The sequence below is a fragment of the Diplotaxodon limnothrissa genome, linkage group LG18 (assembly GCF_057381915.1).
Source record: "Diplotaxodon limnothrissa isolate DT_005_m linkage group LG18, D_limnothrissa_male_GT1.1, whole genome shotgun sequence".
NCBI classification, from domain to species: domain Eukaryota; kingdom Metazoa; phylum Chordata; class Actinopteri; order Cichliformes; family Cichlidae; genus Diplotaxodon; species Diplotaxodon limnothrissa.
The window spans coordinates 36,363,687-36,435,775 of NC_140613.1; the positions used below are offsets into that span (position 1 = coordinate 36,363,687).

The 72,089-nt window shown below is 40.4% G+C and overlaps 1 pseudogene; it reads left to right on the top strand.

The window, feature by feature from the left end:
- The first annotated feature begins 4,064 nt into the window (after positions 1–4,064).
- LOC146614102 (dynein axonemal heavy chain 6-like) lies at positions 4,065–57,486 on the top strand (annotated as a pseudogene).
- The last annotated feature ends 14,603 nt before the right edge of the window (positions 57,487–72,089 follow it).

The window sequence follows — 72,089 nt, forward strand, 5'->3', positions numbered from 1 at the left end:
TGAGCCACTGTCAATATGTGACATATTGAAATCGCGTTTGAATTTGCGCTTGTTTTTTTGCTTTCACTTTGCAATGACAGCACTGATCTGTGAGTGATGATAATTTGTGCACCAATTCCTCTGACATCGTCTTATTAATCGTTAGCTTACTATGCAAACATGACAAGTGAAATCTCCCGCAGCTTAAACATGTGAGAGGTTGATCGCGCAGAGAATCGCTGAGCTTATGTGAGTGCATGTGTAAAAGCAGCAGGATATATATTTGACTACGATGACCTGGATGACTGAGAACCTTCACAGACAGATATATATTTTAGTTCTGCTGAGCCAAATAAGACAGGTCAGGGTGAAGAAGTGACAGCCAAAGAAAAGCTTACCACAAAACGGAGAAGTTATGACAAATGAGACTATAAGGCAAAAAGAAAGTGCAGCTTTATGGTTTCATGGACAAAATAATTTCTGTGGCTGCGATATGACGAGCTAAATAACCAGGGCTGCACATAAGTGGTCCGCAGGTGCGCATTCGCTGTCAAAATAAAAAACACGCACAAGGGTTAGGGTTAAATTTAAAAACTGTACTTTTGAGTTAAAATATATATTTATAATTTTAATAAATGACAAATTAAAAAGGCATGAACATTTTTTTTGTATCGAAAAAATATCGAACCGTGACACCAAAGTATCGAATCGAACCGAACCGTGAATTTTGTGTATCGTTGCACCCCTAATAAATCTCTCTCTCTCTCTCTCTCTCTCTCTCTCTCTCTCTCTCTCTCTCTCTCTCTCTCTCTCTCTCTCTATAGATGGAGCATTATGGCAAAAATGATAATCACGATTATTTTCACTGAAATTGAGATCTCGATTATTTGACGATATTTATTTAACTCTTTAAGTCCTACCATAGAACCAAGTCCGCCAGAGCTTATATTGTTTTTTTACATGTTGTAGTGCCATTTGTGGGAGCATTTCAAGTTGCTATACAACTTTTATAGCCCATATTTTAATAATATGTCTCCATTAAGTCCATAGTAACTACATTACCGTAATTGTCGGGCTATAAGCCGCTACTTTTTGCACAAGCTTTGAACCCTGCGGCTTTTAGTCAGGTGCGGCTTTTCTATGGATTTTCCATGATTTTTGTGATATCGTAAGACGATTTGTTTTGTTTGTTCCGCTGTTGTACGGCACTACGTTGCCTGGCGGAAGGATCGAGGTTCAAGAGTGGTATGTTAGTCACATGTCCGTCCGCCAGGCAACGTAGTGCCGTACGAAGTAGCGCGAAAAACAAACTTCAAAGTAGCGCTACGCATTCAGCGGGAGGCGTGGATGACGAGCGGCGATAAACTTGCGAAAAGCAAGTTATGCCCAACTCCACCGGTGGATTCTGACAGCGTGGAAAAGTGCGAAAACATCCACGATCACCAACGGATTTTGAAGGGCTGGACTGCTGCATGATGGAGAGGAGGACACCGCCACGGCCCTTCTGAGGGTGTTCGACTCTGACACTGACAACGAGGATTTCTTTGGTTTTGAAAGTGACAACGAAGGAGAGAAGCGGAGAGTGGATGACGAAGCCATCCTGAGCCTGTTCGTTTCCGACATTGGAGAAGAGGACTTTGGTGGTTTTAGTGCGCAGGAAGAAGAGAAAGATGGTGAATGACTGACTTTTCTTCTCCATGTCACTGCACCTGAGCCTAAAAGGTAGTCCGAATCTATTTTTCTGGTGTGCTGTAGGTTACTGCTATGTACTACATGTGCAAATATGTACCCATAACTTGTTTTTCAAAATATTAATAAAAGGGGTGTGTCTCCAAACAGCCATCTCTTTCCTGACAATTCCCTTTGTGCATATTCTCTTACATATGATAAGTCAACATTGAAACACCTGCGGCTTTTAGTCAGGTGCGGCTAATGTATGTACAAAACAGGATTTTCCCCTGATTTTAGCTTTTGCGGCTAATATTCAGGTGCGCTTTGTAGTCCGGGAAATACGGTAATTGCAAAAAAGTGCAATAAACTACAAAAAAATTTGAAAATCGTTTTTGTTTTTTGTTTTTTACATATATTTCTACTTGGAGAAATTTAAGAGGTTTATCCCTCAAAACTTTAAATACAAAAAAGTTGCAAAAAATAGTTTACAACAACAGGAAATTTATTTTGAGTGTCTTCATAGTTTTATTTTGGAGATACACCAATTTTTATATACTGCAGGAAAAACGAAAAAACAATCCTATGATGCAAATTTGCAAAGAAAACAGCAGGTGCATCAAAATAAAATATTTCCAGCAGTGCAATTCGAGTTCTAAGCATCCCAGAAACTATTCAGAAAAGTCAAACATGACCAGTATAGGCTTTTAAGGCCTACAAGACTTAATAAACTAACCCGTAAGGCCAGCAATGTTGTGGGGATGGAGCTGGACTCCCTCAAGGTGGTGTCGGAGAGGCGGATGCTGTCCAAGATAAAGACAATGTTGGATAACACCTCCCACCCACTCAATGACATGTTGGTCAGTCACAGGAGCTCGTTCAGTGAGAGACTGAGATTACCGAAAAGCACCACTGAACGACACAGGAAATCATTCCTGCCTGTGGCCATCTCCCTGTACAACGCATCCACTTAACACACTGTTTGCTGCTACAACTACACATGTTTCTTTTCCAAATATTTATTTATAAGTGACTTATGTATGTATGTATGTATATATATGTATATATTGTACTATTCTTAGTTAGCGTATTGTCTGTCTTGTCTTAATGTTGGTTTAAAATGGAGCACTGTAACAAAAAATAATTTCCCCCAGGGATCAATAAAGTATTCTGATTCTGATTCTGATTCTGAAGTAAAAAACTACAATTTCCGCGAAAATGACGTCACTTCCGGTTTCGATAGTTCGCGCTGACGTCTGTTTCACTGTGGGAAGTGTTACGAACAGCTGATCAGATCGGCAAAGCGTGTTTCTGGAATATTATGTTTTTGTTCCTGCAAGCGCTTTTTATGCAATTTTTGCAAAGCTTTATGTGGAAGGAAACCGTGACCGAGGACAAGCTGATGGCATCAGATGTAAGTACAACTCCTCCGGTTTCATATGCAAAACAAATTATTGTGCTAGCTTACACGGTCCAGGTTCTACAGGGATTTAAAAATAGTTACACAAAATGGAGCGTGCTGCTCTGACCGGCTTTAAAGGGTTAACAATGACTTTAAAAAATAATATAAAATAGTGTGCAACACCACTGAAGTTTTTTTTTTTAAACTCTCTTTTCAACCAACAGCAGTCACTCTCCTCTCCAAATAACTCCTGCTTAGCTTTCCGAGCTTCCCTCGGGTCCTCTTAATCAGCGGTCTCCAACCTTTTTTGCGCCACGGACGGTTTATGCCCGACAATATTTTCACGGACCGGCCTTTAAGGTGTCGCGGATAAATGAGGGAGGGGCTAATAATCGGCTCAGTCATTTTTAATGATCGTTGAAAGCCCAGATCGTAATCGTGATTAAAATTCGATTAATTGAGCAGCCCTAAATTATAATATTTCTGACTGTCTGAGGCTAAGTTGAATCGAATCGGGACTTTGAAAACCGGAATCGAATGGATTATAGAAATCAGTGATGATACCCAGCCCTAGTGAGCAGCCTAGGCACGACAGAAGTGGATGTAGCTGTAATAGGAAAAGAACTATTGCTAACTTTTCTGTTAAGGCCTGATGCTTCTGAAATTCATAGCCAGTGCTCTGACACGGTGTCATCAATCTTTGAATGCTGAAAAAGCACATTATATTAATTATTATAAAATTTGTGTGCGCCTAACTTTTGTGCTGGTACGCCCAACTTTAAAAAGTTAGGCGTACCGGCACGCCCATGGCAAAAAGTTAGTCTAGAGCCCTGATGATGGTGACGTATTAATAAAATGCTGAGGAGTTTTAGAGAGGAAATGGCACGAGTCTGCAGCAGTGCTTAGTTTAGGTTTCATATCCAAAATATCCATGGTGCTGAAGCAAAGGTAATATTTTGGTGTTGCAATTTAGAAAGGAATGCAGATATCAAAATTTATATGTGAAAAGTAATTGATGAACGTGTTCTTGCAGACTGTGGTGGCCCGGGGCCTGCTTAACAGGATCCAGGAAAGTGCAGGATATCTTCCTGTCTTCATCAACTTCTCTGCTCAGACCTCCTCTGCCCGTACACAGGAGGTCATTGAGTCCAAACTGGAGAAAAAGAGAAAGAACATCTTAGGTAAAAGAGTTGCTTCCACTATTCACCTACACATCTACTGCCTGGCCATTCATCCAATAGTGCTTACACGTTTACTTTTTTCTTCTTGAATATTTATTATTTTTCTCTCCAGGAAACAAGAAGTTGGTGGTCTTTGTGGATGACTTGAATATGCCTAAGCTGGACAGTTCTGGATCTCAGCCTCCTATAGAACTCCTGCGTCAGTTCCAGGACTTTTCTGGGTTTTATGACAGAAAGAAGTTCTTCTTCAACATTAACTCTGGTTGCAGTTGAGGTTATCTATTTTAGACTTTTCCAAACAGTTTAAAAACAAAACCACAAGAAGGAGCATTTTCAGATTTTAGAAAGATTATGGGGCATGTTTCCTATAAGTACAAGCACGTATCTAAAACAAGGGTAGGACAGTTCTACTAGCACGGCTGTTCTAGACTAGCTATAAGTTAATTGCTCATAAGTCTTAACCTTTTATTTTTAGTGTCTGTACTGTTAACTCAAAAGACACGGCGTCGTAGTCTCATTCCAAGCGCTTTATTCGTTACGCCATTTTTCTCTACACCAACAACAACTCTTCGCGGGCAACAGTACTCTCGCGATATAAGAGAAAATAACAAGTTAACATGTACATTCTAGTTCCCATAAAGATTGCCTACAAGTAAAGACAAAATCGTTCTAGACTCGGCTACTATGGATGTTTTCCCCGTGTTCAGTTTTTGAGCATGGTTAAAAACCTCATTTGTTCTGTTTGCTGTTTTTAATCTTGTGGGCTATTTGTTAGCTTTTTTTCTTGCCATTTATAAAATGGGAATCAGAATGTCTTTATTGTCATTGTCGCAGGTACAACGAAATTAAAAGTGGTCTGTGATCAGTGCATCATCCATAGAATGTTTACTACCTTAACTTGTGCTATACAAACACACATATACACACAGGCACAACTGATTTTAGAACATTTCTGTACTGTCTTTAAATGCCCCACACAAGGAACCCCTCATCTTAAATGGAACATTTTATTGTCAATGGTGACATGTCAGGAAAAAGTAACATACTAGCGTTTTATCAGCTGTTTAGTAGTCCCTTTATTCTTTCTTTTTCTTCTCAGGAAATGACCATTACAGCAGCATTATGGATTTGATCAACTGGTCTCTGAATGCTATTGACACCCTTTAACGAGAAGTCTGGGCTCGGGAGAACCCGAGTGCCCTGGAGGGACTTTCCCTGCCGGATACACGATGGACGGGTGGCAGAGGATCGTGTGCCTGGCGGGACTGTCGATCGAGGACGCTGAAGATATCTACCTATTTGGAACCATGATAACAGGGTTCTTGCTGATCGGAGCTGGCTTGGCCCTGGCTTATCGGAGAATTAAGAGAGCGGAACCGGCTGTTCAAACGCCCACAAGACTGCCCGCTGGGATTGGAACGACAGGTGCGACTTCTCATAAAGGGCTCACTGAAGGCAGCATGGTTAAGAGCTTGGAGGCGCTTACAACTGCAGTGAATGCTCAGAATAACACCTTTGAGCGTATGTATGTTGGATTACATCAGGAAAGAATCAACTCAGAACAACATCTCTGGGCGGAGCTGGATTACACCTCGGATCAGTTGGCTGCGGTCGTGAGGTCTCAGAATCTGCTATGTGAGCAAAAAGAGTGACAAGTCCACAGAATCGACGGCTAATAACATCACGGAGAAGCTCGCAGCTATTAACGGGAGACTGAGAGACCAGTGTCGGAGTGTTAAAAACAGCTTGAAATTCTCAATTACCATCATAACCCGGCTACCCCTTCGGCGCCAGCTCAAGGCTGGAGCCGAACAACAACTCCCTGATAACGACTGTGTTGAGTCTGTTCCTTCCCATTCCCTGCAAGGCCACCTGGGTTGGCTGGAAGACTGTTTACTTAGCCTGGCAGGGCGAAGGACACTGTCTCAGCTGAACTATGGACACGCACACACATGCATATACTGATACTGATAAGCACTCACCGACGCATCACCCTCCCTACCCCGGATCCAACGCCACCTCCAACGCTTACCTCCCCTCTGATGTGGACATCAGGTCAGCTGGAGGCGCAGTAGAAAGATTGCAGCGGTCCCAGATCAGATGTACACACTGGAACACTTTCCCATGTTGCTGTCTGTGTTTATTGTGCTGTGGTGTGTTGATATCTGTGCATTCCTGTATTATCCTTCTGTGTTGCACATTTCAATGTTTTTTTCCTCGCTACCTGGCCTGACCTGTCTCCCCAATGTGATGTTTGTATTGTATGTACGGTCGGCAAGGTCTGTCATCTCGGTTGTGGGCAAAAGACCTGCAGCTGACAAATAAAGGCTATCTCATCTCATCTCATGTGCTCCTCCAGGAGGGGGGCGAAATCCTGTGACCCCCCAGACTTATTCGCCACTTCAGCATGTTGTGCCTGCCAACACCCTCGGACACCAGCCTCAAACAGATCTTCAAAGTCAGGAGTCCTCCAAAATACTGACACACACACACACGTATGTACAGAATTACATTTTAGGGAGTAGTGTTTACAGTTCAAAAGATATCATGTCCGTGCTTATTTATTATTAGTTTAAGTTAATCTTGATAGATTAAGAATTTCTATTGAGCAGTCTGTATGTGTTATATCCATGAACTTCTCTCTATGAGATGTTGCACTTACTTTAAATGTTTTAATTTTTCCATTTCCTGCTCCGCCAGTATATGTAATTTTCAGTATACCCCTCTTCATTCCCTCTCATTTGTGTTACAACCACTTTTCATACCCAACCTCCTTCCAGGCTATACTGAATGGTTTCCTCTGAGTTTTCCCGGGCAGTGAAGGACTGTGCCGGACAGATTGTGCATGCAGCTGTGGAGATTTATAACTGTTTAAGTGTGGATCTGCTGCCCACCCCAGGAAGTCCCACTATGTTTTTAATCTCCGGGACCTCTCCAAGTGTGTCCAGGGTGAGTATTCCTTTGGTCTTTGGCTGCTTTTTCAGTCATTGGCAATCCAGTCCTTGTATCTGACTATTTTCAGAAGAATTATTTTCTTGGTTTGTTAAGTGGCTTAACACTGACCTGTGAACCATTCAAGCAGGAAAAACGCCCCTAACTCGAGAGCTGAACCAGCACAAGTCTACACATAACAAACTTCACAAAGAACCAATTTCAGATTGTATCTTCGGGCACTTTGTTACTAGCAGCCTGTTGCAAAAACTTTGTTGCCATCTCTTGAATCTATGAGAAATGCCAAAAATAGCACAACTTGACCATCATAAAATTTTCTTTTACAATGACAAGGTGAGTCGCAGATTATTAACTGAATTTGACCTATCTCAGGATGGTGTGCCCTTAAATAATCTGGGGAAACAGGACAAGTAGAGCACAAAAGAACAACCTACTTCAGATATAGTATCTAAATGTCCCTAAGAAATAGAAAAAATATGCAGGAAAGTCCCGACACAGGACCTGAGAGATGCATTTCAGTTTTTATCAGAAGTGGTCTCGTTGGAAGGGTGGGTCTCAAAAAGAATCCCGTTTTAAGAGAGGGAGAAATGGTTAAGGTTTGCTAAATTACACAAGAACTGGATTCCTCAGAGTTTGTACCTTGACATTATTGAAGTAGTGTGGGATCATCTATACAGGGAATGGAACAAGAGGAAGTCAAGCTATAAATAAGAGCTTTGAATACAAACCTGAAGAACTAATCCTGAAGACTACTTTCAAAAACTGCAAGAAGCTTACCTAAATGTTCAGACTGTGTTGAAGAATAAAGATAGTCTTACCAAATGTTGATTTTCAAGCTTGTTGTGAGTATATAGATTCTCTCTGTTGCTTACCAGGCATACTGCAGTGTGAGCCAAGTCAAGTAAGAGACAAGACCCAGATCTTCCGCCTTTTCTGCCATGAATGCCAGCGCGTATTTCATGACCGACTCATCAACACCCAAGATAAGACCTACTTCAACACCATCATCTGTGAGATGGCCAGTAAGAACTCTCACAGTCCAGCCTCAGACTTTATTTTCTGAATGCTCAGTTAATTGTTATCAGCTCAAAATCTATATTTTGGCTTTATGGGTTTAAGATAGACCTCTCTTTTTTGCCAGGGCGATATTTTGACATCCACTTAGTCTTCACATTTTGTGTCTCATCCCATAATATTTGGGGACTTCATCAAGGTCAGGTTTTCCTCCAAGCAACTTATTTACAGGTCGACACAAAAATACTGCACATTATTTACTGATTTGCAGTTTTGTTCTGTGTCCACCATCATCCACATAGATGCATGCAGAAAAAGATCGCCTGTATGAAGACCTGACAGACATGAATAAGATCCAGACTGTACTTCAGGACTATCTTGATGATTACAACATGACCTTCTCCAAGGAGATCAAGCTGGTTTTCTTCCAGGATGCCATTGAACATGTCTCCAGGTGAGTGAATTTAACTTGTTTTTGTGTAGTTTCTTAACAGGTAGTTGATTTATTTTAGCTGTAGTTGGGACAAACTGAGTCACCCAAAGGGCAGTAGCAATACGAGTGATTGTGTTTTATTGGTTTTAAAATAGAACATGCAATGCCTGTGATATGGACTGTAAGGATCATTTATCCATAATAATAATTACTTGCATGTCTAATTAGCAGACATACCTTCCACATAAGTAAAATGCAGGCACTCTTTCTTATTTTAACGTCAGTAATAAAATTTAACTGCACATCTTCCGATTTTTTTTTTTTTAAAGGTAGTGTCATATCAAGTGATTTGATCTGATTATAGCTAGCAGTACATTTTCTAAATGACACGATGCATGTGCCATATGGAACGAAATAATCTTATTATTTTTTTAGGATTGCTCGTATAATTCGCCAGGAGCGAGGCAATGCCTTGTTAGTCGGGGTGGGAGGTACAGGCAAGCAGTCACTCACTCGCTTGGCAGCCCACATGTGTGGGTGCCGCTGCTTTGAGATTGAGTTGAGCGGAGGGTATAACTATGACAGCTTCCATGAAGACTTGAGGAGGCTCTACAAGATGGCTGGTGTGGAGGGCAAAGATATGGTGCTCCTCTTTACAGATACTCAGGTATTGCAAAAAGATTGAGCCACAAAAATACTTACAGTATTTAAGTTTCTGTGTACTTACTGTGTTTAACTATTAAATCTGTTGTAGATTGTAGTAGAAGATTTTTTGGAGGATTTAAACAACATGCTTAAACTCTGGTGAGGTGCCTAACCTCTTTGAAAAAGACGAGCTAGAACAAGTGCTTGCTGCTACCCGCCCTAAAGCCAGAGAGGCTGGAATCAGTGAAGAGAGCAGGGATGAGGTATGTACGGTACTTATGTAAATACATAAGGTTTATAAAACATGTGTCATTTAAGCAGTAACTTTTAAATACAGCATATCTGCATTATTTGTCAGAAAATAAATGAATTAAAATTTTCTGTGAAAGTTAGGATAAAGTTACAGTTAGCAAAAATGAAAAATACAATCTCGACACAGAACTTTGTTTTGGATACGACCCAAAGTGTTTAACAAATTAGAATGTGGGACGAACGTGGAGTCACGAATGTTCATATCCTGAAAAGTGTTGTGGCTTTTCTTAAATGTAGGAAATCATTCTTTAACTACCAGATATAATCACTTAGTGTTTTCAGCGACAGTACATAGATCTTCAACACGATAAAAAAAAAATGAAATTAAACATTAATTTCTAATATGAGAGAAGGATGATGAAGCCTGACCTTTGAGTTGTTTAAAGAAGATAATAAACACCTAGCAAAGCATCTGAGATTCCCACTATGGGCTAAAATTTCCACAGACTGTATGAAAGCAGACAGTTAAAATCAGTGTCCCAGGCAAAAGGAAAGAACACATGAGAGCTGATGCTGTTTGCCTGTTGTGATCTTCTATGTGTGTGTGTCTTTTTTACGTGTCTGTCATGGTGCGTTCAGGTGTTCCAGTTTTTCATCTCCCGTGTTCAAGAAAAACGACACATTGTGCTGTGTATGAGCCCTGTGGGCGATGCTTTCAGGTCCCGATGTCGCATGTTTCCTTCACTGGTTCACTGCTGCACTATTGACTGGTTTATGCGGGTATACTGATATATATGAATCACTCAGTATATACGTCACTACCCTTGTCGATGGAATCACTCTTGTTCATGTAAAATATTTCTAAAATAACCCTTTTTTTTATTTACACCACCGTCCCTTTAGATTGAATTCTTTTTCATAATCTATAGCTTTAAGGTAATCCTATTCATGTCCCTTTTTATAGAAAAAAATAGTTTCATCATCGTCATGGAAGTTGTAGTTTATATTTTTTAAGCTTCGTTTGAACTTATTACTTTAAAAAAATCTTTTTACAATTTCTATTTTTAAATAAATGTTTTATGTCCATCTGCTGAATAACTGTTCAGTTGACAGGAGCTAAAGGTCAAAGCTACAAATCGTTGTCCTCGCTGCTAACTTTATGTCACTTTCCTCTCTTTCGCTGTACGTTCTGGTGCTCAGTGGCCCCGGGAGGCGCTGCTCTCTGTCTCTGAGGCCTTTTTCCAGAATGTGGACTTTGGCAATGAGAAGCTGAAGCAGAACATCTCTGCGATATGTGTCGAGATACACGTTAGTGTCACTGAAATGGCTGAGCGCTTCTACTTAGAGCTGAGACGCCGGTACTACACCACACCTACCTCCTATCTAGAGCTTATCAACCTCTACCTCAGCATGCTTGGCAACAAGAGACAGCAGTTAGTTCTGGTATGTCAACACAATTATGGGCGATTTTTCACATATGTTGTTGATGATGAATCGTTACCTGATATTGTGTAGGAAAAATAGCAGCTAGAGACATTAGCTGGTGGTGAGTACTCATAGTCAGTTTTATTTTTACTGTGACTGTAATGCATCATGAGTTATGTCAATAATATCAAACATGATAATTATGTATGCGTGTGTTACTGTATAGGCCAGGGATCGTGTAAAGAATGGTGTCACTAAGCTGCTGGAGACCAATGAGCTTGTAGACAAAATGAAGGTGGACCTTTCTGCTCTGGAGCCAGTCCTCAAACAAAAATCTACTGATGTCGATGCCCTCATGGAGAAATTGGCTGTAGGTCAAGACAAGGCTGATGAGGTCTGTCTGTGTTTTATCACAAAACTTTCAAAAACGTGTCTGATGTTGCCTATATTTCAATTATAAATCATGGTAACTCTTTGTCATTACTTCATGAGCATAACTAAAATAATTCTCCTTGTCACAGGTACATAAAGTAGTAGAAGAAGATGAGGCACTGGCCCGAGTTAAGGCTGAAGAAACCCAGGCCATTGCAGATGATGCACAGAGGGACTTAGATCAGGCTCTGCCAGCTTTAGAGAGTGCCAACCAGGCCCTCAGATCTCTTAACAGGGCTGACATCTCTGAGATCAAGATGTTCACTAAACCCCCAGCCCTGTGATGACTGTCATGGAGTCTGTCTGCATCTTGCTTGATTGCAAGTGAGTGTGCACTATTTTCTTAAAAAAATAATAGATAAATAAATAGCTTCTTAACATGTTACACTTTTATTAGGTATCCACCCTGCACTGGTGATGGTTTCTAAAAGTGCAACTCTTTATAATCACAATAATGTAATAACTTTATCACTCCTTCACTTCAACGGGACTATTTTTTCAATCTTATGTATTTTGCGTTTAACATTAAACAGAGATGACTTGCAGATTTCACCATTCACTAATCTACTGCATTGTTGATCTGAATTAAATCTTCACAATATCCTCTTTGGGATTTTGAAACTTGCTGTTCTGCCCAAAGAATTTTCATTACTTTGAAAAGCTCAACTAATGTCACGGTCTAATGTATCGAGCAACCGTGACATTTCTTTAGTCCTTATTTGTTAACAGTGTCTCACTAACTTTCTTCTCTCCTAACAGACCAGACTGGCTAAGTGCCAAGCAATTACTGGGCGATCCCAACTTTCTCAGGCGTCTGACAGAATATGACAAGGACAATATCAAACCTAGGATCCTGCTGAAACTACAAAAATACATCAATGACCCTAATTTCATGCCTGAAAAGGTCAGTTTGGATATTTTGGCAGATTAAAAAATGTCAAAGTACAAACAGAGCCAGTGAAAATAACATCTTCTTACTGTATCATTATGACTAAACGTGGTTTTTCAGATAGTATAACCTATCAGAAATTCTGAAATGTTTCAGTATGTTTTTGCTTGGCCTAGTTTCTTATTGTGTCGCTCTTATTAGGTGGAAAAGGCATCAAGGGCGTGCAAGTCCATGTGCATGTGGGTCAGAGCTAGGGATGGGTACCGGTGTCATCATGGCACCGGTTCTGACATAAACGGTAGTAACCAGACCGAAAAGCAGCGCACATTTCGGTGCTTTTTTTTTCCTGAGATGTCACACACTTTGGATTCTAGCCAATCATTTTACGTTTCCGAGGATAGTAGGCGGGGCCAGGTACGTATGTTCTTCTAGAGCAGAGCTACAGATTAAAAATGCCCAAGGTGAAGCGGTCAAAAGTCTGGCTGTACTTCACAGCAAAAGATGCAAACTCAGCAGCAACAAGTGCTTTAAGCTGATACTGTGATACTGTCAAAGGAGGTAACACCTCGAATCCGATGAAACACCTGGCGACGCATAGCGTTTTTTTTAAAAGCCGAAAAATGTGCCGTATTTGATAGCTTGCTGCGAGACCTCACACCGAGCACATCTACTGCGGGTCGGTTGCCTGTTATGCAACATCCCCCAAAAACATGAAGAGGAGAGTCCTGGCCCCTAGCCCTGCCAGTGTAGCAGAAATGATGAGGATGATGATGCAGCAGCAGCCGTTCTTCTCTGCGTGAGTAGCTTCATGTTGTTCGTGTGTAATTTACGTTGAGTAGGCTAACCACGTTATTACATTAATGCATGTAAGGTGAACTAGCAAACACAGACGTAGTTACATGCGGCTGTCTTCTTGTTTGATGGCAGATGCTCCCTTCACCCTGGCCAAAAAGGCTAAAATGACCAAAGAAAAAGAGGAAAACAGTTAAACATGAGAGGTTTAGGACAAAGTTTGTGTTTTTTCCATTGTTTAAGCACTGCTTCCAGCCAACAGTGATACCATATATGCCCCATAGCTGCAGAAAAGGCTAACATTGTTATCTTTTTACAAAAAAACAGCTGAACATGAGAGGTTTTTGGACCAATTTTGTGTTCTCCATTCTTTAAGCACCGTTTAAGCACCGGCACAGTTTCAAAAGTACCGATTTGGCACCGGTATCGGATAAAACCTAAACGATACCCATCCCTAGTCAGAGCTATGGATCTTTACTCGAGTCTTCAAAGAGGTTGGCCCAAGAGAGAAAAACTGGCCAAGGCACAGGTCAGTTACAGAGTGCATTGTTGATGTGCCGTCATTGTTAGCTGAAGCTGAAATAAATTAACGTTCTAGGTTTACCTCACTAAGGAAAAATATGTTCTTACAGGCTTATTCAAATGTAAGTTATTAAGTGTTTCAAAGTAATTATAAGGATTCAACCTGTAAAAAAAAAAAACAGTCCTGTGGGAGCCCTGATTTAGGGTTTTAACATTATCTATCATTCAGAGTTGTGTTAATTTTAGCCACATCATACAGGTTAAGGGGGAAATTATAATGTAGATATGAAATAGTTTGTAATATTTTTGGGTTTTTTTGGTTTGTTAATAGCGCAGCTTAGGCTGCTGCCCCCGCGACCCGGCCCCGGACAAAGCGGATGAAAATGGATGGATGGATGGATAATAGTGTTACACTAAACCAGGACAAAAATATCTGCATTTGTGGGACTACGACTGCTGACATTTAAGTAAAATGTTGATCTAAACATTATTTCTTCTTCATAAACATAAGAAAGAGTTAGTGTCGTCTGTGTTACCTGCTATATATAAACACAAAGCAGCTTAATGTCTTTAGCAGACATATTACCAATGCACTCTGGTGCATTGGTAATATGTCTGCTAAAGACATGGTGAGGTCTAAAGAAGGAGATGATCAGTTTGACGCTGTTCACTAGTGGATCATGAATCACAGTTTATATAATGGAAGTTTGTAAGCTACCCAGTCTAAGATGGGTCACTGCAAAGCCAAGTGTTGGTGGTGGTCTTCAGCTCTCTCATTAGTGTTTTATTCCACTCGCTGTTTCAGATTATTGGGGAATTTTAGAAAATTTAAGGCAGGAGACTATTTTCAAGACAAACGCATCGCTGGATTTCTATGGGCTTTGCCAATGTTGTAGTACTGTAGCTAGAGCTATGCAGCTTATTGCTTTAAGAAGCAGTCAAGATTTTGGCCAGAGTACGTTACAGCACTAAGTCTGATGTAGGTTTGGCATATGTGCACTAAACTTAATGATGAGAAATAAAAACCAGACCAACACATCAATCAATCAATCTTTATTTATAAAGCACTTTTCATACAAAAAAAATGTAGCACAAAGTGCTTTACATGGTTAAAAGCAGCCCACCCCACCCTCCAACTCACTCCCCACACTCACACACACACACGCATACACGCACACTTAAAGAGTAAAAATTGGGCTGGGTTCACATGAGCCAAGTGAGGAAACACTATAACAGGGAGCCGTCTGCACCGGGAGCTGGTCACAGACCGCAGCCTCCAGGCTGGGCACACAGCAGGAGGGAGGCAAAGAAGCCCCCCAGCCAGGCTGAGAGGACCCCCAGAGACCCAGCAGCCACGGTCGATCACAGCCCTGGTGCAGAGAGCGCCCTCCGAGGAAACACTGGAGATATGACGCAATAGGATATATACAGGGTAAAATGATAAAATAAATAAGAACAGGATACAATATAAATATAAATATAAATATAAATAGAGTAAGAAGATTAAAAAATGAATAAGAATAAAATCAATAAATATTAGGTAAATCCTAAATTAATAATAGAATAACAGGATAGAATAAATAAGCATAAAATAAATAAATGTTAAGTAAAAGCTAAATTAAAAAGGTGGGTCTTGAGCCTGTTCTTAAAAACATGTACGTTCTCTGCGGCCCTGAGCTCCTCCGGCAGGCTGTTCCACAGACGAGGACCATACCACTGAAAAGCTGCCTCTCCGTGAGTATGTGTCCTGACTTTAGGGACAATCAAAAGGCCAGCACCAGAGGACCTCAGGGTCCGCGAGGGTTCGTATGGTAAAAGCAGATCTGAGAGATAAGAAGGCCCAAGACCATTAAGACATTTAAAAACCAATAAAAGAACTTTAAAATCGATCCTGAAACACACGGGGAGCCAATGCAGCGATTCTAAAACCGGTGTAATGTGGGCCCGCCCTCTGGTCTTCGTCAGCACACGAGCTGCCGAGTTTTGCAAGAGTTGTAAAGGTGAAATATTCTTCTTAGGAAGACCAGAGAGCAGGGCAGTAATCAATGCGACTGGTAATAAAAGCATGCATCAGCATCTCCGTGTTGGCCCGAGAGAGAATAGGGCGACTCTGGCTATATTTTTTAGATGATAAAATCCAATTTTGGTTACATGTTTAATATGTGGGATAAAACCAAGCTCAGAGTCAAAAATAACACCCAGGTTTTTCACTTGTAGCGAAGGACATAGTGAAAATGCCTCTAATTTAGACAAGAGTTTCTCTCTCTGAGCCTCAGGACCGACAATTAAAACTTCAGTTTTGTCCTGGTTAAGCTGTAAAAAGTTTTCTGCCATCCAAGATCTTATATCTAAGACACAGTTAAAAAGGGCATCCATTGGTCTGGTGTCATCAGGAGACACAGAGATGTACAGCTGCGTGTCATCAGCGTAACTGTGGACGTTCACTCCATGCCTCCTGATGACACCGCCGAGAGGGAGCATATACAAATTAAAAAGTACAGGGCCTAGAACCGACCCTTGAGGCACACCACATGTCATTTTATGGATCTTAGAGGAGCATGTATCCATACTCACCATAAAAGTTCTGTCAGAGAGATAGGAAGTGAACCAGTTGTGTACAGCACCAGAGAGGCCCACCATGTGTTTCAGTCTGTTTAAAAGAATAGCGTGGTCTACTGTATCAAAGGCTGCGCTTAGATCCAGCAGCACCAGGACTGAGAGCTTTTGGGCGTCCCAGTTACATCTAAGATCATTTAAAACCTTTAGGAGAGCCGTCTCTGTGCTGTGGTTCACCCTAAATCCAGACTGGAATATCTCCAGGATCTGTCTATCATTCAGAAAATCAGTAATCTGAGTAAAAACAAGTTTTTCTAAGATTTTACTTAAAAATGGTGAGTTGGATACAGGTCTGTAGTTATTAAAATCATTACAATCCAAACTGCTCTTCTTCAGAAGGGGCCTCACCACCGCCGTTTTAAAGGCAGCAGGGAAGACACCCAACTGAAGAGAGCAATTCATCATGTATAAAAGCTCAGCCTCAAAAAATCCATAAAGTGTTTTAAAAAGTAAAGAGGGGATTGGATCTAAAGGACATGTGGTGGGTCTCACTGTGGAGAAAACTTTCTGAAGGTTCTCAGCATTAACCAGGACAAAGCTGTCCAGTGTCTCCTCAGGTACAATCGAGCCCTCAGATGTGTTTAAAATCATATCGCGATTAGATAAAATATCAGATCTGATGGCGCTGACGTTTCCCCTGAAGTGGTCTGCAAACTGCTCACAGAGCGAGTCTGTGGGGGTTCTTTGGGAGCTTTTAAAATCAGGGTTAAATAAATGATCTATGGTGGAAAAGAGGACCTTGGGATTATTTTTGTTATTACTGATTATTTTGGCGAAGTATGAATTTCTTGAATTCCTTAATGTATTATTGTACATTTTAAGTTGCTCGCAAAATATTTGATGGTTGATATTATTTTTATTTTTCCTTCATCTCCTTTCTGCTGCCCTGCATTTTCTTTTGAGTTTTTTGACTTCTTCGTTTCTCCAGGGTGATACGTGTTTTACGTTAATCTTTTTGGTGGTGAGTAGAGCAACGGAGTCAAGGCTTTTCTTCAGTTTGCTGTTGAAATAACTAAAAATCAAATCGCAGGGTGCAGGTAAAATCACAGGGGGGCATTCGTCTAAAACCCTGGTGAAATTTGCAGCCACTTCAGAGGTTAGATAGCGCCTCCTCACAGTTCGCACCGAGGTCTCCCGCTGAATAAAACCGGTGATGTTAAAAAACACACAGTAGTGGTCAGAGACAGCCAAGTCAACAACAGAGGACACGCTGGTGGACAGCCCACGGGTGATGACCAGGTCCAGAGTGTGTCCTCTGTTGTGAGTCGGCTGCGTGACGTGCTGGGTAAAATCCAAACAGTGAAGAATGTTTAAGAGTTCTTTTGTTGCAGGGTCAGAAGGATTATCTATGTGCAGGTTAAAATCACCGGTTAAAATTATCATATTATAGTTTGAATGTATGTTTGTTAAAAATTCTGAGAATTCCTTGATAAAAGCAGCGCTGTCTTTAGGTGGTCTGTAAACTGTGACAGATAAAACTGGAGGGCTGCTGAAAACAATAGCGTGGAATTCAAAAGTGGTAAAATGATCAAATAAAATTTGTTTGGAGGTGAGTGTGTTGTTGGCTAAAGATGCAGTCCCACCACCTCTCTCACCACTTCTAATAGAAAAAGAGAAATTAAAATTTGGTGGGGAGGCCTCAGTGAGAACAACTGGTGCATCCGAACCCAGCCATGTTTCAGTTAAAAATAAACAGTCAAGTTTATTATCTAAAATTAAATCATTAATAATAAAAGACTTGTTCCACAGAGAGCGAACATTTAAAAGTGCCATACTGATTGAGACTGGTGGATTTTTGACAATAGAGTTGGATGGATGTTGATATTTAGGTTATTAATGTTTTTGGAGTTACTGGATTTATGATAATTCTGTTGCTCTCTGTTTGTGATTATGACGGGTATTGTGTTGACTGTGGGAGAGAAAGGTCCTAGTCCAGAGTTTTGTGTATTACTGTTAAAAGTGGAACAAATATAGGAGCTGGGACCAGGGGAACATCAGTCAGTGGCAGACAGTGGCGATGTGCGGGAGTGCTGTACGCCAAATGCCAAATTGGCGGACAGCAAACGGCGTCCCCAGGCGTTGAAGTGGAGCCCGTCTGCCCCAAAAAGATGCCTCCTCTCCCAGAAGGCATCAAAATTGTTAATAAAACCCACGCCGTGGGAGACACAGGCGGAGGAAAGCCAGGTGTTGAGGCTGAGCAGCCGGCTGAAACGGCCTATCCCTCTGCCACAGGTGGGGGTGGGCCCAGAGATAAAAGCACTCACCTGCAACTGACCAAGGAGGCTGAAGAGTTGGAGGAAGTCCAACTTCAGCAGCTCAGATTGCTGTTTGGGGATGTCATTGGTGCCGATGTGGATGATGAGCCGGTTAACCTGTGGGTGGGATGCCAGAATGTTGGGAATTCTGTCCACTATGTCAACAACGGTGGCTCCCGGGAACGACAGCGTGAGCGCCCCCCTCATCCGCACGTTCCTGACGATGGAATCCCCGAGGACCAGCGTGAAGAGAGGAGGTGCCACTGGGGGCTGCTGGTCATCTGAGACGCCCGCGCCGCGGCACCGGGGGTGTTCAGATGGAGATGCGCCAGCCGGACTGCGTGAGTGACTCCCAGGTAGCCACGCCATGGGTCCTCTTCTCCGAGGAGCCGGGGTAAAGCACAGCTCTCCGCGGTGAGTTTGCACCACAGCGTCGGGTTGCCCGCCGCGGCTCCGGGGGCGTAGTGGTGGAGATGGCGCAGACCACAGCGGGATGGCGAGGGCTAGCGGCCAGAGGAGGAAAGTCCACAGGATCCAGGACATTGAATTTATTCTCCAGTACTACCGCGCCGGAGGGGTGAGGTATTGCTTTAATGATTCCTGTATGATATTACCCTACCATTTCCCTCTTCATCTGTGCTTACTCATTTGTGCAGGAAGAGCTGGATGTGACCATGGCAACCCTAAAAGAGAAGCAGAAGAAGCTTCAGGAGGTGGAGAACCAGATCAAGGTCCTGCAGGAGCAGTTTGATAGCAGCACGAATGAGAAAGAAGATTTGGGTGAGAGTTGTGCCAAAAAGTGCAACATAAAATATACTCTGTGAAATAAGTTCTACCATCTGTCTTTTATTAAATGTTTGATGTACCTTGCTGTCTTTGGCTTGCTAAAATTCTTTCTCTTTCTTTTTCATCAAAGTTAATACGATGGCTCTGACACAGGCCCGTCTGATCAGGGCAGGGAAGCTAGCGTCCGCTCTTGGTGACGAACAAGTATGCTGGGAAGAAAGTGTAGCCCTGTTTGAGCAAGAGATCATCAATGTTGTGGGAAATATCTTCATTGCAGCTGCTTGTGTGGCATATTATGGCGCATTTACTTCCCACTATAGACAGCTGGTAGGTACAGGTTTATTCTGTGCTTTTTAAGGTTTTACAGGCTGCTCTAACAAAGAATTAGCAGCTTGTGCCTTTAGTATGAGTTTAGTCTAATTTTTGAAAATCAGTAGAAAATAGGACAAACAAACAAAAGCTGAGCCCAGTTTTCTTATTACTGCTATTGTGCTCAGTCACACGCAATCCCCACTATCGTAATGGCCTTACACCTTGTTTGTTTTTATTATAAGACAGGAAATAACATGTAATAATAAGGGATGAAATCAAATACAACCTGAGTTGTTGTGCTTGTGTGCGCTCTGTTTCCCTCTCACCAGCTAATTGACCAGTGGATAACGCAGTGCCAGAACCTGAACATCCCAATCAGTTCCACTTTTAGCCTGATTAACATTCTTGGTGATCAATATGTCATCCGCCAGTGGAAGGCAGAAGGTTTGCCTCGTGACACTGTTTCTACAGAGAATGGCATCCTGGTGACTGAGGGCCACCGGTGGCCTCTTATGATCGACCCACAGGATCAGGTGAACTAGAAACAAGTTTCCAGCAGCATCCATGTAGTGCCGATAATTCCAGCACTGATTACTTTATGAATGAAATGGGTTATTTTTTTAACACTTTAACTTCTCAATTATCTGTATAATCCCAAGTGATTAATATTCATTTCACACGTGTATTACACGAGAACCTTGTTTTTAAAACTAATTTTGATTTTGAAAATAGTGGTATACAGCTGCATAGCAAGGATAAATAAGTTTAAATTCGTTCTTACAAATTTTTTAAAGAAGTCATCTTCATCACATTAGGGATTAAGGATTATTTCTTTCATTCACAGGCTAACCAATGGATCCGCTCCAAGGAGGCTAAACATGGTCTAAAGGTGATCAAGCTAACGGACTCTGGCTTCCTTCGTACCCTGGAGAATGCCATAAGCATGGGTGTCCCTGTACTGCTAGAGGAGGTAGGATTGCACCACTCATGTGACAGTAAAACAGACTTGATCATAAAAAAAACAATTTGTGGTCAAATGTTGTATTGTAATTGTGTATTTTTTAAGGTGGGCTAACACTGGGCGACATTAAATAAGTTGAAGACCTTTATTGGACAGATTGTTATTAAATAGTGTTTTTAATTTTGCGTTGCCCCTGGACACGTTATAAAAGAGTTAATCCCCATCCTCAGCTGCCTCCCTCTTCCCGCTCCACCACACCCACCCACACACGCAGGGCTTGGGGTGCAGGTATGTCACCAGGGTGCAGGGGAGGCACTCCCCCTCTGTCCCCTTCTGGCCGCCTGTGCCTCAATTTTATTCTGCAACCTAGACATCCACATTACTCACTCTCACATAACACATACATATAGGGCCTTGGGGGTGGGCACGTTTTACAGCATCCAGAGGATGGTCGGTGTACTCCAACCCACCTCTGGCGCTGGTGCCCTACCCTCAATTTTAAATGCATTTAGACACTAAGGGTTTTCGGGAGGAGCCGTGCTGCTCTCTGAGAGGAAGCAGGAACCATGCTCTCCTGAGTTTTAAATGCACTTTAGAACAGCACACAGCAACACTACATATGAGCGGGCGTAGGGAGGTTTGAGGTCTTCGCACACCCCGGTTCTGTTAGCCGTCAGGGCTGGGGGGCTGGGAGGAGGTGCTGGCCGTCAGACTGGGGTCTGGGATGCGGGGCCTCCCTGCTACTGCAGATAAGGAGGTGGTCCGCTTGCCTCCACCCCAGAGAGAAGGGTTACATCTCCTGGGTCTAGGTGCGGCTTGCCCCTCTGAGGGCGGGGGTACCTGGACCTGGGATATAGAGTATGTTTGGGGAGTGCGACTGTCTGTGCAGTGTCTATTTGTGTCTGTCTACACGTCGGGTGAGTGCCGAGTATTTGGTTGTGTATATGGGGGTGGGAATTAGAGCTGGGCGATATGGACCAAAATTCATATCTCGATATTTCTTTAATCCCATAAAGTAAGAACAAAAAGAGAGTTCTTGGTCAAAGGTACTTGTCCCAGATGTCACACATGTAACTTTTATTAAGATACAACTGTAGATGTACATGAAAAAATTGTCAAAAATAAATTGTCAGCATTTATTAAATAATAATGCTCCATTTTTTTTTCTTTTCATACATAACAAAAAGCTAAAAATTGTAAACTAAATGTAAAATGTAAACTAAAAAGATGCAGATCTAAAATAACAAAGGCATCTTGCTCTTTAAAAAGTGCTTACACTGAATTAAAGTTTTCTAAAGTGCTTCTTTGTGTGTATTCCTGAACAATCATCTGGTACTTTGTGCAAAAAACCAAACATGTAAACAGATTGAATGAAATGAACAAAATTACATTCTTTGCTCAGTGGGTCTTTGTGCAAATCTCCAATGACAATAACAATATAGAAAGAACACAAACAATTGGCAAGGCCAGCTACTGTACAGCTTCCAGATTTTGTGCCAGGAAAACTAATCTGTCAACAGTATCAGGCTTCAAGGATGCCCTGTGGCAGGTTACCATGTTTCCACTGCAACTAAAAGTCCTTTCAGAAGGGGAGCTGGTAGCTGGCACACAAAGGTATTTCTCGGCCAGGAGGCTCAGTGCTGGAAAGGCAACTTCATGTTCCTTCCACCATTTGAGAGGGTCAGCATCACTCTACACAAACTGACAACAGGTAGCTAGAAAATTCATTTTCGATTGCCTCCCTCCTTGTGAAACCAGTGTTGGTGGCTGTGCTGTGCTGGGAGAAGCTTGCCAGTGATCTCTTTTTAGCTGTGTCACCCACTGCTGCTTCTTCTTGGTCTGCAGACTCAGGCACGGCTGGATCAGGCAGCTCAGACAAACACGTGCCCTGATAGCTGAGCAGAGACTCTGCCTCCAAGACGAGTTTATGTTTTAGTGCATTAATTTTCTCACTAGGGATGTATTTCGCCCTGAACCGTGGATCCACAAAAGAAGCCATGTCCAACAGGTCACTGGTGGATGGATCTGCATATTTATTGTTGAGGTAATCCACAATGCGGGTCTTGATGGATTTACACAGCTCACTATCCTCCTCTCCAGGTGCCAGGAGACTAGTGTTAAACAGGTGTAGCACAGGACAGGGTCACATACTTCTCTCCTGAAAGTGCATCAGTGAAGTCCTGACAGGGTTTGAGAGCTTTCTGAACTGCCTCCAGGACCTCTATGTCCTGCCAAGTAGGGACTAGAGGTCTGGTTTTCATGTCGACAGAGAACTTTAGAAAGTGCTCTTTCCTGCTCCAGAACTCTCTCTATCACGAGAAGCCTTGATCCCCAGCGAGCTGTTGCCTCTGTGAGTAGCTGGTGACTTGGAAGACCCAGCTGTATTTGCACTTCAGCCAGCTCTCTTCTCTTCCTCCAGCTGTAGGAGAAGCTGCTGACGACTTTCTTACACAGAGAAATAACCGGGTAATGCGGGCATCATCCATAGCATGTCCTGTGACACACAAAATGCAAACTTTTAAAATCACTTTAATTGTTATGTTAAGAGGCAAATCGCTCAAAGGGAAACTAACATCCATCTCACTTATATAAGATGTGATGCATAAGACTCAACAATATTTGCAAAATGTGTCGTGTATTGTATAACCTAGAAATGGTTGTAGTTAAACTATCTTGGTAAAATCACCAGATCACCAAATGATTAGAACATGTTTTTTTGTTTGTTTTTTTTACACCTTTTAATCTCACTATGTATTTAAAAATGTATCCCTGTCTTGTCTCAGCTGTGGTCCTCATTTAGTGTCACAACTCAATCTAATACAAAGACAAATGCACCCCAATACGTTTATTGGATTTAATAGGGATAGTTTATTTATTTATTCAACTAACTTTCGATTTCTAAGTGATAGATGTATATGCTGGCTATGACTTATAAAAATATTTGTCTTGTGGTCCATAGGCATGTTTAGCTCTACAAGAGACTCTATACACTTTTCATTTATTAGCGGGTTTTTTTCCAAATCAAAAAATTCAGTATTGCACTCACCAATGGCCAGATGAAGCATGTGACCAAAACACTGGATCCTCGACCACTTGTTCAGTTGAACCGCTTTGACAATATTAGCCCCGTTGTCAGTTGTTATAGCAACCAGTCCCGTCGGGTTGAGCTTCCAGGTTTTGAGCACATCCTGCAGGGCTTCAGCTATATGCTCTCCGGTGTGGTCTTGAGGAAAGTAGCTGGTCTGGAGACAGGCAGTTTTCAGTTCCCAGTCTTCCATGAAATGTATAGTCACACTCATATATGGCTCGCACGTCCTGCTGGACCACATGTCGGTTGTCAGTGCGAAGTGAGACACTTTGGTGAGCTGGGCAGCGAGACTCTGTCTAACATCAGTATACATTTTTGGCAGTGCTTCTCTGGTGAAGTATTTCCGGCTAGGTAACTGGTATCTTTGGTCAAGAGTTTTTAGCAGCTGTATAAAGCCCTCTTGTTCCATAGTTGAGATGGGGACCATGTCTTTAGCAATATGATAGGCCACTGCTTTAGTAATTTCCCCCCACTTCTCACTTTTTGTATCATATGGCACAGCACGAGTATATGAGTGTTGTAAGGTGGTCTGTTTCACGGCAGGAACCTCGGAAGACTTTGCGGTCTGGGCTACAGCACGCAATTTCACACACTCTTCATACTGCACTTTATGGCGCAGTTGTAAATGGTGGTAAAGATTAGTGGTGCTCGAACCTTTCGTTGCGACGCTTTTTCGACATTCTCTACAGAATACATTATTCTGCTGCTCATCTGACACTTTGAACCCGAACCATCTCCAAATAATTGAGCCATTGGTTTTCTTTTTTCCGACGAGCTCCTCTTCGCTAGCTCCTGTGTCCATCTTGTTGCCAACTGGAGGTGTAGCGATGGGGGAGGGGGTTTGTGTTCAGTGAGGGTGAGAGGCGGGGCAAACAAACCCAGATGAGAGAGAGGCAAAATAGCGGCTCCACAAGTGTAATTATAACGCAACATAGACTATATCGATGTAAACGATATTGTCACAGCTTATGTCTTGTATAAAAATATAGCGATATTTTTAAAAAAAATCGATATATCGCCCAGCACTAGTGGGAATGCATGTTTGTGTCCGCGTGCGCCTGTTCGTCTGTGTCTATATGTCAGGTTGGGTCTTAGACTCTCTGGGTACATCTCAGGCCCTCTAAAGTACGGAGGCCTATCTCCCCTCACCACACTCCCTGCCGGTGGCTGATGCCCTCAGACGTTGGTGTGTTGGTGGTCCTTGTCATCTGGGGCTGGGCGCTCATGTATGTATTGGAATGCAAGCGTGCTGATCCACACAGGTATGCACACAGGTGTACACACGGGTGTTCACAGACGCAGACTACACCTTTCTTGGCTGCTGCCTCAAAGCACACTGTGCGCTGTCTATCTTGCGTGCTGCACAATATAGTTTAATATTTAGTATCTACTGTTATCTACTGCTAGCTAGTTTATTGTGATGGTGCTGTTTTTATTATGTTGCTCCTTTTTTGTTTACTTTCTCTTCTGTTTTGTTTTTTTTTTCTCCATACAGGTGATCCAGGTGTTTTGTTTGTTTCTTTCTTTCTTCTCCCCCCTTCTCACCGTCTCTTCTCCCCTTTGGTTTTCTTTCTCTCCCTCTCTTTCTTTCATTCTTTCTCCCTGTCCTATCCCCCAGTCATGTCTGTCCCGTCTTAAAAAACAAAAATAAAATAAATTCATAATTATAATAAAGGTCAATCAAATGGACCAATATGGCAAGGCCATGATGATCCACTTGGTAAAATAAATCCGCTTGGCATCTTTCTTGGCCTTAAGACAACAATTCTGATGCTAAAGATCCAAACGGGACACAAAAAAAAAGAAAAGAAAAGCATGTGTACTGTGAAGGGCTCTGTTTGGGTATTTTGTGGGTGTATAGTTAAAGGAGACCTTGAATCCAGCACTGGAGCCCGTCTTGTTGAAGCAGACGTTTGTGGCTGGCGGGCGAACAATGATCCGACTGGGAGACTCAGATATTGACTATGACAAAAATTTTAGGTTCTATATGACCACAAAGATGGCCAACCCACATTACCTGCCAGAGGTAAGGACAGCAGCACACCTACTCAAACCTACTTATACTGTATGTGTACAAAAGCAGATACTGTAAAGAGATGCAGTCATATGTCAACTAGCAAAACCCTATAGCTGAACACCAGTCTAGCAGAATGGGCTCACACTAAATGCAGTCATGTACTCTCTCATTAGTTCAAGCCAACAGTGCATACATACATCACAGACATTATAAAAGAGAGACATGGCCTCCAAAGAATCCTGAATTAAAACCACAAAGACGATCTTTCAGACCAGCAAAGTAGTTCAATTCAATTTTATTTATATAGCGCCAAATCACAACTAAAGTCGCCTCAAGGCGCTTCATAGATACAGAGAAAAACCCAACAATCATATGACCCCCTATGAGCAGCACTTTGGCGACAGTGGGAAGGAAAAACTCCCTTTTAACAGGAAGAAACCTCCAGCAGAACCAGGCTCAGGGAGGGGCGGGGCCATCTGCTGTGATTGGTTGGGGTGAGAGAAGGAAGACAGGATAAAGACATGCTGTGGAAGAGAGACAGAGGTTAATAACAGATATGATTCAATGCAGAGAGGTCTGTTAACACATAGTGAGTGAGAAAGGTGACTGGAAAGGAAAAACCCAATGCATCATGGGAATCCCCGGCAGCCTACGTCTATTGCAGCATCACTAAGGGAGGATTCAGGGTCACCTGGTCCAGCCCTAACTATATGCTTTAGCAAAAAGGAAAGTTTGAAGCCTGATCTTGAAAGTAGAGATAGTGTCTGTCTCCTGAATCCAAACTGGAAGCTGGTTCCACAGAAGAGGGGCCTGAAAACTGAAGGCTCTGCCTCCCATTCTACTTTTAAATACTCTAGGAACAACAAGTAGGCCTGCAGAGCGAGAGCGAAGTGCTCTAATAGGGTGATATGGTCCTACAAGGTCATTAAGATAAGATGGGGCCTGATTATTTAAGACCTTGTATGTGAGGAGCAGGATTTTGAATTCTGGATTTAACAGGAAGCCAAAACAGGAGAAATCTGCTCTCTCTTTCTAGTCCCTGTCAGGACTCTTGCTGCAGCATTTTGGATCAGCTGAAGGCTTTTCAGGGAGTTTTTAGGACTTCCTGATAATAATGAATTACAGTCGTCCAGCCTGGAAGTAATAAATGCATGAACTAGTTTTTCAGCGTCACTCTGAGACAGGATATTTCTAACTTTAGAGATGTTGCACAAATGGAAGAAAGCAGTCTTACATATTTGTTTAATATGTGCGTTGAAGGACGTGTCCTGGTCAAAAATGACTCCAAGGTTCCTCACAGCGTTACTGGAGGCCAAGGTAATGCCATCCAGAGTAAGAATCTGGTTAGATACCATATTTCTAAGCTTTTCAGGGCCGAGTACAATAACCTCAGTTTGATCTGAATTAAGAAGCAGAAAGTTAGCGGCCATCCAGGTCTTTATGTCTTTAAGACATTCCTGCAGTTTAACTCATTGGTGTGTGTTATCTGGCTTCATGGACAGATAGAGCTGGGTGTCATCAGCATAGCAGTGAAAATGTATGCTATGTCTTCTAATGATGCTGCCTAAGGGAAGCATGTATAATGTAAACAGAATTGGTCCTAGCACTGAACCCTGTGGAACTCCATAATTAACCTCAGTGTGTGAAGAGGACTCTCCATTTACATGCACAAACTGGAGTCTATTAGATAGATATGATACAAACCACTGCAGTGCAGTACCTGTAATACCTACAGCATGTTCTAATCGCTCTAATAGGATATTATGGTCGACAGTATCGAACGCTGCACTGAGGTCTAGCAGGACAAGCACAGAGATGAGTCCACTGTCAGAGGCCATAAGAAGATCATTTGTAACCTTCACTAAAGCTGTTTCTGTGCTGTGATGAGCTCTGAAACCTGACTGAAACTCTTCAAATAAACCTCTGCAGATGATCTGTTAGCTGTTTGACAACTACTCTTTCGAGGATGTTTGATATGAAAGGAAGGTTGGAGATTGGCCTATAATTAGCTAAGACTGCTGGGTCTAGAGATGCTTTTTGAGTAAAGGTTTAACTACAGCCAGCTTGAAGGCCTGTGGTACATAGCCGATCATTAGAGATAGGTTGATCATATTTAAGATCGAAGAATTAATTAATGGCAGGACTTCTTTGTCAAGGTTTCATTGTGATTTAATGAGTTTCTGTTTCCACCTTTTAAGGTTTGCATCAAAGTTACAATTATCAACTTCACTGTCACTAAATCTGGCTTAGAAGACCAACTTCTCAGGTAAATACATGCACACACATGAAAAAAGCTATTGCATTTCAACTATGTAACAAGTAGAGATGAACCTATTCGATATGATGTATCGGTATCGCTCCGATACTGACCTAAATTACTGGATCGGATATCGGAGAGAAATAAAAAATGGAATCCGATCCGAAGTATCACAAAATCACCTCACAAAACGCGCTACTTGGCGTAACCCAGCTCGGCGCATCGAAGTAGTATGTGTCACGTGACAGAGCGGCTGTTGTCTGCGAGACCTGTCAGCGGTCTGGTGGAGCATGTGGAGCCTCACTACATGCTTCCAAACCGCGGCATGTTATCTCGGCAAAAACTATCCCAGAGAAGTAAAGCAAGTGTGTAAGTTCATCCCTGAATGTTTGCATAGTATTTCCACGTTAAGCTTAACAACTGATACATGGAGCCACAGCTGGTCTGGCCATCGGAGTTACATACGGAGGTGAAAAGGAAGCGATTTGTCCTGTACTTAAGCTAGAATGGAAAAAAGACACAAAGCTGGAGTTATTCTGTCCTTGCTGCAAAGCTGATTCTTCTTCTCTCATTCCCTCTCCTGTTGCTACTTCAAACATGAAACTGATCAATGATCAGCTGGTCGGCTTTTCTGTCACAAATCCTGCCTTTCTTGTTTGTTTATCGCCCACTTTGCGCTAGAGAGAGGAGACCAGTGGATAAACAACAGCAGCACATTTAAGCTTAATTAGCTGTTGTTAGAATTTATTTAATATTACTTTCTAGTATCAGCTGATGTTTGCTGGAGCCACAGCTGTAAAGCTGCTGGTCATGATGTCGGTTTGGATATGTGGTGAGAGGGAAACTTGTAGATGAAACCAGGAGATGTCCTTACTGAATCATCAGAGCTGAACAGGTGATGGAGAAACAGGTTTACCTTTTAGGTGACATGAATGAGTTGAAGGGAAGTTATGAACTTATGCATTTGTTTTACAGGTGCATTAAATTAAAGTTGATTACGTCGATTAAGCATCGAGGGTGGGGGGTGGTTCTGGCAGATTTTTGTTAGGAGTTGGCAACCCTATTAGTTAGGTTGTTTAATATTTCTGCTAAGGACTCTTTAAAATACCAGAGTAGGGAGGATGTTGCAGGTTTAAGTTTATTAGATTGATCAGTGTTGCTGAACTATAAAATATTTTGGGTGCAGTGTGTTTTTTGCATACAGGTATAACAGAATAGCTTTAGTGTTGTTGTTTTTTAAAACTTGAGTATGAACTTATACAAAATGCAGCAAGATATTAAAAAACTGTTTTATTGATTAAAAAACACTATCGGATTCATATCGGTATCGGCAGATATCCAAATTTATGATATCGGAATCTGTATCGGACATAAAAAATTGGTATCGTGCCATCTCTAGTAACAAGCATTTACAAAGCCATCTACATTTTTAAAAAATGGATAGAAATACGGCACATAATTTTATGTATCCTAATTGTATGTACCCTTTTCCCCCTTTCTGATAATGACCTCTGGAATCTCTTGATTCAATCTTTTTTCAATCTGTTTTAAGTGATGTGGTGCGTCCTGAGAGTCCGCATCTTGAGGAACAGAGGAACGAGCTGATTGTGCGCATCAACGCTGACCACAGCCAGCTGAAAGATATTGAAGACCGCATTCTTAAGCTTCTCTTTACCTCGAAGGGGAATATACTTGACAACGAGGAGCTAGTTCAGACTCTCCAGGAGTCAAAGGTAGGGATTAGGCTATATGGATATGGAGTTGTGGTTGTTGAATTTAATATTACCTGCAATGATCCTTTCCTGTTTTTCTGATGTTCATCCTGTTTATTTCCATGATTTTTTTGCATCCTCTTGTCTCCAGGTGACTTCAGAGGCCATAAAGCACCGTCTGGAAGAGGCAGAAGCAACTGAGCTGATGATAAACTCTGCGAGGGAGCGCTACAGGCCTGTGGCCACTCGAGGATCTGTTTTGTACTTTGTCATTGCCGGTCTGTCGGAGATCGATCGTATGTACCAGTTCTCACTCAAGTACTTTAAACAGGTGAGGGAAAAAAGAGCTGGGCTTTACTCTCAAATTTACAAAGCTACTTGTACAGGAATGTTTAATGAAAATGTGTGAGTACCCATTTAAAGTAATTATTTTCTTTTTTCTCTCTTTTTTGTTTATTTCTTCCTTCATCTTCAGCTCTTTAATTCCACCATCGAGACATCAGAGCAGAGTACTGTGCTAGAAGAGCGCCTTCAGACCCTCCTGAATCAAATCTTGCTAAACTCCTACATTAATGTGTCACGTGGACTCTTCGAGCAACACAAGCTTATCTACAGCTTTATGTTGTGCGTAGAAATCATGAGGCAGCGTGGCGAGATCTCTGATGGGGAATGGTGGCGCTTCCTAAAAGGAGCTTCTTCACTGAAAAAGGTGAGGTGGGAAATCCAGCCATAGAAGTTCAGCTCGATAAAAGCAATAATGAATAAAATAATTAACTAATAAAAAAGATTTCCTATGTTTTTTTATAACCTCCTAGGACCTGCGTCCACATATGTGGACATCACATTTTTGGTTATTTAGACCAAAATACTCAATTTTGCTCTACAGGGGCCTGATATGCACTTACGAGGACATTATGCTGCCACTGTTCTATCAAAATTTTATATGAATATCCTCATACGTGGCTCTCATTTTTCATTTTTCTTAGAAACAAAAATTAGGTGAAAAAAAAACAACCTGGCAATTCTTTGTTTTTACATTCATCAGGTCCCAATCAGCCCAAATATCGAAGAGAAATTAAAAATGCATGCCATGGAAGAGTGCAGGTATTAGGAGGTTAAAAAGTATATAGTGATGGTGTTAACCCACCATTTGTTTTTTATGCCACTAGACTGGATGCACTGATTGTTAGCAGTCACAGTCCTCATGCTAGTTCTGTTCTTCTTTCTCCTACACCTCTGTTTTAGGTCTCCCGTTTATTGCCTCTTAGCATTTCCTGCTCAAAGGTTTGGAGTAACAGGGAAATGTATGTTTCTGACAAAAAGCAACCTTTTTAAAAATCAAAATTAAAGCTGCAAGCAGCGTTATGAGGGCCCTCACACCCTGGCGCGTCGAGCCACGCCCAACACCTAAAACCAGCAAGTCCGAACTGATGTCACATTGATCGAATTCCTGCGTAGAACCAGTAGCTGAAATTTCATCTCATTCAATCATGATTACACTCGTTCCACTAGGTGATGCTCTAACCATTACTGACAAATGGCATAACAAACATTTCCGAGCTCGACTCTTATCATGCCTGCAATGTTTTCGGAGAGATTGGGCATTGTGTTTTTGAGTGACAGCAGATTACTTCTTTTTGGCGAGTGATTGAAACTCCACGTGCCGCCATGACCACCCCGTTTCCCTCAATGTGAAAAGCTTCGCAATTTAACATCACAAAGGTCTTTAGATTCTACGCACCGGAGATCGTGTCTATCTGATGAATACACTACGAGGAGTTCGTCAAAGTACAAGGCCTGAAACGAGGGGGAAAATGTCGCCAAAATTACACATTAATTTTAAAATGGCTGACTTCCTGTTGGATTTGGGATATTGCTCCAAGAGACTTTTGTACATCTTGATATTTCTTATAAGCTTACCAGGTTTCAGACTCATACATAAAACACAGACCAGGGGCTGATGTTTTGAAATTTTGTAGGGGGCGCTGCGGAGCCATTTTGCGCTATTCAAGGAAAATGATCACATAACAAGAAAGCCTTCATCCCATTGAAGCTGTGTGCCAAATTTCAAGACTTTTGAAACTTTCCAAGCCCCTCAAACATCACTTCATTTTTCATGGTGAACAGCGTTGCCACCAGGGTGCGCCGTTCAGTGTAAAGTCACAATTTTTGCACTGAAGCATCACGAGGGACTGATGGTGATATTCACCGCTTTTGAGGTGTCCACGATGAACCTGTGAAAATCAGTACAACAAAGTGTAAGACATGACATTTCCTGTTGCCACTAGGTGGCGCTCTGTGTATTTCCGACAATGGGCACATCAATCTGTTCAGGGCGGGTCTGACATCATGCCTGTAAAGTCTGGTACTGATCAGACTGGATTTCATTGAGTTATACTAATTTGTTTCTTCATGGCGAGACATCAAAGTTCGCCATGTCGCTGGGGTCACACCCTTTCACGAAAAGTCACAGTTTTCACTGTAACCCAAGACCAACTCCTTAAGGCTTTCCTGGAGAAATTTGAGGCTGCAGATGTCACCCATCACTATACTGTACCCCAAAGTGTAAAACATGACATTTCCTGTTCCCACTAGGTGGCGCTCTCCCTGATGTCAAATATGGCAGCTGAAAAATGTTCAGGGGTGGAGCCTTATCATATGTGTGCTCTTTGGTCCAGATTGGACAGTGGCTGTGTCCCAATTCAGGGTATGCACGCTTGAAGTATGCATTTCAAGTGCGATCACGTCACCGCCACGCGACGACGGCTGTCCCAGTTCGAAGTGCACTCCAAATGCGCCGTCGATTTCCCCAAATATCAAGCGTGGTCCGGTGCACGCTTCGTGGTGCCATATATCCCACAATGCATAGCGCGACGCAGCCAGGCCAATGCATAATGATGTCAGCAGCTGCGGAGGAGGTTGAAACGGCGGCGGAGGACAGCAACACCCGCAAATGTAAGATATGTGTGAAGGAGCGAAACAAACACCAAGATGTAAAAGCTAATGGGAGGTTAATAGAAAATGTCAAGGTGAATCATGTGACACCTGCCCGACCCATGTAACCGTAAATGCACAGACCCGCAAAGCTGTGAATCCTGTACCAGACCGAGGGCAGTATGAATAGACGTATCACCACTACAAGTGCAATCAACTGTACTAATATGACCCTGCCTGTGCCGCAAACAGGAATGTCAACATATACCAGGCAGGAATGTAGCTGTGTCCGCAGCACATTAAATATAAAATGCATAAAATATAACATATACATACATTTGTTACAGTTATCACACCTGCCATGTCAAATACGTCAAAGGGGATATTTCAAAGCACCCTGAGGCGACTTTTGTTGTGAGTCTGCCCCATCCAAACAAAACTGAATTGAATTGAATTAAAACAAAACATATGACAGAGAACCCCCAACCCCAACCTAGGGCCTGATAATGTAAATGTTCTGCCCCACTCAGTGCTGTAGTATTGCCTGACATTGCTGTGTGTATGTTCCACACAGCTGTAAATGCTGAACTGACAGCAAATGGAGAAATGCTAAAACAGAAGTGCAGGATGGTGGGGAATGTAATCCAATGTCACGCTGCATTACAGGGACCAAGGAGCAGACGGCAGACCTCATTCGACTCCGCCGTGACAATGAGCACCTGTTCACGGGTGCGAAACACTCAGCCGCAGTGGGTTGGAGGTACAGCAACAGTATGAGGTCTACAAGTATTGAGGCACAAGGGACAGTGAACTGTCTGCCCTGTGGTCCCAAGCCAGTACATACTGCTGTGGATGCCATAAACGAAATGACCTGATATACATGTGCAAACGTAAATGGGAGAACCTGAAGAGGAAATACAAAGTATGTACAGTGGTAGTGACAGATGTAACTCCACACAGAACACTGAAAAGTCACCTATGTAAACCTGCACTGTTGCTGTTGTTGCCAACTGCCACCTGTGATGTATCCTCCCTTCAGGAGTGCAAGTATCCAGCGACGGGCGAGGGTGCAAGTGGGAAGCCCACTGCTGCAACATGGCCATGGATGAGGTGCTAGGACAGAGGCCCTCCACCAGGCTACCCGTCCTAATCTCCTCCATCCAGGAGGATGCACCAGGACCCAGTGCAGCAGTGGGCAACCCACTCCCACACCAGGAGGGACAGGAGGATGAGGACCCGCCTGAGGCACGGGTGGTGAAAAGGAGGAGGGACTGGGAGGATGAGCTCATTGCCCTAATAAAGGAGGACATGGCCCAGCAACGGCAAATGGAGGAACGTAGAGCCGAGAGGATGGACAGGCTGATAGGCGTCCTCGAAAAGCTAGTGGAGCAGAAAAAGGACTGAGTCGTGTCCACAGACAGCCACTGTACATAGTTGAACTTTATTTATGCTGGCACCCCAACCTTTGTTTTGTACAAACATGATTATTTCAGTGATTATATTTCTGTAGATACGACGCCATGTACATAGTTGAACTTAATTTATGTTGTTGTTCCAACCTTTGTTCTGCACACACAAAATGATTTCAGTTATCAGAATCAGAATCAGAATACTTTATTCATCCCGAGGGAAATTAGGGTTACAGCAGGCAGCACGCTAATGGCGCATGCGCACTTACAAAGGAACCTTCTGACCAACTTTACACAAACATCACATTGGGCAGACATGTCAGAAAGGTCGGCTGATAGGAAAAACAACGAAAATACACTACATGAGGTAAGAGGAGGAGAAAAAAAACGCCACTCAGACTGAGCTCCTAGTGGGAGAACAGTTTGATAACAGAAAAAACACCTCAGCACAAAAGCACATGACTATCAATACACCATAGAAACACGAGATGTATGTAAATAAAGACAGTGGGAACATCCCAACTGTGAGTGCATGTCTGTCACAAACTACATGACACAATTACGGGGGCCTGACCTATTGCACGTGCCACGTTGTGGAAATGAAAGCAGTGCAACGTATAACACAACATGATTGTGGGAAATGCACTACCCACTGCGGTCCAGGATAAACCTGAGTGTCCCAGCATGCACACACATCATCAACCAGGCCTGACGTGCCTGAGCAGGGAGTCTTGGGCAGTGCTGCTTGGTCCGCTGGACCAGGACCACAGAGATGAGGGAGGTGCCACAGGTAAGACCCCCGGTTCATAGCCAGGTACTGAGTGCAGCATCCCACATAGGCATCCCCAGATGTTGCTCAGGCATGCTCATTCCCACTGTCCACCGCAACATCCTCCACTTGGGTCTGCAGGGCTGGTGGAACCGACAGCTGCCATGTCACTAGATTGTAATCATGGCGTTGGGAAAACGACATGGTGAAAACGAGCATGTTAAGACAGATCTGTCACGTGAAATCCCAGCACTGTGCAGATGCACCACTAAGGGATACTTGCCTGCTGACAATAATCGTGGTCCGGGGGTACCTCTTCCAGGGCAGACACCTCAGCAGATAGCTGGTCCCGCCAGTGTGCACCACTGACTGCCTCCACACCAGTCTCCCCCTCATCTTGGGCATCATCCTCGGGTTCCTCATCTGGGGCCACAATGCCACCAGCACCGATGCAGATGTTGCACGGCACAGATGCACGGCACATGCTGTTATGACCTGCAGCAGATGTTTAATCTTGTAAGTACAGTGTACATGCCAGGGTATGCACTACAGTTGCCATTATGATTGGACATACAACAATGATCAGAATCAGAATCAGAATGGATTTATTGCCAGATGTTGAGGTTTACAACATTAGGAATTTGCTGCGGTGCTTCAGTGCAAACAATAAGAATTAAAGTGCTATGTAGAAAGAAAGATATGTGCATGAGATATACATGAGATATATACATGAGAATAAGAATTAAGAGTGCTACGTAGAAAGATATATACATGAGTGCAGGTGGTGATCAGTGCCAGACATGAAATGATGCAGTGACACAGCGTAGGGTCATGTGTTAGTGGCGGGGACAGTCATGTGGTTATTGTTCATGTGTCCAACAGCAGAGGGGAAGAAACTGTTCTTGTGGCGAGAGGTTCTGGTGCGAATGGACCGGAGCCTCCTGCCTGAGGGGAGCAGGTCAAACAGACTGTGTCCAGGGTGAGAAGGGTCAGCTGAGATCCGGGCTGCACGCCGCAGTGTCCTGGAGGTGTACAGGTCCTGCAGAGATGGGAGTCTGCAGCCAATCACCTTCTCAGCAGAGCGCACAACACGCTGCAGTCTCTGTTTGTCCCTGATAGTGGCTCCAGCGTACCACACGGTGATGGAGGAGGTGAGGATGGACTCGATGATTGCAGTGTAGAACTGCATCATCGTCCGTGTTGGCAGGTTGAATTTCTTCAGCTGCCTCAGGAAGTACATCCTCTGCTGGGCTTTCTTGATGACGGAGGTGATGGTGGGCTCCCACTTCAGGTCCTGGGTGATGGTGGTACCCAGGAAGCGGAATGAGTCCACAGAGGTGATGGGGGTGTCAGTCAGGATGATGGGGGGGAGTGGGGCTGTGTGCTTCCTGAAGTCCACAATAATCTCCACTGTCTTCTGGGCATTCAGCACCAGGTTGTTGTGGCTGCACCAGGACACCAGACGTTCAACCTCCCTCCTGTAGGCAGACTCATCCCCGTCAGAGATGAGCCCAATGATGGTGGTGTCATCTGCGAACTTGATTAGCTTGACAGACTGGTGGGTGGAGGTGCAGCAGTTGGTGTACAGGGAGAAGAGCAGAGGAGAAAGAACACAGCCCTGAGGGGAGCCGGTGCTGATGGTCCGGGAGTCTGAGACATTCTTCCCCAGCCTCACGTGCTGCTTCCTGTCCGTCAGGAAGTCAGTGATCCACCGGCAGATGGGATCAGGCACATTCATCTGGGAAAGCTTGCCTCGGAGATGGTCTGGAAGGATGGTGTTGAAGGCAGAGCTGAAGTCCACAAACAGGATCCTGGCGTAGGTTCCTGGGGAGTCCAGATGCTGCAGGATGAAGTGTAGGGCCATGTTGATGGCGTCGTCTACAGACCTGTTGGCTCTATATGCAAACTGCAGGGGGTCCAGGAGGGGGGCCGTGAGGGTCTTGAGATGGGAGAGAACTAGGCGCTCAAATGACTTCATGACCACAGATGTCAGAGCCACGGGTCTGTAGTCATTTAGTCCAGTGATCCTAGGTTTCTTGGGGACAGGGATTATGGTAGAGGACTTGAAGCAGGCAGGCACATGACATGCCTGCAGTGAGGAGTTGAAGATGCCAGAAAACACTGGGGCCAGCTCGTTTGCACAGTGTCTGAGGGTGGCAGGAGACACACCGTCTGGGCCGGGAGCTTTCCGAGCATTCAGATTCTTAAACTGCTTCCTCACATCTGCTTCATGAATATGAAGAGTTGTGGTCGGAGGAGGTGGTGTGAAATCCTCTTTTGTGTGGGGTGAGGAGGGGGGTGTTGTAGGTGAACAGTTTGAAGGTGGTGATGGCTCTATGGAGGGGGGAGAGGTGAGGAGATGCTCGTATTAGCGTGACATACATGTGGCACGAAGGTGTGGTGCACCTCCAGCGCTTGCAGGAAGATGACAAGGTACCTTGTCTTCATCATTCCAAAGGCACGCTCTATGACAGAGCGTGCCCTGGAGTGATGTGCGTTAAAGCGCTGGGCTCCCACACTGTGGACTGGCCTCTTGTAGGGGGTGATGAGGGGGAGTGGATGTTGGAGACATGGGTACCCTCCATCTGCAAGGATAAAATGCCCTGGGGGAGGGTAACGGGCCTGTCGGTACAGTGGGCTGTGGCGGAGGACCCTGGAGGCATGCACTGACCCCGGCTAGCCCACATGTGTATCGACAAAGCGGCCCTGATGGTCACATACCGCCTGCAGGATTATGGACGGGTACAACTTCCTGTTCCTGTAGCACTGACCCTCAGGGCCGCTGGGGGGCTTGATGCGGACATGGCAGCAGCACCAGCAGCCTTCACAAAGGCCCTGTGGCCTGCCAGCTGTGCAAACCCATTGGACATGGCATCTAGGTCTTCTGGGGTCCGTGGGAGGTGGATGACCTGGTGGCGCGTGGCCACCACCACCTCTGTGACCCTGTGCACGATGCGGTGGACAGTGGAACGAGGTATTGTAAACACCCTGGACACAACCCTGTAGGCTGCTCCACTCGCCAGCCAGAAGAGGAACAAAATTTTTCACCAGACCTGGCATGTGTGCAAAATTTCATGAGTTTTTGAGCATGTTAAAGCCCTCAAAAAGGCAATTCATTTCAATGAAAAATAATAATAATAATAATTGTAGATAACCTGCTGTTAGTTTGGTATTTTGTCCTAATCCGCTTGCCGTACCTCCGTGTAGGTGTGTGTATGTTTTGAGTGGTATAGGCGCCATTCCGTTATTGAATCCAAGCATGTAAGTTCTCTGCTGCTGTGCTGGTTAATAAAACCACGTTAACTGAGATTACTGCTTCATCATTATCATACTGGTGAACATACAACATGGTGTCAGAAGCGACAAAACACGTACTTCGTAGTTGACGGTATTTTTTCCCCGTCTCAAGTCTATTTTGTGGGTGCATTTTTTGTATCTGGACTGCAGACAACATGGCGCAAGGATTCAGGAGGCCCGACCCGCTTGTTTTCGATGGTAATGTTGCTGAAAATTGGCGCATTTTTGAGCAAGAGTATGACATTTTTATAGCGGCGGCACACTCTGACAAGCCAGCGCGCACACAAGCCTACATATTGCTCATCTTAGCAGGTCCCGAAGCTATAGAACGGGAGTGGTCTTTTGTTTACGCGCCAGAAGTGAGAGAGCCCGGCGATGGAGGACGAGTCCTCATTCCTGCAGAATCGGAGGAGGATCCTGAGTGCCTCAAAAAGAAATTCAGAGAAATGTCCAGCCCACAAACCAACGTCATGATGGAAAGACACAAGTTCAACACGCGGAATCAGAGGACGAGACTGTTGAATCCTATGTAAGTGATTTACGGATTAAAGCAAAAAGCTGCAGATTTGGTGATCTGAGTGAAGAACTAATAAGAGACTAGTTTGTGGCATCAACAATGACAATTTAAGGAAAGTGCTACTACGTGATAGTGATTTAACGCTAGCAAAAGCCATATCTGTCTGCCAGATTCATGAAATGACTGAAGAGCATAATAAAACACTTGCTTTTCCTCAACAATCTGCATCAAATGTTGATGTGCTCCAGCCCACATTTACAAGAAAGCACAGAGGAGATAAAATGAAAATACAAGGAGACAGGTCTGAAACACAGCATGTCACTAACTGTACTAACTGTGGGGGCGCTCATGCTGCAAAAAAGAGCAAATGTCCAGCTTTTGGGCAGCAGTGTCATGCATGCAAAAAGTGGAATCATTTTAAGAAACGGTGCAGAGCTGTTCAGCCTACCCAAAACGTAGCAAGACACAGAAAGTCAGTTCATCATGTGGAACCAGACCAAGCTGATGACAGCGGAGATGACACATTCTACGTTGATGGAGTAAATCTGCAATATGCAATCCATGCGACTGATGTGCATGTGGAACACAAAGAGGAAGTTTTTGTCACCGTGCAGATTAATGGGATTCCTGTTGAGATGAAGGTGGACACAGGTGCTAAATGTAATGTGCTTCCCAAGAAAACGGTTAACATTATAAGAGCAGATAAACAAATGAAAGCACACCCTAAGTCCGTTAACCTAGTAGCATTTGGAGGCAGCAAGTTTCAAACCTCAGGTGTAATTAAGCTGCAGTGTTTTCTGCATGGACAGTCACATGTGCTATCATTCTTTGTTATTAATGAAGATGTTCAGCCAATACTTGGACTATGTGCATGCAGAGAAATGGGAGTTGTATCATTCAGCAATGACGTCCACCAATTGAGCATGTCTGCAGATGACCTGTCACAACAGCTTATCACAGAATACAGCAACTTATTTTCTGATGAGCTTGGAAGGTTGCCAGTCACCTATCGCATGACACTGAACCCAGATGTGAAACCAGTTGTTCGCCCAGCACATCGCATCCCTTTGGCCATGAAAGACAGGGTCAAGGCAGAGCTGGTCAGGATGGAGAAATTAGGCGTCATTACTCCCGTCTCAGAGCCGACAGACTGGGTGTCTTCTATGGTAGCCACCAACAAGAAAGGCAAAGATGAAATCAGGATATGCATAAATCCTCGAGATTTAAACACTGCTCTGAAAAGACCACACCATCCCATGCGCACAGTAGAAGAAGTGGCTGCAATAATGTCAAATGCTACTGTGTTCTCTGTTTTGGATGCTAAGAACTCTTTTTGGCAGGTGTCATTGGATCAGAAATCATCCATGCTAACCACCTTCAGCACTTGCTTTGGTCGTTACAGGTTCCTCAGAATGCCTTTTGGTCTTAACGCTGCTAGCGAGGTGTTTCAGCGAGCCATGGAGCAGATATTCGCTGGATATCCATGTGCCATCATTGTTGATGATATACTCATCGGCGGAAGAACCATGAAAGAACATGACAACAACCTGAGAAAAGCCCTTGATCGTGCCAGAGAAGTAAACCTGCGACTAAACCCATTAAAGTGCAAATTCCGGCTGAATCAGGTCAGTTATGTCGGACACATTTTCACAAGCGAGGGGCTTAAAGCAGACCCTTCCAAAACAGCCGCAATCAAAGAGATGCCAGTTCCAACAGATGTCCAAGCCCTGCAGAGGTTCCTGGGGATGGTCAATTATCTTGGAAAATTCATTCCAAACTTCAGCCATCTGTCAGCTCCTCTGCGACAGCTCACACACAAGGACAGCGAGTGGATGTGGGACACACAGCATCAGACTGCGTTCGAAGCACTTAAAGAGCACATGTCTAATCCACCTGTTCTGTCATATTATGATGTCAGCAAACCTGTGACACTAACGTGCGATGCATCACAGTATGGTCTTGGTGCAGCTTGCTTACAGGAAGGGCGACCTGTGGCATATGCTTCACGTGCTCTGACAGACACTGAAACCAGATATGCTCAGATAGAAAAGGAGCTGCTGGCTGTTGTTTTCACAAAGTTTCATGACTACATTTATGGCAAGCCTGTGGTCGTAGAAACAGACCATCAGCCACTGGTCACCATACTAAAGAAACCTATTCACGCTGCACCAGCCAGATTACAGAGGATGTTGTTAAGGCTCCAAAAATACAACATCACCCTCACATATAAATGTGGAAAACACATGTATCTGGCTGACACACTGTCTCGTGCTCCCGACAGCTCCACTTTCCAGCAGCCTGAAGAAGAGGACAACTTTTTGTTCAATATCTCTTGACATGAACGGCCAGAAGATGATCCCCCGTGCTCTCCGCTTGGTAGCTTCTACTGTATAGCTCTGTGTAAATAATCATTCTGTACATTCGATAATCTTTAATCCTACAACTGTTTACAACTTGCATAGTTCCCATTTCTGTATAGCTGTATATCTCAGATTCTGTAAAGTTATTTATTTCATATTCTGTATAGTTTTTCATATTTATATCCTGTTCATATCCTGTACATAGCTTGTACTCACTACAGCCTGTACATACTTATAGTTATAGAATATTCACAACATACTTCATACCGTGTACATTATAACATACCATAATAGACCCATTTCTGTAATATACTCACATATCTATATTATTGCTAATATATATTGTAATATATCTATATCACTAAAGCACTTCTGGATGGATGCAAACTGCATTTCGTTGCCCTGTACCTGTGCATGTGCAATGACAATAAAGTTGAATTCTATTCTATTCTAATTCTAACTTTGATGTCATGACGGTGAGCTGCATCTCTTCTTCACGCCTGGAGGAACTTAAAGGACACACAGCTGAGGATGAGACACTGCAAGCGCTCAGCTCGTTCATCAAACATGGTTGGCCACAGCAACTCCACAACCTTCCCACGGCGGTTCATCCATATTTTCCTTTCAGGGATGAGCTGATTGTGGATGATGGCATCATTCTTAAAGGTTCCAAAGCCGTGATCCCAAAATCCCTGCAAGGAGACTACATCACCATCATGCACAGAGGACATCCCGGCGTAGAAGCTACCAAGCGGAGAGCACGGGGGATCGTCTTCTGGCCGTTCATGTCAAGAGATATTGAACAAACAGTTACTTCCTGCTCGGTGTGTAACAGCACTAAACCTCATCAACAAAAAGAGCCCCTTCATCTGCATGAAGTTCCAGAGCTTCCTTGGTCAACTGTGGCTACAGATATCTTTGAGTGGCACTGTCAGCACTATTTAGTAGTAGTCGACTCATACTCAGGCTGGTTTGAGATTGACCTGCTAAAGGATTTGACATCAGCGACAGTCATCAAGAAGCTGAAAAGACACTTCTCAGTTCATGGTGCTCCACACACTCTGATCTCAGACAATGGCAGGCAGTTTACAAGCCAGCGTTTCAAAGACTTCGCTTCACAGTGGGACTTTCAACATGTCACCAGCAGTCCAGAGTATCCTCAATCCAATGGGCTTGCTGAGAGAGCAGTGCGCAGTGCTAAACAGCTGATGGAGAAATCACACAGAGATGGCACTGATGTATTTCTCAACCTGCTGAACCTCAGGAATGTTCCACGTGATGTGAACCTGGGTTCCTCTGCAGAACGACTTCTATCCAGACAGACTCGAACTACGCTCCCAATCACAACCAAACTGCTCGAACCACAACACCGTGAATCTGAGAGAGTGAAAGCCCAACTACTCAACAAGAGACTGACTCAGAAGGTCTGTTATGACAGATCCAGCCGACCACTTCCACCTCTCAACGAAGGACAAGTAGTGAGGTTACAGACCCCACAGGGTTATGACCGCACAGGTGTGGAGAAGGAACTTTGTAAAGAACCTAGATCCTACCTGGTACAGTCGGATGGAAACACTTACAGGAGAAATCGCAGACACATATTGCCTGTGTCTGAGCCTGTCACTGTTCAGAAAGACACTGATCATCATCATTATGATGGACTGCAGGTTGTGGGTGAAAACAATGATGTAGAACAGTTTAAAGAGAGCACTCATGTTGAGAGCTCTTCTGATGTTTTGCATTCTCCAAGACCTTCCAAGAGTGATGGTGTTTACAGGACACGCTTTGGTCGTGTGTGCAAACCAAATCCAAGATATAGGGATTAATTGGGTACTAGTTAAAACACAGAACATTTTCAGGTTTGATGTTTGAGCCAACAGTAACTGATGTCAATGCTTCAAGTTAAATTCTGTTTGAGGTGATTTTCAGTAGTAATCATATTTAACTTTATACAGCAAAATGATATTTTTGTCATGTTTATTTCTTCCATCTGGTTGCAAATTTAAATGTTCCTAAGGGTCAGCGTATGTCACCTTTTATGCTGTGATTATTATTATTCAGTATGCATTAAACTTTATATCCGGTTGGGGATGTGCTAAAGAAGGGGGATGTAGATAACCTGCTGTTAGTTTGGTATTTTGTCCTAATCCGCTTGCCGTACCTCCGTGTAGGTGTGTGTATGTTTTGAGTGGTATAGGCGCCATTCCGTTATTGAATCCAAGCATGTATGTTCTCTGCTGCTGTGCTGGTTAATAAAACCACGTTAACTGAGATTACTGCTTCATCATTATCATACTGGTGAACATACAACAACAATAATAATAATAATAATAAACAGAGCAGATACAATAGGGCCTTCGCACTCTCAGTGCTCGGGCCCTAATAATAGTAGTTTGATTGGATACGCTAAAAAAATGGTTGGAGAGGTCCCTCCAACATGGCTCGCAAAAATGTCTTTGTTTTGTTCACCAGGCTGTGACATCTGAGTCATAGACATATATAGCTAGCTGGGTTTTTTATTTTTATTTTTAATAGTCAGTAGCTTCTGTCTTCTGTAAGCCAAGTAGTGGAAGGTTTTTAGGATCATCTCTGCTTTTTGTGGATGATGCCGTCAATTTGACTGCACCAAGCAATAATCTGCAACTTGCACTGGGACAGTTCAGCCATGTGGTTCTCTGCCAGAAAAGGGTGGATTGTCCTCTTCAGTTTGAGAATGAGTTGCTTCCTCAAATGAACAAGTTCAAGTTTAAGACTGCAGATACAAGCAGTGGAAATGAGCTGTCTTATAAAGGGTGTCTAAGCTCAGTCTCAGACATAGGATGAGGAGTTTGGGAGGGGCTCAGAGTAGAGCCACTACTCATCCACATCCAGGAGGCCTTCTGGACACCTCTTACATGAAGGGCATGTCCAAAGGTCATGCTGGGTCATATCCAGAAGACATGTTCCCAAACCAGTATTTCACTTCGATATCTGCTTGGAAGTGTTGGGGTAGTGGCTGGGAAGAGGGAGGTCTGGGCACCTGTCTAAACTGTTGTCCCTGTGATCCTGGACTAGACAGGTTGTTGCAAATGAATGAATAAAGTTTATAAAGGCATCAAAATGGTGATTTTTCTGTGTTTTTCAGGGTCGAGGCTATCTCACTGGGGCAAGGCCAGGGACCTATAGCGGAGAAGATGATCCATTCAGCGCTGACAAGTGGCAACTGGGTCTTCTTGCAAAACTGCCATCTGGCTGTGTCTTGGATGTTAGCCATGGAGGAGCTCATTAAGACCTTCGCTGAGCCTGGTACTATTTTTAAATTGAGCTCATAAATTTGTGTTTATTTCAGCCTTCTGTGCTAACATTTGATGATGCTTATGAGGGCGTATGGAAAAAATAGTTTTCAATTAGAATAATTACCACATTTGCTTCAAACTGGGAAATCCCAGTGGTAGTAATGTTAGTGTTTGTGGATGGGGATACCCAAGAAAGAAATGCTGGGCTATGGTTTAGTTTCAGTTTAGTTACACTTTGCTAGTATTCAGTTAGAACCCATTTGACCGTCAAGAAAACGTACTTTAGTTCTTCATTGTGCAGACTCAACAATGCTTAAAGCATTCCTCAGAGGTTTTGGTCCACATTAACACGATAGTGTCACACAGTTGTTGCAGATTTGTTGATCGCATTATAGCCACTAGATAATGGGTACGCTGTGGTCATAAAGGGATGAACATTGTTAGCAGCAATGCTCAGGGACACTATCACATCTAAATAAGTTCCTTCATATTTCAAACGTTATTAGACATAATTTGTCATTTACAGGTGCATTTCTAATCTCTGAGAAACAGAAACGAGTAAATTGTGGTATTGTATGCTTTGTTTTTTCAAAGTGTTTGTATTATTGATAAAAAATACTGCAGACTCCTTTAAGGACTTTTTTATGAATATGCAAATAATTTTCTTATCTGTTTCTCTGCAGACACATCCGTCCATGAGAACTTCCGTCTATTTCTCAGTTCCATGCTGACCAAAGTATTTCCTGTTACAGTGCTCCAGAACTGCGTTAAGGTAGTCACACAGAGACCCAAACACTGTAATACTATATAAAAAAGCTATAGATGATCAAAAATACTGTTTTTAAAAAAGAACTTGTCTATACTGGTGGATTGAACAAGAGTGAAACATAAAAATGACTTTGGTAATTACGAGTACTGTTTATGTAGGGTAGCTGTGGCATAAACCTTACATTAGTTAAGCACTGCCTTTGTAAATATGGGTCGAAATCTTTGACGTCAGTTAAACGTACATTAACTACCAGCACTTGATTTATCGTCATCATGACCATGACTATCTTGAAGAGTCGTTGGGATTGTATGTGGGGTTTGTATGTGCACTCGAGGACTGCCTGGACAACAAGGAGGAGACGCTGAACCAAAAGGTTTTCAGGATTACTGGTAGTCTTCTCAGTAGGTCTCTGTGATGTCATTGCCAGGTGACTAACGAGCCTCCTAAAGGCCTGCGAGCCAACATGCGACGAGCCTTCACAGAGATCACCAGCAGTTTCTTTGAACACCGCATTTTGGGACGCCAGTGGAGGAAGATTGTCTTTGGAATCTGCTTTTTCCATGCAATCATCCAGGTTACATACACTCTTTCTCAGTATTTTACATGTAAAGTGCCTCATTACTTTGTTTTCTTGGATGTGTTTTACTTTGTGTGTGGTCGTACAGTACTTCTCTGCCTGTGTGTCTCATGTTTAGGAGCAGAAGAAGTTTGGTCCCCTGGGCTGGAACATCCGCTACGAATTCAATGACAGTGACAGAGAATGTGCTCTGCTCAACCTCAACCTGTACTGCAAAGATGGCACCATCCCTTGGGATGCTCTGGTCTACATCACTGGTAGGAAGCAAATATCAACAGAAATGTTCTTGTATCTAAATTCAACAAGGTAATAAGTTAGGGACTGTTTGTGTAGCATCTTATTTCCCATATGTAAGCATGTCTTATTTGTATTTTGACATTTTATATTAATAGAAAGCCTTTTCACAAAACAAACATGATTGCATGTCCTTGAACCTAAACATGCAGCTGTTTCATAAAAATAAAAGTGTGGGAAGGATAATAGGACACTTTAAACCAGCGGTCAGCAACCTTAAACACCCAAACAACCATTTGGACCGGGTTTCTACGGAAAAGGAAACACTGGGAGCCACAATACTTTTTGACATCTAAAATGAAGTTAATTATTGTTTTTTTTTACCTCTATGCTTCGTATAAACAACTCTAGTGTGTTACTTATGAAATCCATGAAGTGCTATGGAGAAAATTTAATTTTATTTATGTAATGAACACATTGTCAACCCTTAAAAAATAATAACTAAAAAGACACCAGTTGAAGGTGTCTTTAAAATGAATTAAAAAGCTGAACTTAAATTATCCATGTAGCAAACAAAAACAGTGAGCCGTCATCCTTATATCGCCTTCTGGGCTTTGGGAGTGTAGCGGAGCTACCGGCTTCCACAAGTGTGACGCTTATTTTGAGCGACGAAAAATAATAAAATATAACTTTATTATTCAGGATCACAATAATCTTCCAATTTAGAACTACAAGTTTTAAAAAAAAGAACTAGCACAAATAAAATAAACTTCAGTTAAACTTAATTTATTTTTCCAAACCATGCAGAGCCGCAATATAAGGACTAAAGAGCCGCAGGTTGCCGACCCCTGATTCAGATCATTCAGCTTTATATAAAAGAAAAAGGGACGATTTTTTCCCCCGTGTTTTCTGTTCTGTAATAGATTTCTCTTTTTAGTATTTCATCTTTAAATTGAATGACCTGGATCCAACTTCTTTCAAAATTATCTGTATAGGAACGGGTATTACACATATCTATGTAAATATTCTATATGCATATTTTTTTAGTTTAAAGTTGTTGCTGTTTTTTCCGTAACTTTTTTATTTTTCTGATTCTGAGTGAGATTTTGACCAACTGAAACTAGAACAGGGTCTGGTCTTTAAAAGCAATATCTCCTGCATTCATAAACAAAGAAAGCCATGAAATATCTCAAATCCTACTGTGTCTTTTTTCTCTTCAGGTGAGATCACATATGGAGGCAGAGTGACGGGTGCCTGGGACCAACGGTGCCTAAGGACAACCCTCAAAGGCTTTTTTTCTCCAGAAGCTCTGCAGCCTGGCTACACCTACTCCCCCTCAGGTATTGTTCTTTCTGCCCTCTTTTGTATGTGTGTGTGTACATGTGTATGTAAGCACACGTATGCACAGTGCACGCTCACATGCTATATATCTCAGTTAATGGGTTTCTCCCTGTAAGGTGTTTACTACGCTCCAGAGTCAGATGAACTTGAACAATATAAGAAGTATATTAAGAATCTTCCAATCATTGATGATCCTGAGGTCTTTGGTATGCATGAGAATGCCAACTTGGCTTTTCAGGTGAGGAACAATACTGTAACAATACCAGGACATTACAAGCAAATGTCTCTGTCTCTATTTTATACCAGACTGCCAGTTGTCCTCTTAAATATAAATGACAGCAAGTTCTTATTTATACGTAGTTTTTCAAAATCTGTTAATTTCTTCAGTCCACAGCAATTATGAGAAATGGCTTGTGGTCGTTTTAGTGATTTAAAGTTATGTTTGTCATGCAGTTTATGAGCTTTGGGAGTGCTATGATAAAATATCAATATATGAGTGTGTGTGTGTGTGTTTGCCTCTGCAGCGTCAAGAAACTATAACTCTGATCAATACCATACTGGATGTTAATCCTCGTTCTTCAGCACAACATGGAGCTAAGAGTAACGATGACAGAGTCTGCGAGCTCGCCGAGCTAATTCTAGCCAAACTGCCCGGTACGCTGACCCCACATGGATTCACCTGCACATCGATCTCAGTTACTGCTGAGACTTTGCATTATTGCGCTCACTCTTTTTCCCCATGTTTCATTGGTTTGTGTTGTCTTTTATCTCTCTGTGAACTTGTCTTTCTTTTGGAGTGCAGAGCGACTGGACATGGAAGAAGCAACTGACACACTGTTTATCAAAGACACCAATGGGCACCTGATCTCCCTCACAACTGTTTTGGGCCAAGAAGCAGACCGATTCAACAACTTGCTTAAAGTTCTCAGGGTGACGTAAAAACCACACACCTTTAATTGGTGGAGATCATCTCATGACCACTTCAGGAGTTGTTTTCTTTGGATTGTAGTTTATTTACGTGATCTTAGAGGAAAATTCAAAAAGAAAAAAACCTAAACAATCAAAAATATGCGTTCTGTGTAGTTTCAGAAATAACATTTTTAGGAATCTGTCGTTACTGTGATGTGTTATTCTCACTTTCTTTTTCGTAGATGTCTCTTATCACTCTGCAAAAGGCAATAGCAGGTCTCGTTGTGATGTCAGAGGAAATGGACCGAATCTACACAAGCTTTCTGAACAACCAGGTCCCCGCCCACTGGGCGAACTCTGCCTACCCTTCCCTCAAACCGCTGTCTTCTTTATCCAGGTTTGCACACAGATATTAACAAAAACACACACGTTTTCAAGTTCAGTCCAGTGGAATTATAGAAGTTTGTGTGAAATGTGTCTTTATAAAGCGAACATAAATTATGTGGGGAAATTGGATTAGAATAGAAGTCTTTTTCTAGCTCAGGTCTGGCATATTGGCTGTATTTTATTGTGTTACGATCCAATGTTGTCAGTGTTTTGTGTTAGGCGTGACTGTTATGTGTTTCCTGTTTTACTTTGAAGGTCTGTCTTATCTCAGTGTGTTCAGTTTACGCTTCCTTGTCTCATCAGTTCTGATTTGCCCCAGCTGTGTTTCCCTCCTGTTGTCCATTCCGATTGCTCCCTCTATGTATTTAAGCCCTGTGTTTCAGTTTGTCATGGGTTGTGATCATTGTGGTGTTGGTATCTTAGTTTTTGTAAATAGCTGTAAATAGATTTATAAAGTAGTAATTGAGTATTTTTTCCACCTTGTATATATTGTTCACTGCAGCAGCCAGGTAGGCGTGAGAAGCCATTTTTGTTGATTAAGTTTTCTCCTGTTTTTCATGCAGCGAGTTAGGTAAGAGAATTGTCTTTTGTTTGGTTTTCATTTTTGGGTAGGAAAGCGTAGGGACCATTAGGGAGTTTTGTTTGTTATTTTTGGCACTGCTCACTGCTGAAGCAAATAAATGGCTGCTTAGCATTTTAAAAGATACTATTGTTTGGGTTCTTGTTTTGGGTGGAGTGTGGTGGGCCAATGTTTTGTTGCGTTCAAGACACGCCTAGACTTAGGACGTAACATAAATGGGGGCTCGTCCATTCGCTGGAGGGTCCGAGGGTGGGACCGCTTCAGCATTCCATCTGTCTTCGCTGGAGGGTCCGAGGGGCCCGTCTGGCCTTCGTCCGTCTTCGCTGGGGGGTCCGATGGACCGCTTCAGCCTTCTGTCTTCGCTGGAGGGTCCGAGGGACCGCTTCAGCCTTCCGTCGTCGCTGGAGGGTCCGAGGGGCCGTCTGGCCCGTCCTCCGTCAAATGCACACATTTGATTTGTGTGTTATCTCATTAGGTTGGAAAAATGTAATAACACATGTACATTCTGAGTTCACCTTCCTGCACATCCTGGTTTAGTGTTTGGTTCATTTCCCCTGATTGAAGCTGCTCTTCCTTAAGTCTGCTCTGAACATGTGTATCGTACAGTCACTATAATTCACTTAAACAAGCATAAACGGGGTAAAGTCCTATTAGTTTATACAGCAGTGGATAAACACTGAGTCACACTCCACATGCTGATTATCTTAGGAAACAGAATCCAATGTAAACTGATTCACTGGGTCAATTCAGGTCCCGTCAGTAATAGGATGCCTGTAATGCAATATATCGAATAAAAGAAGAAAATTGTTATTTAAAGATACATATATTTTAATTGCGTCTCTGCTTCTCTTTTCCTCTCTTGCAAGACTTGGATCACACGTGGTCAGCCCAAATCACTTTGGATCTCCGGGTTCTTCTTCCCTCAAGGCTTTCTTACTGGTAACACACTGAAACATGCTGTTTTTTAATGAACACTAACAGTAAGGCAAACTTTTAGAGCTGAGCTTGAGGACTACAATGATCACTCTGACTACTCTTTCAAGTATACAGTGTAAAAATAAATGAATTAAGTTTAAAAGAGAGCTATTAATTAAATGTGTGTTTATTGGTAGATTTAGCTAAACAGCACAGTGACTTGTTTCAATGCTCTTGTGTCTTTGATGGCCTGTAGGAGTGTTGCAGAATCATGCCCGGCGTTACAGTCTGCCTATTGAGGAGCTTAATTTCCGCTTCAGCGTGGTGCCGGCGTACAGGGATGAGGAAGCAGTCTGTGAGGCTCTACGCACTCTTCCCATTGGTGCAAAACTGAACATGGATGAGGAGGTACTGTAAGAGGAGCAGTGCTCTTAGTAATGCTTTCAGTAGTGCTTAAAAAAAGGGCACAAACATTCTTTTCTCCAGCCCTTCAAATATTAGCAGTACTTTAAGATGCTATTTTTCTGGCTAATAGCAGGAGAGCTAATGTGGAAGAGCAGATCAACAATCTCAAGATGCAATCTAAAATACTACATCAGTTTGGTTTTTATGTGCAATATTTTATTCAAACTTCTTACATTTTCACACAAAATCAGTTATGTAGCGAACCCCCCGAATGAAGGATGACACTTTACTGATGACGTTTTGAAGGTTTAATGGCAGTAAACCATCAATCTCACCGTAAGAGCTGGGGATGTATACATAGAAACAGCGTGTAAGCAAAATAATCCACACTCTTACAATCGTAAACCTTATAACATGAAGTTCGTTTCAACGTAACATTTAACAAATGTAGCGACTGTCACAAAAACATCTAAACGTCTCCTTATTTACATCATAACCATACCTTGTGCCTCTATCAAGGGGGCTGCTAATGACAAAAGAAATCACCATAGGCTCCGTTAAGCCATCACTTTTCTAAACTCCCGCGACTGCTGCTGAAAACTGCACCAAAAACAGTTTTACAGGAAATCGTCCCATCAAAATAAAAGCTTCTACACACGGACAGGAAGTTGGTAGTAGAAAACAGGAATGAGTGCCAAAATAAGGTGCAAGGAAAGGCATTCAGGGTTATTTACACTCCCACCAAAATTACGAATAATTGGTTTACATAAGAACCAAAATGAATAATTTTCCCAAACAAAATAACCCATGTAGGAGTTACCTTAGGAACTTTCTAACAACAATAAAAGTTTTTGTACTGGACGCTCAACAACTGATAGTTTAGTAGAGCGTTGACCTTTATTATTGAGTCTCTTTTCTCCAAGTGAGATCTTTACCCTTCGCACAAGTCCATCTTTTCCACTGACAGTCTCTACAACTCTTGCAAGTCTCCATTCCCCTCTGGGTGCCAGTTCATCCATTTCCAACACAACATCACCTACTTTTAGATTCCTCTTTGGTGAGTGCCACTTTTGCCTTGAAATGATGTTGTGAATGTATTCTTGTCTCCAGCGGCTCCAGAACTGCTCTGCAAGGAACTGCACGCGGCGCCACCTCTTCTTGCTGTACAGGTCCTCATTTGAAAAGGCACCAGGTGGGGGCAACGGTGCATTGGATTTCATGTGCAGCAGATGATTGGGTGTGAGCGGTTCTAGGCTGTTGGGGCTGTTCAAGTTATCTATAGTCAGAGGTCTGCTATTGACTATAGCCATGGCTTCGTAGAATAACGTCCGTAATGAAGCATCATTGAGTCTGTCATGAGCCAGTGACAGAGTGGTATTCAGCACACTTCTGACAGTCTTTATCTGACGTTCCCACACTCCCCCTGTATGACTAGCATGGGGTGCGTTCATCACAAAGTCACATTGTTTTTCAGTCAAGTATGTATTTAGTCTCTGAGTGTCTAGCTCATTTAAAGCTGCTTTAAACTCATTCTGAGCACCAACAAAGTTCGTTCCCTGGTCACATTGGATGTGTCGAACTGCACCTCTGATTGAAATGAAACATCTTAATGCATTAATAAATGCATCAGTAGACAAGTCCTCTAAGAACTCGATGTGAATGGCACGAGAACAAAAGCAAGTAAGTAGGAGTCTGTACCGTTTGTGTTGTTTTCTTCCCTCTGTTGTAACAAATGGACCAAAATAGTCCATGCTGCAGTGTGTGAAGGGAGGAGAGGGCTCTAAGCGATGTGGAGGTAGGTCACTCATCCTCTGACCCTCTGGAGCTTTGCGGAGTCTGCGGCAGATCACACATTGTCGGATGAATGAGGCAACTGTTTTACTCATTCCAGGAATCCAGTAGCCACTGGATCTGATTTCATTTATGGTGAATCCCTTTCCTTGGTGTTTTACTTTGTTATGAAAGTGAGATATTATGAGTTTGGCTGCACAATGTTCTTTTGGGATCACGATCGGGTGTTTGAAGGTGTCACTCGTTGCATGCTGGAGTCTCCCTCCCACCTTGAGGAGACCATCTGTATCCATGAAAATGTCCAGTTTAAACAGTTTGTTATGATGTGGGAGCTGTTCTCCTTTCTTCAGCTGTTTTATTTCCTGTTCATACGCTTGACTTTGTACATGTCGAATGATCACAAGTTCAGCATTTTTCTGCTCACTCACTGTAGCTGATGCATTTGACTTGATGTGTCTAGCCCTTCTTATGAGACGTGCTACAGCCTTAATTGCTTTGGACCAGGAGGAGAACTTACTTAGACATTCAGCAAGACTTACAGTGTCTGTGACTTTAGTTAACATTGTCTGTACTTTTCTGACTTCTGGATCTCCTATGGTCAGATCCAGCTCGACAGGTTGTGCTGTGGGCAGTTCATTTTTGTAGTTCTCATTCTTGTTCAACCTTCTCCTTAAGTGTTCCAGTCTGATCTCTGCAAGCCTTCTGTTGTCTGGTAAGTTTGGCCTTTGCTTGAATGGAAGAGGCATCTCACAGTGTCCTTGTTCGTTTTTCTTTATCCCTTCCTTAAGTTTTTCCAGAAAAACGAGATCCTCTTGTGAGACCGTTTTGTCACGTGCCTTTGTAATCCGATTGAAGAACATTGATCATGTCCATTGGTGTTACAGCAGGCATTTCCTTTATCATGACTCTATGGCACAGACTTGTTTCAGTTTCATTTGACTCTGATGAGCCACCAACAATGCTCCACCCTAGGTCTGTCTGTATGGCAAATGGCTCATTGTCTTTTCCGAGTAGAACCTGTTTTGGAGCTAGAGTTCTGGGACAGTTAAATCCAATGAGTAGTCCAACATCACAACTCAGGAGAGGGGGTATCTGATCAGTGATCTCTGACAGATGGGGCCATTGCCTTGCAGTTTCATTTGTGGGTATGTTGTCATAGTTAAATGGGATGTAGTCCTTTGTGTAGGAGGGTGGAAGGTCGATGTGAACATCTGAATTATAACCTCTCACACGTAACCCTGCTACTCTCTGACTTTTGACTGTCATGTGAACTCCCAGCATCGTGGTTAGTTTTAGCTTAACTGGATGGGATGCTGCTTGTAACTGGTTAGTTACCTCCTCACTGACAAATGTGTTGTCACTTTGTGTGTCTAATAAAGCGTACACAAGCTGCTCTTTAGATGGACTCTGAGTAGTGGAAACCCACACAGGAACAATCATGGAGGTACTACCTGATTGACCCACCTTAGTAACATTCAGAGCTGTGGCTGCCATGGTATCATTTTCTGTGGTTGAAGCGATGTTTGTAGAGCTCTGAGGCCTTTCATTTGCCATGTGACTCTCATTGTGCAAACAGGTGGGGTGTCGTCCTTTGCAAGTGTCACATTTGTGGCGATGACGACAGTCTCTGGCATTGAGGCCCACCTTTAAGCACCCGTAGCACAGTTTATTTTCCTTCACAAATGTCCGTTTGTGGTCTAGTGACTTCTCTGAGAAGCTTGGGCACTTTGACAACTGATGACTTTCATCTTTGCAGAACATGCAGGCCACCTTTAACCTTGTGTCATTTGACTTAGTTTTTTCTCCTTGTACTGTGGCTTGTGTAGTAAAGACTTGAGTCACAGATCTGTTTGGTTTGGTCTCCCTTATGTATCTTTTCTCCAAGGATGAGCTGCACGAATAGAGTGCATATGAAGAAGTCACAGGATTACATGCAATTTCTGCCTCGAGTGCTACAAACTCTGCAAAATCCTTGAAAGAGGGAAAATCTTTGCCTTTCATGAGAGCAACTGTGACTTGACGATTCCAACGCGTTGCAAGCCATTCTGGAATCTTATGCAATAACTTTTGGTTTTCCTCACAGTCACTTAGTATCTCTAAGCCCTTTACATGTGGTGTTGCTTGCAGACAAGTTGTGAGAAAATCAGAAAAGGCCCGTAGACCTTCTGCATCTTTTGAGTGGATTTTAGGCCACTTTGACAGTTTGTCTCTGAATGCCTTTTGAACAACAAATGGCTGACCGTAGCGTTGGTCAAGTCTTTTCCATGCATCTTTGTATGCCTCTTCATCACTGCGGTAGAACGTGCCCTCAAGACACTTAAGAGCAGGAACAGTGATATACCTTTTTAACAAATGCAGTTTTTCAGCTGGAGATATACCTTTGTGGCCCACCAGTGAGATGAAGGAAGCCTTCCATTCGATGTAGGTGATGGGATCTCCGCTGAACACGATGGGCACAGGCACTGGAATTCTGCTTACTGCTATGCTGTCTTGAATAGCTTTAGCCAGCTGCAATACGTCTGTGGGAGGCGATGGAGTGACAATTTGTGAGTGCAGTTGTTGTAGAGGATTATTGACAGGGATAGATGCATATTGTTCCACATGTGGGTGATATGAACCTGTAGAGAGCTCTGAGGCTGGTTGTGCAAAGCTTTGGTTGATAACAGACATCCCATTGCTCTGTAACATTAACTGACTGTCCATATCAACTTTAAACTCTTTGTCATAAATCTCTAATTTTGCACGTGCTGCTTGCCTTTCCTTTTCTGCCTGTAAACGCTCTAGTTCAGACCTTTGTGCATCCAATTCCCTCCTGTGTTTCTCTTCCATTTCTCTTATTTTTTGTTTTATTTCCTCTTGTGTGATTTTATACTGAGCTTCTTTTGCAGCTAATTCTGCAGCAGCATCGATTATTTTGGCTGCAATGCTTGCTTCAGATTGGTAACTTGACTGTGATGCAGTACCAAATATGGACTTAGCATGTTCATAAGCTAAGAGCTGATGAAGGCGCTGCCTTTCTCTATCTGCATCATACTCATCTATAGCTGCTAAACGCTCAGATATGATTTTCATAATGTCCTTTGTCACTGATTCACAAGAGTCCATTTTGCGCCTTATGACATGGGATGGTTCATTACGCTCTCTATATTCACTGTATGCTTTTGTCATATCATTTACTGTCCTTTCAATATCATCAGCCATTTCTGCTAACCGTGAATCTGATAAATCATTTTTCAGGTCTTCTCTGTATACTCTGACCTGGCCTTTCCAATGTTCATAAATGGTTAGCAGTTTCTTCTCTCTTTTATTCTGTTCATCCCTTTGATATAAGAGCATTTTCTCCATGGGCACACTGAGCCGTTCTGATCGCCTTGGGAACGTTTCATTAGCTGTTTCATCAGCTTCGCATGTTAATTCCTTTCGTTGTTCCTTTTCGTTTAACTGACCTCCTTCTATATTTTCCATTTTGAGAGCAATTGCTTGTTACCGGACCGTTGCTGTAGCTTGCTGCTCCGTGCCGTGCCGTTACCGTTCCGATCGCAGGAAGCTCTCGCTCTCGCTGCTCCCGGAGGTAAGCTCTTACTGTAGCGAACCCCCCGAATGAAGGATGACACTTTACTGATGACGTTTTGAAGGTTTAATGGCAGTAAACCATCAATCTCACCGTAAGAGCTGGGGATGTATACATAGAAACAGCGTGTAAGCAAAATAATCCACACTCTTACAATCGTAAACCTTATAACATGAAGTTCGTTTCAACGTAACATTTAACAAATGTAGCGACTGTCACAAAAACATCTAAACGTCTCCTTATTTACATCATAACCATACCTTGTGCCTGTATCAAGGGGGCTGCTAATGACAAAAGAAATCACCATAGGCTCCGTTAAGCCATCACTTTTCTAAACTCCCGCGACTGCTGCTGAAAACTGCGCCAAAAACAGTTTTACAGGAAATCGTCCCATCAAAATAAAAGCTTCTACACACGGACAGGAAGTTGGTAGTAGAAAACAGGAATGAGTGCCAAAATAAGGTGCAAGGGAAGGCATTCAGGGTTATTTACAAGTTATGTTATCAATTATGTTTTTAAATTGTGTTTGCATGATTTCAGTTAGTCCTTGGAAGCAAAACAAACCTATAGGTTTGTTTTGCTTCCAAGGACTAAGGATTTATCTTCAGCCCGCTATCCTTTAACCATTAATATGACCTCTAGCTTGTTTTGTTTTTAGGCAAGCATTTGAAATGGTCAATGTAAAATGTGAATTAGAAAGTTGTAGGAAGCTGAGATGATGACCTATTTGATATATGTCTCTAATTCTTGTATTCATTGATTAATGTTTTTGTGACATTACTTTATCCTGAATCTCTAAATCTGATCTGATGGTCTCAAAGTTAGCACCACAGAGCAAATGTATCCTAAATGATCAAATTAAATCTGTTATCCATTATTTTTGATTGGACTACATACTGATTTCTTTAGTAAGGTTGTGTTATACTTGACTCCGGTGTGAATCTGGAGGGCGGTACAGCCACCAGTATTGTTTTCTTTTTTAAAATACTGAGTTTATTTCCTGATGAGATATCAGATTGATGCCCTCCTAAGCGTCATAAATAGTGAATATCAACCCCAACTTGCCAACGCTTCTTTAAATCTCTGTTCATGAAAATGAAATCCTTAAAGAATAAAAAGCTCTGGATACATCTGATCAAAGCAAAGCCACATGTTCTTTGTTTTCTTTTCTGCCTTTGCAGGTATAGAAACCACCATTTTTTCTGAAAAGGCACAACCTGCAAAAAGAAAGCCTTTGTATTTACTTTGTTTCAAGAGTTTGTCAGTAAAAAGGTAATTCCTTTAATATGGTTACTTGTTAAAACAGTTACCTGAGCCACAGGACGGTGTACTTGTTCACGGCATGTTCATGGATGCCTGTCGCTGGGACGATGTCGGCATGGTGATTGATGACGCGCTGCCTCGGGTTAGGAACGCCATGCTGCCGGTGGTGCACTTTGAGCCACAGCAGAACTACGTCCCAGAGCCCGACCTCTACCACGCTCCTCTGTACAAGACCTCAGCCAGAGCTGGCACTCTGTCCACCACAGGTACACACCTGATGTATCCAAAGTCACTCCCTGGAAACCTTTTTACATTTAAAGTCATGACACATTTTATACTATCATAAGGCCAAGAGTTCGTTTTTGGGCATTGCTGGGAGTTTTGGTGGGATACAGCGCCCGTCCCTGTTACCAACATATAATGTCAAAAAAAGAAAAAAGGATGTTTGCTCAGATTGTTTCCTCACCCTTCATGTCTCTCTCCCTTCAGGTCACTCAACTAATTTTGTGGTGACAGTAATGCTTCCCTCCCAGCGACACAGCGACTACTGGATATCCAAAGCCTCCGCACTCCTGTGCCAGTTGGATGATTAAATGTTTATTCCAGTGCAAAGCAGAATTTTGAATGGCACCAAAACATTTGCACAAACTTGAATTAATTTTGTGTACAACACAGACCGTAATAAAAATTTCACTCTAACTGATGTTTCTGCGTCCTTCATCTCGCACATGTGTTTGACTACATTTATTTATATAACAAACTCTTTAGAAAGGAGACGTCCCATTTTCACAGTGGAAGCACTACACTGCCTTACACTGCTTCATTTCATCTGTCAGTTAACAAGTCACAAGAAGCAGAGGTAGCAAAGGTAGATGAGTTTAAATACCTGGTGTCAGCCATCACTATCCAAGGCAGCACACGGTGAACAAGAGAGGCAAGGTGGAGTGGGTGGAGACGAGTGACAGAAGGATAACTGTAAAAGTGAAAGGAAATTTTTTTAAGTTGATGGCTTCGTGAAAACAAGAAAAGCAATGTTTTAGAAAAACTAAGAATTCTATTTTTTTTATTTAGGCATTTATTAGACAAATAAGGCAAATATACCCAAATTTGAAGCAGGAAACTATACGGTGGCCCATAAAGACAAAGCATGTACAAACTCCAAGACACTTACAAATTCCAAATAGCACGCACAAACTCCAAAACACGTACAAAATCCAAAACACATGCAAACTCCAAAACACGTACAAACTCCAAAACACATGCAAAATCCATAACACGTACAAAATACAAAACACATGCAAACACCAAGACACGTGCAAAATACAAAACACGTACAAACTCCAAAACACATGCAAAATACAAAACACGTACAAAATTCAAAACACGTGCAAACTCCAAAACACATACAAAATACAAAACACATGCAAAATACAAAACACGTACAAAATCCAAAACACATGCAAACTCTAAAACACATACAAAATCCAAAACACATGCAAACTCCAAAACACATACCAAATCCAAAACACATGCAAACTCCAAAACACATGCAAAATACAAAACACATGCAAAATACAAAACACGTACAAACTCCAAAACACATGCAAACTCCAAAACACATACAAAATACAAAACACATGCAAAATACAAAAACACGTACAAAATACAAAACACGTACAAAATACAAAACACGTGCAAACTCTAAAACACGTACAAAATACAAAACACGTGCAAACTCCAAAACACGTACAAAATCCAAAACACATGCAAAATACAAAACACGTACAAAATACAAAACACATACAAAATACAAAACACATGCAAAATACAAAACACGTACAAAATGCAAAACACATGCAAAATACAACACACGTACAAAATCCAAAACACGTGCAAAATACAAAACACGTGCAAACTCTAAAACACGTACAGAATACAAAACACGTGCAAACTCTAAAACACATACAAAATACAAAACACATGCAAAATACAAAACACATGCAAAATACAAAACACATGCAAAATACAAAACACATGCAAAATCCAAAACACGTACAAAATCCAAAACACATGCAAACTCCAAAACACGTACAAAATCCAAAACACGTGCAAAATCCAAAACACATGCAAACTCTAAAACACATACAAAATCCAAAACACATGCAAAATACAAAACACGTACAAAATACAAAACACGTACAAAATACAAAACACGTACAAAATACAAAACACGTACAAAATACAAAACACGTACAAAATACAAAACACGTGCAAACTCTAAAACACATACAAAATACAAAACACATGCAAAATACAAAACACATGCAAAATACAAAACACGTACAAAATTCAAAACGCATGCAAACTCCAAAACACATACAAAATCCAAAACACATACAAAATCCAAAACACATACAAAATCCAAAACACGTACAAAATACAAAACACATGCAAACTCCAAAACACATACAAAATCCAAAACACATGCAAAATCCAAAACACATGCAAAATCCAAAACACATGCAAACTCCAAAACACGTACAAAATCCAAAACACGTGCAAAATCCAAAACACATGCAAACTCTAAAACACATACAAAATCCAAAACACTTGCAAAATACAAAACACGTACAAAATACAAAACACGTACAAAATACAAAACACGTACAAAATACAAAACACATACAAAATACAAAACACGTACAAAATACAAAACACATGCAAACTCTAAAACACGTACAAAATACAAAACACGTACAAAATACAAAACACATGCAAACTCTAAAACACATACAAAATACAAAACACATACAAAATCCAAAACACATGCAAAATACAAAACACGTACAAAATACAAAACACGTACAAAATACAAAACACGTACAAAATACAAAACACATACAAAATACAAAACACGTACAAAATACAAAACACATGCAAACTCTAAAACACATACAAAATACAAAACACATACAAAATCCAAAACACATGCAAAATACAAAACACATGCAAAATACAAAACACGTACAAAATACAAAACACGTACAAAATACAAAACACGTACAAAATACAAAACACGTACAAAATACAAAACACATGCAAACTCTAAAACACATACAAAATACAAAACACATGCAAAATACAAAACACGTACAAAATACAAAACACGTACAAAATACAAAACACATACAAAATACAAAACACGTACAAAATCCAAAACACGTGCAAACTCTAAAACACGTACAGAATACAAAACACGTGCAAACTCTAAAACACATACAAAATCCAAAACACATGCAAAATACAAAACACGTACAAAATACAAAACACGTACAAAATACAAAACACATACAAAATACAAAACACGTACAAAATACAAAACACATGCAAACTCCAAAACACGTACAAAATCCAAAACACGTGCAAAATCCAAAACACATGCAAACTCTAAAACACATACAAAATCCAAAACACATGCAAAATACAAAACACATGCAAAATACAAAACACGTACAAAATACAAAACACGTACAAAATACAAAACACGTACAAAATACAAAACACATACAAAATACAAAACACGTACAAAATACAAAACACGTACAAAATACAAAACACGTACAAAATACAAAACACGTACAAAATACAAAACACATGCAAACTCTAAAACACATACAAAATACAAAACACATGCAAAATACAAAACACGTACAAAATACAAAACACGTACAAAATGCAAAACACATGCAAAATACAACACACGTACAAAATCCAAAACACGTGCAAAATACAAAACACGTGCAAACTCTAAAACACGTACAAAATACAAAACACGTGCAAACTCTAAAACACATACAAAATACAAAACACATGCAAAATACAAAACACATGCAAAATACAAAACACGTACAAAATTCAAAACGCATGCAAACTCCAAAACACATACAAAATCCAAAACACATGCAAAATACAAAACACGTACAAAATACAAAACACGTACAAAATACAAAACACGTACAAAATACAAAACACATACAAAATACAAAACACGTACAAAATACAAAACACATGCAAACTCTAAAACACATACAAAATACAAAACACATACAAAATCCAAAACACATGCAAAATACAAAACACGTACAAAATACAAAACACGTACAAAATACAAAACACATACAAAATACAAAACACGTACAAAATACAAAACACATGCAAACTCTAAAACACATACAAAATACAAAACACATGCAAAATACAAAACACGTACAAAATACAAAACACGTACAAACTCCAAAACACATGCAAAATACAAAACACGTACAAAATTCAAAACACGTGCAAACTCCAAAACACATACAAAATACAAAACACATGCAAAATACAAAACACGTACAAAATCCAAAACACATGCAAACTCTAAAACACATACAAAATCCAAAACACATGCAAACTCCAAAACACATACCAAATCCAAAACACATGCAAACTCCAAAACACATGCAAAATACAAAACACATGCAAAATACAAAACACGTACAAACTCCAAAACACATGCAAACTCCAAAACACATACAAAATACAAAACACATGCAAAATACAAAAACACGTACAAAATACAAAACACGTACAAAATACAAAACACATACAAAATACAAAACACGTACAAAATACAAAACACATGCAAACTCTAAAACACATACAAAATACAAAACACATGCAAAATACAAAACACGTACAAAATGCAAAACACATGCAAAATACAACACACGTACAAAATCCAAAACACGTGCAAAATACAAAACACGTGCAAACTCTAAAACACGTACAAAATACAAAACACGTGCAAACTCCAAAACACGTACAAAATCCAAAACACATGCAAAATACAAAACACGTACAAAATACAAAACACATACAAAATACAAAACACATGCAAAATACAAAACACGTACAAAATGCAAAACACATGCAAAATACAACACACGTACAAAATCCAAAACACGTGCAAAATACAAAACACGTGCAAACTCTAAAACACGTACAGAATACAAAACACGTGCAAACTCTAAAACACATACAAAATACAAAACACATGCAAAATACAAAACACATGCAAAATACAAAACACATGCAAAATACAAAACACATGCAAAATCCAAAACACGTACAAAATCCAAAACACATGCAAACTCCAAAACACGTACAAAATCCAAAACACGTGCAAAATCCAAAACACATGCAAACTCTAAAACACATACAAAATCCAAAACACATGCAAAATACAAAACACGTACAAAATACAAAACACGTACAAAATACAAAACACGTACAAAATACAAAACACGTACAAAATACAAAACACGTACAAAATACAAAACACGTGCAAACTCTAAAACACATACAAAATACAAAACACATGCAAAATACAAAACACATGCAAAATACAAAACACGTACAAAATTCAAAACGCATGCAAACTCCAAAACACATACAAAATCCAAAACACATACAAAATCCAAAACACATACAAAATCCAAAACACGTACAAAATACAAAACACATGCAAACTCCAAAACACATACAAAATCCAAAACACATGCAAAATCCAAAACACATGCAAAATCCAAAACACATGCAAACTCCAAAACACGTACAAAATCCAAAACACGTGCAAAATCCAAAACACATGCAAACTCTAAAACACATACAAAATCCAAAACACTTGCAAAATACAAAACACGTACAAAATACAAAACACGTACAAAATACAAAACACGTACAAAATACAAAACACATACAAAATACAAAACACGTACAAAATACAAAACACATGCAAACTCCAAAACACATACAAAATCCAAAACACATACAAAATCCAAAACACGTACAAAATACAAAACACATGCAAACTCCAAAACACATACAAAATCCAAAACACATGCAAAATCCAAAACACATGCAAAATCCAAAACACATGCAAACTCCAAAACACGTACAAAATCCAAAACACGTGCAAAATCCAAAACACATGCAAACTCTAAAACACATACAAAATCCAAAACACTTGCAAAATACAAAACACGTACAAAATACAAAACACGTACAAAATACAAAACACGTACAAAATACAAAACACATACAAAATACAAAACACGTACAAAATACAAAACACATGCAAACTCTAAAACACGTACAAAATACAAAACACGTACAAAATACAAAACACATGCAAACTCTAAAACACATACAAAATACAAAACACATACAAAATCCAAAACACATGCAAAATACAAAACACGTACAAAATACAAAACACGTACAAAATACAAAACACGTACAAAATACAAAACACATACAAAATACAAAACACGTACAAAATACAAAACACATGCAAACTCTAAAACAAATACAAAATACAAAACACATACAAAATCCAAAACACATGCAAAATACAAAACACATGCAAAATACAAAACACGTACAAAATACAAAACACGTACAAAATACAAAACACGTACAAAATACAAAACACGTACAAAATACAAAACACATGCAAACTCTAAAACACATACAAAATACAAAACACATGCAAAATACAAAACACGTACAAAATACAAAACACGTACAAAATACAAAACACATACAAAATACAAAACACGTACAAAATCCAAAACACGTGCAAACTCTAAAACACGTACAGAATACAAAACACGTGCAAACTCTAAAACACATACAAAATCCAAAACACATGCAAAATACAAAACACGTACAAAATACAAAACACGTACAAAATACAAAACACATACAAAATACAAAACACGTACAAAATACAAAACACATGCAAACTCTAAAACACGTACAAAATACAAAACACGTACAAAATACAAAACACATGCAAACTCTAAAACACATACAAAATACAAAACACATACAAAATCCAAAACACATGCAAAATACAAAACACATGCAAAATACAAAACACGTACAAAATACAAAACACGTACAAAATACAAAACACGTACAAAATACAAAACACGTACAAAATACAAAACACATACAAAATACAAAACACGTACAAAATACAAAACACATGCAAACTCTAAAACACATACAAAATACAAAACACATGCAAAATACAAAACACGTGCAAACTCTAAAACACGTACAAAATACAAAACACGTGCAAACTCTAAAACACATACAAAATACAAAACACATGCAAAATACAAAACACATGCAAAATACAAAACACATGCAAAATACAAAACACGTACAAAATTCAAAACGCATGCAAACTCCAAAACACATACAAAATCCAAAACACATGCAAAATACAAAACACATGCAAAATACAAAACACGTACAAAATACAAAACACGTACAAAATACAAAACACGTACAAAATACAAAACACGTACAAAATACAAAACACATACAAAATCCAAAACACATGCAAAATACAAAACACATGCAAAATACAAAACACGTACAAAATACAAAACACGTACAAAATACAAAACACGTACAAAATCCAAAACACGTACAAAATACAAAACACGTACAAAATACAAAACACATACAAAATACAAAACACGTACAAAATACAAAACACATGCAAACTCTAAAACACATACAAAATACAAAACACATGCAAAATACAAAACACGTGCAAACTCTAAAACACGTACAAAATACAAAACACGTGCAAACTCTAAAACACATACAAAATACAAAACACATGCAAAATACAAAACACATGCAAAATACAAAACACATGCAAAATACAAAACACGTACAAAATTCAAAACGCATGCAAACTCCAAAACACATACAAAATCCAAAACACATGCAAAATACAAAACACATGCAAAATACAAAACACGTACAAAATACAAAACACGTACAAAATACAAAACACGTACAAAATACAAAACACATACAAAATACAAAACACATACAAAATACAAAACACATGCAAACTCTAAAACACATACAAAATACAAAACACATGCAAAATCCAAAACACATGCAAACTCCAAAACACGTACAAAATCCAAAACACGTGCAAAATCCAAAACACATGCAAACTCTAAAACACATACAAAATCCAAAACACATGCAAAATACAAAACACATGCAAAATACAAAACACGTACAAAATACAAAACACGTACAAAATACAAAACACGTACAAAATACAAAACACATACAAAATACAAAACACGTACAAAATACAAAACACATGCAAAATACAAAACACGTACAAAATACAAAACACGTACAAAATACAAAACACGTACAAAATACAAAACACATGCAAACTCTAAAACACATACAAAATACAAAACACATGCAAAATACAAAACACGTACAAAATACAAAACACGTACAAAATGCAAAACACATGCAAAATACAACACACGTACAAAATCCAAAACACGTGCAAAATACAAAACACGTGCAAACTCTAAAACACGTACAAAATACAAAACACGTGCAAACTCTAAAACACATACAAAATACAAAACACATGCAAAATACAAAACACATGCAAAATACAAAACACGTACAAAATTCAAAACGCATGCAAACTCCAAAACACATACAAAATCCAAAACACATGCAAAATACAAAACACGTACAAAATACAAAACACGTACAAAATACAAAACACGTACAAAATACAAAACACATACAAAATACAAAACACGTACAAAATACAAAACACATGCAAACTCTAAAACACATACAAAATACAAAACACATACAAAATCCAAAACACATGCAAAATACAAAACACGTACAAAATACAAAACACGTACAAAATACAAAACACATACAAAATACAAAACACGTACAAAATACAAAACACATGCAAACTCTAAAACACATACAAAATACAAAACACATGCAAAATACAAAACACGTACAAAATACAAAACACGTACAAAATACAAAACATATACAAAATACAACACACGTACAAAATCCAAAACACGTGCAAACTCTAAAACACATACAAAATACAAAACACATGCAAAATACAAAACACATGCAAAATACAAAACACATGCAAAATACAAAACACGTACAAAATTCAAAACGCATGCAAACTCCAAAACACATACAAAATCCAAAACACATACAAAATCCAAAACACATACAAAATCCAAAACACGTACAAAATACAAAACACATGCAAACTCCAAAACACATACAAAATCCAAAACACATGCAAAATCCAAAACACATGCAAAATCCAAAACACATGCAAACTCCAAAACACGTACAAAATGCAAAACACGTACAAAATGCAAAACACATACAAAATCCAAAACACATGCAAAATCCAAAACACATGCAAACTCCAAAACACGTACAAAATACAAAACACGTACAAAATGCAAAACACATGCAAAATACAACACACGTACAAAATCCAAAACACGTGCAAAATACAAAACACATACAAAATCCAAAACACATGCAAAATACAAAACACATGCAAAATACAAAACACGTACAAAATACAAAACACGTACAAAATACAAAACACGTACAAAATACAAAACACATACAAAATACAAAACACGTACAAAATACAAAACACATGCAAACTCTAAAACACATACAAAATACAAAACACATGCAAAATACAAAACACATGCAAAATACAAAACACATGCAAAATACAAAACACGTACAAAATTCAAAACGCATGCAAACTCCAAAACACATACAAAATCCAAAACACATACAAAATCCAAAACACATGCAAAATCCAAAACACATGCAAAATACAAAACACATGCAAACTCCAAAACACGTACAAAATACAAAACACGTACAAAATGCAAAACACATACAAAATCCAAAACACATACAAAATCCAAAACACATACAAAATCCAAAACACGTACAAAATACAAAACACATGCAAACTCCAAAACACATACAAAATCCAAAACACATGCAAAATCCAAAACACATGCAAACTCCAAAACACGTACAAAATACAAAACACGTACAAAATGCAAAACACATGCAAAATACAACACACGTACAAAATCCAAAACACGTGCAAAATACAAAACACGTGCAAACTCTAAAACACGTACAAAATACAAAACACGTGCAAACTCTAAAACACATACAAAATACAAAACACATGCAAAATACAAAACACATGCAAAATACAAAACACATGCAAAATACAAAACACGTACAAAATTCAAAACGCATGCAAACTCCAAAACACATACAAAATCCAAAACACATACAAAATCCAAAACACGTACAAAATACAAAACACATGCAAACTCCAAAACACATACAAAATCCAAAACACATGCAAAATCCAAAACACGTACAAAATCCAAAACACATGCAAACTCCAAAACACGTACAAAATCCAAAACACGTGCAAAATCCAAAACACATGCAAACTCTAAAACACATACAAAATCCAAAACACATGCAAAATACAAAACACATGCAAAATACAAAACACGTACAAAATACAAAACACGTACAAAATACAAAACACGTACAAAATACAAAACACATACAAAATACAAAACACGTACAAAATACAAAACACATGCAAACTCTAAAACACGTACAAAATACAAAACACATACAAAATACAAAACACATGCAAACTCTAAAACACATACAAAATACAAAACACATACAAAATCCAAAACACATGCAAAATACAAAACACATGCAAAATACAAAACACGTACAAAATACAAAACACGTACAAAATACAAAACACGTACAAAATACAAAACACATACAAAATACAAAACACGTACAAAATACAAAACACATGCAAACTCTAAAACACATACAAAATACAAAACACATGCAAAATACAAAACACGTACAAAATACAAAACACGTACAAAATACAAAACACATACAAAATACAAAACACGTACAAAATACAAAACACATGCAAACTCTAAAACACATACAAAATACAAAACACATGCAAAATACAAAACACGTACAAAATGCAAAACACATGCAAAATACAACACACGTACAAAATCCAAAACACGTGCAAAATACAAAACACGTGCAAACTCTAAAACACGTACAAAATACAAAACACATGCAAAATACAAAACACATGCAAAATACAAAACACGTACAAAATTCAAAACGCATGCAAACTCCAAAACACATACAAAATCCAAAACACATACAAACTCCAAAACACATACAAAATCCAAAACACATGCAAAATCCAAAACACATGCAAAATCCAAAACACATGCAAACTCCAAAACACGTACAAAATCCAAAACACGTACAAAATCCAAAACACATGCAAACTCCAAAACACGTACAAAATCCAAAACACGTGCAAAATCCAAAACACATGCAAACTCTAAAACACATACAAAATCCAAAACACATGCAAAATACAAAACACATGCAAAATACAAAACACGTACAAAATACAAAACACGTACAAAATACAAAACACGTACAAAATACAAAACACATACAAAATACAAAACACGTACAAAATACAAAACACATGCAAACTCTAAAACACGTACAAAATACAAAACACGTACAAAATACAAAACACATGCAAACTCTAAAACACATACAAAATACAAAACACATACAAAATCCAAAACACATGCAAAATACAAAACACATGCAAAATACAAAACACGTACAAAATACAAAACACGTACAAAATACAAAACACGTACAAAATACAAAACACATACAAAATACAAAACACATGCAAACTCTAAAACACATACAAAATACAAAACACATGCAAAATACAAAACACGTACAAAATACAAAACACGTACAAAATACAAAACACATACAAAATACAAAACACGTACAAAATACAAAACACATGCAAACTCTAAAACACATACAAAATACAAAACACATGCAAAATACAAAACACGTACAAAATGCAAAACACATGCAAAATACAACACACGTACAAAATCCAAAACACGTGCAAAATACAAAACACGTGCAAACTCTAAAACACGTACAAAATACAAAACACGTGCAAACTCTAAAACACATACAAAATACAAAACACGTGCAAAATACAAAACACATGCAAAATACAAAACACATGCAAAATACAAAACACGTACAAAATTCAAAACGCATGCAAACTCCAAAACACATACAAAATCCAAAACACATACAAAATCCAAAACACATACAAAATCCAAAACACGTACAAAATACAAAACACATGCAAACTCCAAAACACATACAAAATCCAAAACACATGCAAAATCCAAAACACATGCAAAATCCAAAACACATGCAAACTCCAAAACACGTACAAAATCCAAAACACGTGCAAAATCCAAAACACATGCAAACTCTAAAACACATACAAAATCCAAAACACATGCAAAATACAAAACACATGCAAAATACAAAACACGTACAAAATACAAAACACGTACAAAATACAAAACACATGCAAACTCCAAAACACGTACAAAATACAAAACACATGCAAACTCTAAAACACATACAAAATACAAAACACATGCAAAATACAAAACACATGCAAACTCTAAAACACATACAAAATACAAAACACATGCAAAATACAAAACACGTACAAAATACAAAACACGTACAAAATGCAAAACACATGCAAAATACAACACACGTACAAAATCCAAAACACGTGCAAAATACAAAACACATGCAAACTCTAAAACACATACAAAATCCAAAACACATGCAAAATACAAAACACATGCAAAATACAAAACACGTACAAAATACAAAACACGTACAAAATACAAAACACGTACAAAATACAAAACACATACAAAATACAAAACACGTACAAAATACAAAACACATGCAAACTCTAAAACACATACAAAATACAAAACACATGCAAAATACAAAACACGTACAAAATACAAAACACATGCAAACTCTAAAACACATACAAAATCCAAAACACATGCAAACTCCAAAACACATACCAAATCCAAAACACATGCAAACTCCAAAACACATGCAAAATACAAAACACATGCAAAATACAAAACACGTACAAAATTCAAAACGCATGCAAACTCCAAAACACATACAAAATCCAAAACACATACAAAATCCAAAACACGTACAAAATACAAAACACATGCAAACTCCAAAACACATACAAAATCCAAAACACATGCAAAATCCAAAACACATGCAAAATCCAAAACACGTACAAAATCCAAAACACATGCAAACTCCAAAACACGTACAAAATCCAAAACACGTGCAAAATCCAAAACACATGCAAACTCTAAAACACATACAAAATCCAAAACACATGCAAAATACAAAACACATGCAAAATACAAAACACGTACAAAATACAAAACACGTACAAAATACAAAACACGTACAAAATACAAAACACATACAAAATACAAAACACGTACAAAATACAAAACACATGCAAACTCTAAAACACATACAAAATACAAAACACATGCAAAATACAAAACACGTACAAAATACAAAACACATGCAAACTCTAAAACACATACAAAATCCAAAACACATGCAAACTCCAAAACACATACCAAATCCAAAACACATGCAAACTCCAAAACACATGCAAAATACAAAACACATGCAAAATACAAAACACGTACAAAATCCAAAACACGTGCAAAATACAAAACACGTGCAAACTCTAAAACACGTACAAAATACAAAACACGTGCAAACTCTAAAACACATACAAAATACAAAACACATGCAAAATACAAAACACATGCAAAATACAAAACACATGCAAAATACAAAACACGTACAAAATACAAAACACGTACAAAATCCAAAACACATACAAAATACAAAACACGTACAAAATCCAAAACACATGCAAAATACAAAACACATGCAAAATACAAAACACGTACAAAATACAAAACACGTACAAAATACAAAACACGTACAAAATACAAAACACATGCAAACTCCAAATCACAACGGAAGTGCTCCAGGACGCTAGGGGCAGTGTTGAGCTCGACTTGCAAAATAAACGGCAAGTTTGTTGCAAACACATGGGCTCTAGTCTCTGTTGCGCTTCCCAGGTTGCCTAGCAACCATGATACTAACAGCTGGAAACGTGTCATACAACTTTGTTTGACAGAAATGAAGGAGAACATATTTTTTTCATTTGTTTGTTTGTTTCTACAAGAGCTTTGTGTGATTTGATGAGTATCTGAGGCTGAGACCACAGGACAGTAAAACATGATTGTTGGGCTTCATTTCTGTACTGAACAGTCATTTAACTTACTTACAGTCATTTAAATAACAATTAGCTAATGTTGTTCATGAGACTAAAGTCATATCACTTTGGTAATGTAAATATAATATGGCCAATATTATGGTTATTATATTAGTCATTATTAGCTATTACAGCAGTGAACATGAACTCTTTGTCAAATACTGAGCTTCAGTACAGATTCAAGTTGCAGTTATTTACATGTCTTACCACCTTAAATCTTCACTCAAAGACAAGTATATAGGAATGACTACCAAATTTATTTGCCACTGAAGCAGAAGGATGGCATCTGAATAAAACCTCTCTTGACATGCCTAGATGACATTGAAGCTTGGTTGGCTCTAAACTTTTTAAATTTGAATGAAAAGAAAACAGATTTGTTGGTGTTTGGACCCAGTGGCTCCTGTGAGTCCTCTTCTTTTCATTTGGAACTCCTGGAAGTTTATTTTAAACCTGTTGTTACTGCCCTTGGTTTTAAGTTGAACCAGTCCATTTTTATCATTTAAGGCGACTGGCAAGAGTGAAATCTTTTCTTCCTAGGCAGCACTTTGAAACCGTGATCCATGCTTTTATTTCTTCCCCTGTGGACTACTGTAACGCACTTTATGTGGGGGTCAGTCAGTTGTTACTCTGACATCTGCAGCTGGTTCAAAATGTATATTGACAGTGCATATATAGGTGTATCATATATAAGAGACAAATGTTGTTCCTTCAGTATGTTGGCATTACTAAATTTGGCTCAAATGCTTACATACATGTGTAAAAAGAAAATGTGCGAGCTGTGATAACTGTGTCTGATAGAATGAAGAGTAGACTGATATATGAAATATTCCTTTATTGGGTGAGAAAATCAGACCATGTCATAACTGCTGT